This window comes from Muntiacus reevesi, chromosome 3 (assembly GCF_963930625.1).
Source record: "Muntiacus reevesi chromosome 3, mMunRee1.1, whole genome shotgun sequence".
In the NCBI taxonomy this organism is placed as follows: Eukaryota; Metazoa; Chordata; class Mammalia; order Artiodactyla; family Cervidae; genus Muntiacus; species Muntiacus reevesi.
In genome coordinates, this window is record NC_089251.1 from 249,561,786 (window position 1) to 249,633,874 (window position 72,089).

The 72,089-nt window shown below is 41.6% G+C and overlaps 1 long non-coding RNA gene across 1 annotated transcript; it reads left to right on the forward strand.

Moving 5' to 3' along the window:
• The first annotated feature begins 18,619 nt into the window (after positions 1 to 18,619).
• LOC136163488 (uncharacterized) lies at positions 18,620 to 22,291 on the forward strand. Its single transcript, XR_010662247.1, has 3 exons — positions 18,620 to 18,828; positions 20,645 to 20,732; positions 21,370 to 22,291. It is a non-coding gene; the product is annotated as an uncharacterized lncRNA (long non-coding RNA).
• The last annotated feature ends 49,798 nt before the right edge of the window (positions 22,292 to 72,089 follow it).

Consider the following 72,089-nt stretch of genomic DNA (forward strand, 5'->3'; position numbering starts at 1 on the left):
TTCAGCCATAATAGTTTCACTTTGCCTTGATTCTGTTGATTGCTATTAAATCCTGGATTGCTTTAAATTCTGTGAGATAGTCCTCAAAGTATCACTTATAAATTGTGTGCATTTATTAGAACCTTGCTTAAAACAAAGAGTGTTTAAGCCTCTGGAAAGACTGCCTTCTACTTCTGCTGTCTAGATAGAAGAGGCTATGGAAACATATTTTATCTTTTGAGAAAAAAAATTAATTGTTTAAAAAATTATAATAAATTATTGTGGGGAGGCTTTTTGCCTGTATTCTTTTCTTTTTTTTATTTGGTGGAGGAAAAAGTAATTCAAGCCCAAAACACTTTAGTGAAGAGTGTGGATTGGGGCCAAGATTTATAATAAATTCCTTTGTGTCCATCTGTACAATATTGATGTAAATGAAGTGTTGGTTGAATTTATTATGAGGGCATTGTTCCTGTGTAATTTATCTGGTTTCAAAAGCCAACCTCCAGTTCTTTTATTCTTAGAAGTATGGTTATTATAGACTACATTTTAAGAAATCCTGTCAGATAGAGTATTACAAATACCAAATTTATTTTCTATTGAAAAAATTGGACTCGCTTCAAATAAAAACCCATCCACAGTGTGGTTGAGTTGAGTTGAATGGTGGTTGTAGGTGTTGATTAATGCTTCCCAGGTGGTTCAGTGCTAAAGAGTCTGCCTGACAAGCAGAAAAGGACAGGTTCAATCTCTGGGTTGGGAAGATCCCCTGGAGAAGGAAATGGCAACCCACCCCAGTATTCTTACCTGGGGAATCACGTGGACAGAGGAGCCTGGTGGGCTACAGTCCCTGGGGTTGCAAAGAGTCAGCTAGGACTTAGCCACTGAACAACAACCTGTTGGTTAAGTACATCGTGTGAGCGCAGCTGTGTGCTGGGTGCTGGGCCTGGGAATCACAGCGGGGGCTGGCCTAGGAGAGCCTGGAGAGGAGGAGGGGTAGAACAGTGCTGTGTCGACCACTGTTATCATTTCAACTAGCCTCAGGTTTACCACAATGAACTTAAATGAGGTCCCTCATTTGTTTAAGTCCCTTCCAAGACACTATAAGGCCCAGGTCATTTGTTCACATGGTCACATTTTTTTTTTTAATTTGGAAAAGTCTGGTATTTAAATGCAATTAGTTAAGATCACTGCAACTTCCCTTCTTGATCCTTCCGCTAGTTGGTAACCAGTATGTCTGGAATGGCTACCAGTATTGTGGCAATCCAGTTGAGGGGAACTGGGTTGGAACAACATTTAGTTTGTGTTTCCTAGGTGTATTTATGTGGCCTGCAGTCACTTCCATGTTTAGTCAGGTTCTTGTTAACCATCCCAAAATAGAAACTTCTGTCCACTGTGTGGACTCACTCAGCATCAGGATATAAGAGGCAGAGTCCAGAAGTCATATCATGGTACTGGCATGGTTTACAGGTCCCAGCATAGAAAGAAGTGAATGTTGAAGGAGATATAAAGTTTGAAATGTACAGAGACAGAATCGAGCCACACCAATGACCAGTGAAAATGAAAGTTCTTTTTCTGTCAGAAATATACTCAATAATGAACAATAATTTCTGTCAGAAATATACTCAATACAACGCCCAGCTGTGCATGTGTGGTGAAAGCAAAGTCCAATGCTGTAAAGAGCAATATTGCATAGAAACCTGGAATGTTAAGTCCATGAATCAAGGTAAATTGGAAGTGGTCACACAGGAGATGGCAAGAGTGAACATCAACATTTAGGAACTGGTGAACTAAAATGGACCAAACTGGGTAAATTTAATTCAGATTACCATTATATCTACTACTGTGGGCAAGAATTCCTTAGAAGAAATGGAGTAGCCCTCTTGGCCAACAAATCTCAAAAAAGACAGAATGATCTCTGTTCATGTCCAAGGCAACCCATTCAATATCACAGTAATCCAAATCTATGCCCCAACCACTAATGCCAAAGAAGCTGAAGTTGAATGGTTCTATGAAGGCCTACAAGACCTTCTAAAACTAACACCAAAAAAAGAGAAAAGATGTCATTTTCATCATAGGGGACTGGAATGCAAAAGTAGGAAATCAACAGATTCCTGGAGTAACAGGCAAATTTAGCCTTGGAGTACAAAATGAATCAGGGCAAAGGCTAACAGTTTTACCAAGAGAATGCACTGGTCATCGCAAACACCCTCTTCCAACAACACGAGAGGACTCTATACATGGACATCAGATGGTCAATACCGAAATCAGATTGATTATATTCTTTGCAGCTAAAGATGCAGAAGCTCTATACAGTCAGCAAAAACAAGACTGGGAGCTGACTGTGGCTTAGATCATGAACTCCTTACTAATAAATTCAGATTTAAATGGAAGAAAGTAGGGAAAACCACTAGGGCATTCAGATATGACTTAAATCAAATCCCTTACAATTATACAGTGGAAGTGACAAGTAAATTCAAGGGATTAGATCTGATAGTCAGAGTGCCTGAAGAACTATGGATGGAGGTTCATAATATTGTATAAGAGGCAGTGGTCAAACCATCCCCAAGAATAAGAAATGCAAAAAGGCAAGATGGTTGTCTGAGGAGACCTTAGAAATAGCTGAGGAAAGAAGAGAAGTGAAAGGCAAAGGCAAAAAGGAAAGAAATATCCATCTAAAGGTAGAGTTCCAGAGAATAATAAGGAGAGCTAAGAAAGTCTTCCTAAGTGAATGTTGCAAAGAAATAGAGGAAAACAACAGAATGGGAAAGACTAGAGCTCTCATCAAGGAAATTGGAGATTCCAAGGGAATATTTCATGCAAAGATGGGCACAATAAAGGACAGAAACAGTATGGACCTAACAGAAGCAGAAGATATTAAGAAGTGGCAAGAATACATAAAGTACTATACAGAAAAGATCTTAATGATGCAGATAACCACGACGGTGTGATCACTCACCTAGGGCCAGCTATCCTGGACTGTGAAGTCAAGTGGGCCTTAGGAAGCACCACTATGAAGAAAGCTACTGGAGGTGATTCACCAGACACTGAATCTGCCAGCACCTTGATCTTGAACTTCCCAGCTGGGTACTCTGCTTGGAATTCACTCGTCAATCTTCACCTCAGCGATTTTATCTCCCTGTGTTAGACTTCATCCACGTTGCCTCCTGCTTTTGGCTCACTCGTTAATAATCTAGTTGCTGCTCCTGTAATTAGCTTCACGCTGGCCAGTTTTGACAGGGCTTCACCTCAGGGACTCTGTGGACCTCTGGCTTCCTGCCCTTCTGACATCAAGGCTGAGAGACATGCCTGTGGAAACCCACTACTACCTGCAGCCTGGAAGGGTGGGAACTTGCAGCTCCATGATGGACGGGAATAGAGGCTGGAGGGAGAGAGCTCCCCGCTGTTCCACACGTCTGCGATGCCGAGATGCAGCCTCACAGTGGCTCAGCCGTCCTGGCGGGGCTGAGCTCCGGTCACGGCGCTGACCGACTGGACTACACACCTTTCTCTCCTGTCACATTGTCCACAATATCTCACTCACAGGTCCTGTGTTTGCCTTTCCGCCTAGTGCAACCCACCGTCTTTGACTCTGCCTGGAAGCGGCAGTTTGGGGAGGAATCCTGGCTCAGAAACCCACGCTTAGCACCATTAAATTGTGGACATTTGGCTCCATCTTGGAGCCAAATGATACTTCTGCAGACAAAATACAGAAAAGAAGCAGGGCAGGGAAAGAAAAATAATCAGAACGGCTGGTCAACACCTTCTGTAAAAGGATTTGTTTTCACTAGATATTAAAAAAGTTACCTTCTAGTGTCAATAAGTCAATCCATTTTTTCCCCCCACAATATGGATACAGGTCCCAGTGAGAATACTTTTTTTTTTTTTCCAGAAACAAATGACCTCAAGCTGAGAATCCTTGTGAGGTGATCTGCCTTTTTACCTGATAAATGGCCTTTCACATAAAGAGATCAAGGATTCTGCCACCAGGAATATTTTTAAAAAGGAAACTTTCTCACTGTGAAATATCCTGTGAAGGCAGTTATCACAACTTTTATGTAAGCTGTCAGAACACATACTTGTTTTGGAGTTTATACAGCGTGATTTTGTCAAGCCTTTCATTTATTAATTATTCAAAAGAGGAGAATTCCACTAATGTTACTGTTATATTTCTAAAATGTATTTTCCCACAGGGATTTCCTAGGGATCAGGAATCAAGGAAAAATCTTTTTTTAAAAAATATGCATAAGATGGATTTGTGTAGACAAAAAGGAAAATAGATCCCAGAAATCACAAACACAGGGTTGTCTTATTATCTGAGACATTTCCATTATAAAATGTGCACAGGAGCAAAAGTAACCATGATCTGAAAACATTCACTAAAGCTATTCATTTATTTATAAAATTAGCCTTCTCTTAAAAGTCTCTCCCCTAATTAATGTTAGATTTGCCAGTTACTTTGACAAAATGATATAAATCTAATGCAAAGAGAAGTTGTAAATCTTGCAAAAGATGCAGGAGTTTGTGAAGTTGATAAAAGCAATGTTGAATCACATTTGAATCACACACAAAGCTGCTGACAAATGGGAATGGAAGACTTAGAAAACTGAGCAATAAGGGGAAAAATCAAGGAGAATGATGATGGAATAGTAAGTCATCAGAAATGTTTGAAAAGTCAATTGATGAAGAGGGCCTTTGGAAAAAAGATAAAGTCCCAAACTATTTTACTATTTTTATGTCTGTAACGGATATCATAATGTGGTATTAACTATCATAAAATTTGGTAGAAAAATTATGCGAAAAAAATCTATTGCTTTCATTATTGGTTCCAAAAAGTAATTAACAGTTGTAATTAAAACCTCATATCAAATTTAAAATATGATAAAGTAAACCTCTTTTAATAATTTTTAGTTTTGCTTTTCAAATTGAAGTCTCATTCACACCTTACCCACAAGCTCCAATAATTTACTCTGAATTTTTTGTTTCTGGCCTTGAATGGATTCACTTGAAGAAGCTTTTCTAAATTATGCTGTATATTAAATCAGAGCCATGGATCAAGCATTTTGGAACTCAGAAAACGCTTTTGAGAAAACACCTGCCGTTGTATGGTGTTCACTTTGCAGTTGAGCACCTAAGAAACTGGCTGACACAGCTGATGGTTGGCGACACGTCGGGTAGAGGAGTGGGCACCACGTTTGTTGGGGTGTCTTCTCCGACCTGTGACACCCCACACCACAGCTCTCCCTATACTATGCTTATGGCAAATCACCCAAGTGCTCTGCATCTGAGATGCACTATATTTGGCACCAGGTCATATCTATGAAGTTTTCAAAGATCATTAAGAAAAAGTGCCATCAAAAATTTAAATATAGTTAGTTAACTCTTGACTGTGGATTAGGATGAAAATGCAGATTAATGGGGAAAAAAAATCCAGACTTTAAATGCTTAGACATATTTTAGCTCTGTTCTGTTTTATAATGCATGATTTATTCTCAAAATTACATTATACTTCCTTTTAACTCTGAAAGTTTAGCAATGACTTCTGACCAAGCATATTAAAATTCTGAACAGAGAATCTAGAATAGCAGATAATTCAGAAAGTTTTGCCATTTGGCTTTGTAAAACTTTACAGGCTATTTCTGGTAGTGGATTTATGTTTCCTAAATATATTTTAAAAGGAAAATGTTAAAATTAGTTTGGCTGTCCTGAGCACAAATCAGTATTAGTGGCTGGTAGAAGAAGTCAGTTTTGAATTAAAAATTTGTCTTAGATAATCCATGGAGCCATGACTTTGCACATAGATGTTATAGACTTGTTTGTATTCCAAATTTCCAACATACTTGTTATCCAAAAGCTTTTCAGGTGCTTAGTAAAATAGTTTGAGTCTTTTCCAGATCCAGTGTTTTTAAGGCATTAATACTCAAAACTTGGAGAGATATTTTCAGACCACTAAAGATACTTATTATCAATAAGATGTACAAATAAAGAACTCATCTTGTTAGCCATTTCATCGTATGTCCTTGATTCCCTCCCCTCTTCCCTTTTGAAATTACAGCTAGTAAACAGATGGCCGGCACAACAGCTGCACAAATAAGCAGACACACACACACTCATAATCTTAATGGGGGGACTTTGTTGGGGTGTCTATTGAAGACTCCTGACTGAGGAAGACCCAGTTCTGTCAGAGTTGTTGTGGAGATGGAAGAGTTTTGGAATATATTGGCTCTGCATGTACGTCCCACAGCACACAACCAATTGGTAAGTCATACATCCTAGGTCCCAACATAATGGAGCCTTCTCTCAATTCCTATGTTCTTGAATTTTTCTACAGGTTGCTGGGAGACAGAAAATCTCCTGAGGCATTTTGAGTGAGAGTGGCATGGTCAGATTTAAAACACTGTTCTGGTTGCAGGGAGGAGAAAGACTTTGTAGGTGAGGGGAAGGAGGAGAGAGGAAGTGGGGGAGTGAGGGATGGAGATGAAGCAGGAGAATGACAGTTGATTCTTTCAGTGGTTCAGGTGAGTGTGATAGAACCTGGGCTAAAGAAGTGCCCATATTCTGGAAAAATGGAGTGGAATCACTAGGGTAGGGTGATGAATTGGCAGTACTAGTGAGGGAGTAGGAGGTATAAAACAAACAAACAAACAAACAAAACACCTCACAGGCTTCTGGCTTGAACATCTTGTTAGGTGGTGGATCCATTTGCAGAAAAGGGAGCATTGAAGTAGGTAGAAATTTGTGGAGGGCCATATTGGATTTGTGTGAGATGTCAGTAGACCATTCAGATAGAAGTAACAGATAGAGCTCCCTCCACCCTCCCACCCCAACCCCTGCCCCAAGCTCAGAAGAAAGGTGTGGAGGGATGTACATTTTAGGGCATGTAGTATCTTTCAAAGCACCTATACAAATTTTACCTCATTTAATCACAAACAGTCTCTGTATGAAGTCAGCAGAGCAGATATTGTTATCCTGTTTTTCATAGTGGAGATACTGAAACAAAAAGATGTTCAGAGACTTGGCCAAGTTCATGTGTTCAAATCCCAAGGGCATCCCCTGGGACGTGGCCAGTGGGTCTATTCATCCATCTCAAAGTCTTACTTCCTGAGTGTTTTATTCTGATTTAAGGCTTGTGTTCTAGTTTTCTGCATGTGGAGCAAGAAGTAGGCTTTGTCCCCCTTACAGAGAGGCTCAGACTCCACAAACATTGATAGAACATGTCAACTTTATTGCTGTATCTAGCCTTGAGGTCCAGTGAAAAAAGAGGATGATTTTTGGTCAAAAGAGGAGCTTGGGGCCCTGATTCCCATCGATCCAGACAGAGTGGGCACAACAGAAAGGACGGTAGAGGTATAATCTGTGGGTTCTGAAGAAAACTGGTCCTTCTGTGACTGGCCAGTGGAGGGACGGTTCTATCATTCACTGGGTTGAAGCAGGGACAACAGCTGCCCAGCAGACTGAGCCTGTCCTGTTCCTCCAGACAGTCCTAGAGAGGTGACCCTCAGGCCCTCCTTCTCACAGTAGAGCTGTCTTACTGAACGTCTGGATCTCCAGAGTGCAACTCCCAAGGCACATTTAGCTAAAAGCCGGTCACATTTCAAACCTATCTTTGGTGCCTATAAGACACCTCTGTTTTAATCAAGGTGTAGTAGCTTCAATTTTTGAGAGACAGTCTGGTGACCCAAGAAAGTCTTGTAAAAAGTTTTGTTTGCTGAGTGAACCATGTTCCCCAGGGAGCTGTGAGTCTCAGGAACTGGGACCAAGACTTCAGATTCTCTTTTCCCTACCAAAGCCCTCTAGCTTTTAAATTTCTTTCTGTGTGTATTTGAACACTCCCTTCTCCTGTTAGCTCCAACATACCTTTTTCTCCTTTTATTAGCTTGACATTAAACATGTCTCCCCGCAGCTGCTACACACACTCTATTTTCAGTAGGAGAAGGTGAACGTGGTTGCACTTTGGGTTCATCTAACATCTTGAACTATTTTTCAGATGTTGTGGGTAAAGCCAAACCCTAAATAACTTTCCCTTAATTTCTAGCCTCATGTATAAAGGGAAATATATTCCACATGTTTCTGATTTCATGTATACCTAATTCCTCAAGAGGTTATTTTCTGAGACATTGTTGAGGTTCCAGAAGCCTCATGTTGCCTTCTCCCTCCCACCCAGTCAAACCCATCTTTCTCAGGCTTAGATGACCACTTTGCACCAAGAGTTAGTCACTTAATCATTGAAGTTTCCCCCTGATATATATATACATATATATATATATATATATATGTACTTCAGAAATTATGGTCCAAAAAGTGTCCACAGTTGTCTTCCAATTTCTGATTTTCCAAGTCTTCTTTGGTCTATGGATTTAGGGTGTTAAAAACTGCATATGCATGGCAAAATTTTCTTTTGGCTTAATTTTTCTGATTTCAATCACCCAGCAAAGATTTATTTAGCATCTCTTGGAAGTCTGGTGATGAGATAGGTCCTTGGAGGATGTGGCATATGATAACATTAATTTTGAACAAGATGCCTTTCATGACATCTGGACAGTTTAGGAAATATGTCCATGGCTACAAAGCAGGTGTGAGCACAAGGGGGCGAGTTAGCAGTCCTGAGATGAAGCGTGCTCCCAGGGGCGTTAGAGAGAGGAGGGGGAGAAGGAGAGGACGTGCAAATGGACATCAAGGGTTGGGAAGGAAGCTCAGAGGTGGAACCTAGGAGGGCACATCTGTGCTGTGAGGTGAGAGTGAGACCCTGGCACTCCGAATCTAGGCATCTGTCTTCTGAGATTACAGATCGTTGTGGCAACAGGAAGTGTTTGCTGACGGAAGTAATTTTTCACCTGCCGGTTTATTCTCACACCAAAGGAAAAAGTGGGCAGAGAATGTACTCAGAACTCACGTCCTCACAGGTCACTTGGGACTTGGGACATGCGCTGTGAAAAAGTTACAGGAACTCGTTTTTTTCTTTCAAAAATATATTTATAAAGGAACAAGCAAACTGGAGCAACAGCCTTAGGGTCACTAATGACCCAAACACCAGCTATTTCAAACGCGCAAACACGTAAGATGCTGGGGGGAAACGAGAGGAAATTCCAGTGAAAGGAAAGGAGAACACTTGACAATAGGTGGGGTTCATTTCCTCCCTGCGTGGAGTTTTCTCCAACACTCGCCTCAAGGCTCGGTGCTTCTGGTATTAATAATTCACAGGAAAAGGTAATGAAGTAACTCCAGCCAGTCAGGACTGGAGCTGATTCAGAGCCTGCACAAAGGACGAATCTTCCTGGGAGTCTCACCCTGGCCCTGTGAGGCATCTCCCAACGTACTCTCTTGGGTTTGTTCTAACTGACCTAAGTGTGGTTTCATTGATGATATACAATAGATTAGTGTTTGGCAAAAGAATTACCACCTCAAGCTTGGTTCAGCTGACTATGGATCAATGCCATTTCCACAGCCAAGTTCTGTTGAGCAGGAGCATCTAAAGGCAGCTCTTGGCTCGTGTGTACCATTAGCAGGGTTAAATGAAGATTTAATGACCCGGAGTTCAGCTGTTTAGTTTTATGCCTACAATTTCTACCGAATCATTCTGAGGCACCTTACCTTGGAGGAAGCAGAGCATCTGGGACAGCTTTTTGTGGGCACAGTTTAGGGACTCAAGGGCCAGCGATGGTGCCATCCTAGAGGAGCTGATGAAAGTGAACACGGCAAGGTTATTCCCATCCGGAATTTCCCCAGAAAAGTGAGTGTGGATTTAGCATCAGTATTAAAGGTCTGTATTTCTCAGCTATTATCCTGGTCCCTCATGTAGCCCAGGGAAGCCAGGACCCACCACCCATCCGAACCAAGAAAGTAAGTTCATGACCAGAAGAGGTGAACTCTCTCAGCTCTCTGTGTCCAGTTTGCTGGTTATTTCACTGCCTCAGCCTTGCCTTTTGGCTCCTGACATTCACACAGAAAACCCCCCGACCTTCCCCTGCAGTTAACAGAGATGTCTTAGTAGAGGGCGACTGCTTTCGCCCACAACCCCCCAACAATGACAGCGTCCCCGTGAAAGCAGACGGAGATGCTCCCCTTCCCTCCCTCTCCTGAGACCCACTGCTATGCGGCGGCTGTGGCCTCGCTGCTGGAGCTGCCGGGGCCTCTGTGTAACGTTACTTGCCTTATACATATTTTATTATGTTTGGCTGTTGGTGATATTTAGATGAAAATTATTTCCAGATTATAAGAAAGGCTGCCCTCTATTAAAGGAGTGCAGTTAGATCACTGACCATATTAAAATCCTCAAAACTGGGGACTATATATCAAAGCCTTGAGGAAGCAGGGGTTTCAAAGGTTGGGGCGGGGGAACGACACGGGGAACCCAGCAACCCACATGTAGTATTCTTGGCTTAAAGGAACTGCTGAACCTTGGGAGAGATTTATACCCCATTTATTCTGATGCCGCAACGTCACCAAGGATATAAACCAGTCATTGGCACTCTCTCAAAGAGCACATCATTGTAACTCGTTATAACAATACTGCTGTGATATGTGCTCGTAATATTTATAAAGGCTAAGCTATGAAAACAGTACATGCCAACTGTCAGCGGTGATGTATCATTTTGAAAAAAGAGAATGTACACGACATAATGGTTTAAATGAACTCGGTAAAAATGTGCTGCTCTGCTGAGGCCGCTTGGCCATCTGGACCTCCGGTGTCAGGCACTGCTTTCCAGGACTTGCTGCAGCCTGGCCTCTGGGAGCTCTCTCCCTTTCCTGGCGCTCCCGCTGACTACTTTCAGAAGTTCTGCAGTGTTCTTAGCAACCTCCCCTGCTCCTGTACGTGGTTACCCTGCTAGTGCCTAGCAGAGCTCTTTGCTTAGAATGCTGGCAATCAACAGATGTGATTTGATGCTTACACCAAAGTGGGATCCTCTTTGGCAGTTAAAGGATGGGACAGGTGGTTTTGCTTCCTTGTGGAAAGAAAAGTGACTGAGGTCATTTTGAAGGGGTGGTCATGGTGTAGGGCTGACAACTTAGCTCCCGACTTTGGGCCTCCTCTGGGAAGATGCTCGTGGAGTTTTTTAGAAAAGTATGATGTGATGAAGCAACAAAACCCCAGCCAGACAGCTACTGGACAGTTAAAACCACAGCTGCGATCATGGAGCAAAGAAGAGAAGAAACATTTAATAGTCAACCCAGGCACCAACCATGGGGGCTGACTTCTGAGGAGCAGGCACAGGGCTTAGCCCATAAATTATTCTATCTGGTAAAAATCTGAGAGAGTTGGTAAAATTCCTCCTGTTCTCCCAGGAGGGAGGCAGGAGGAGACAGAGGGGGACAGGGAAAGAAGAGAGAGTGACTGCCCTGTAAAGTATGTGGACACAGACAGAATGTTAAGTAATTAGCAGGTCAGTGATAAAACTCAGAAGGGAACTGTCCTCTAATGATGGTAGAAGGTGAACAAGACAGACACATTTCCTTCGGCCTGTCTGTGCTAAAGATTCCAAACAGATATGGAGGTGCCTAAGAACTGAAGGATTACTTGGAGCTTTATGTGCATTTATGAACACACACATGTATGTGTGAGTTATCTATTTAGCAACCTCATGGGAAATAGATGGGGAAACAGTGGAAAGAGTGTCAGATTTTATTTTTGGGGGCTCCAAAATCACTGCAGGTGGTAATTGCAGCCATGAAATTAAAAGACGCTTGCTCCTTGGAAGGAAAGTTATGACCAGCCTAGATAGCATATTAAAAAGCAGAGACATTACCAACAGAGGTCCGTCTGGTCAAGGCTATAGTTTTTCCAGTAGTCATGTATGGATGTGAGAGTTGGACTATAAAGAAAGCTGAGTGCCGAAGAATTGATGCTTTTGAACTGTGGTGTTGGAGAAGACTGTTGAGAGTCCCTTGGACTGCAAGGAGATCCAACCAGTCCATCCTAAAGGAGATCAGTCCTGGGTGTTCACTGGAAGGACTGATGTTGAAGCTGAAACTCCAATATTTGACCACCTCATGCAAAGAGTTGACTCATTGGAAAAGACCCTGATGCTGGGAGGGATTGGGGGCAGGAGGAGAAGGGGAGGACAGAGGATGAGATGGCTGGATGGCATCACTGACTTGATGGGCATGAGTTTGAGTAAACTCCGGGAGTTGGTGATGGACAGGGAGGCCTGGTGTGCTGCGATTCATGGGGTCACAAAGAGTTGGACATGACTGAGTGATTGAACTGACTGACTGAACTGATATTGGTTATTCCAGAAGGCAAGTTTATTTCTCTCAATGCACCTTTATTCTTTTTGTTGTCCAAAAAAGTCTTGAGTTAAAAACGAATTCTGGCATTTTGAGGAGTAATACTTAAGAGATTTTGAGCCAATAAACATTTACAATCAAAATACTTGGCCCAGCTTTATCAACTGCTTCTCCGAATGATGATTGACATTCCTGCTTTACAGTGCCAACGGGCCTTAGGTGTAGCAATCACACAAATGAGATGCAAATATACCTAGAAGGACAGTGAGGAAAGGAGATGGAGGAAGGGGAAAGAGCTAAAGAGTGGGGCCAGGAGGCCCAGGCCAGCAGGGTGGAGCTGTGGTTCCTGTGAGAACATGAGGGCAGAGGAGGGAACTCACAGTAGGGAGGTGGCCAACCTAGAGGATCAGAATACTCAGAGAATACATTTCACAGGCTTCTTCGGGAAGGTTTAGCCATGCTGAGAGCCCTGTGGGCTTCTCGCTGATCAGACTGCAATAACCCGGTGACCCTAGTTTCAGGAAGGTATCAATCCACTACGAAATTCCTACAGAAATTCCCACTCTTGTCAGAGGCCTCAGCAGGGAAGGAAGCTGGGCTCCATGCTCTGAGAACTCTGCAAGTTAAGACGTTGTCTGGGAATGTCCAAGTCTCTCTGGAGAAAGAAGGGCCCCGTTTCTCACGAAGCAATCATTCCTGGAAGCTGACTTGCTTTATCCATGCTCTATCAATCTGCCACCTTTTAGGAGAACTAAATCTAGTCCAAACATTTTTATAATGCTATTGGATAGTTTGAAACCAAGTCGTATTTTATCAGGCCCACATTGTCATAGTTCCAACAGAGAGGCGAAACGGCTGCCTCCGAATGTGAAGTTTAAAAAAAACCTGTGTTCCTCATTAGCCACAGACTTTAAATTTCACTGTTGGAACCTTCTCAGCTTAGGAAAATGTTAGGTGAAACAGCTTTAACCATGGACATTCTCACAACTGGGAAAACTTGATGTGCAAACTGAAAAATGTTCTTGCCACAAAGTTGGATATGTATCTCTCTGTTGTCCTCAAACCATCAAACTTAATGAGAAGAGGACAAAAATGTGACAGAAAGACTTAGATGCTCTGAAAAATCAGCTACATCCTGCCAGGGTTTGGTATTGAACACCCAAGGATGGTCCTTCCCGAAGAGGAAGAAAATGGTTTCCTGCTGAGCAGCAAATCTTCCTGCCCATAGGTCTTCCTGGCCGATTTCCTCATTGGGTCTCAGAGGTGACACTGCCTTCTCATAAAGGAGCATTAATTATATTAGATATGACCTCATGTGACAGTAAATTATCACCATTAGAAGTGCAAAATTTGGAAATGGAGGTTTTGTTGGAGAAAATGCTGTACTACTTCATTCTGAAACTTTGTCTCTTATGTTCTTCATTCCAGGACTGCGCTGTATATTTAAATAAGGAAAGTTCCTCCACAAATGCCTAAATAGACATAACTTTTCTTCTAATTTTGGACCTGGAAGACAACTTGATCCAACCCCTCAATTTTACTGAGGAAGAAAGGACGGCCTGGAAAAGACCACTTGACTCACCCATGCTCATATTTTAAAAATGATTTATTTTAGGAATTAAAGGGCCGACCTTTCAAAATGAAAGGAGCTACCCAAGCACCTGTTCTATTATCCACTCCAGAGTGGAGTTTACAATTCAAAGCCAGTATTTAAACCGTCATGGCTACACTTCTATTGTTTCCTCTGCCCCTCTTCCAGACTGAGGAAGCAGGTCTAAAGATCCTCCTAGTGACCTTTATTCCCGGGTCGCATTCAGTCCTTCCTTCTTGGTGGTATCAGAGAATGTCTCACAAGTCTACAGGGACACCAGGCAGTCAGACTGGCTGAAATGGAGCAGAAGGAAGAGTGACAAGAGAAGGTGGCCACAGTCCCAGGACGTGGTTCTGAGCTGCCACCTGGAAAAGAGCGTGTGTTTTTATCACTCTTCCCTGACCATCGTGGAACCTCTTCTGAGATAGCCTGACACTCCTTAGAAGCCCCTGTGACTCTGGAGGGCCGCTTTGGCCCCTTTATCTAGGAAGGAGGATCCCAAAGAAGACGGGGGCATCTCTTGTCCCATTCGTTATACCTCTAAACCATTCTGTCTTCTATTGGAAGATCTGTTCGCTCTCCTGTCTCCCCAACGAGCAGCCAATGGCAGGGCTCCCCCGAAGGACACAGGCCTCTCCTTTAGGGCCAGCATTAGGCTTTGCACTCAGGAACTTGCAGGGTCGAGTCTCTGTCTGTCTCTGTGCCCCTTGCCCCCCAGCTCTGTCCTCTTCCACGACTCCCCGTTTCCCCCTCCCCGGCCCCCTGGAAGCTGAGCTCCAGCCAGACTTTGGGCTGTTCCCGCCCGCGGGGCGTCTGTCGGTCCTCACGGGTCTGCAGGGTGCAGTGGGTCTGGCGGAGGCGGGCGCGTTGCGGGCCCTGCGCTGGCTGTATGCTCAGATCATTGAAGCCAGGAGATGTGGGAAAAGCGGGGGCGTGCGGCCCCAGGCACCCGCTGAAAAGACACCCAAACGCCGGGACGCCGGCTACTCTCACTGCAGAGGAATAGATGACTCGTCTGCCCCGTCCCACAGCGGCCCCCGCGGCCCCCGCCTGGCGGGGCTGGAATCCAGGCGCACCCACACACAAAGGCCGCTCTCCAGGCGCCAGGCGCGCCCCCTGGCGGCGGGCCCGTGGAGAACAGCCCTGGGCGCTCCCGGCTTCCAGGACCTCCCCGCGGCTGCGCGAGAGTGCGGGTCCGGCTGCAGAGGCCGAGGCGTCCGCACGCGGCTGGGGTTGCGCATTCGCCCTCCGGCCTTCTCAGACCATGCCCATTTTGACGTTTGTGTAATTCAGTCGGAAAAGAAGCCATTCACAAGGCCCGATCTTTTCCTCCATGAAGCAAAGAAGCAAGTGATTGTTCCTTTCTCTTAACAGGGTGAGAAGGGGTTCAGAGTTCACACTTCCGTCCTTGGATTTGGACATTAAGGATGGAGGCTGTAATTTGTCAGTTATTTGCTCCAGCTGGAAGCAGGGGATCAAAGCAAAACTCTTGAGGAAAAATTTTCTGGGAATGGGTATGAACATACTGGATTTGGGATGGGTTCCAGTTATCAGGAGAGGTAAGAAATGCTGGTTCAATCCCTCGTTTAGGAAGATCCCCTGGTGGAAGGCATGGCAACCCACTCCAGTATTTTTGCCTGGAGAATCCCATGGACAGAGGAGCCTGGTGAGCTACAGTTGATAGGGTCGCAAAGAGTCAGACCCTAGTGAAGCGACTCAGCACGCACCCAGTTATCAGAGCCATCTGTGACAGCCACACACAACTCGAGATCATAATGAAAACAAAACAAAACAAAACCCAACCCCCAAAACAACAACCACAAAAAACCTACCACCCAATAGCCCCCATGAAAATACTGAGCACTTTTATCAACTCAAATGTAGAGTCTCCTCCTGATTAGAAAGGGATGGGTTCAGGGACCATTCAGAAATTGACCAGAGCCAGATGCGGGTGTCAGTCTCTGGGGACATCTGATGTCTCCCCAAGTAACCACAAGCAGAGGAAGAATAGAACCTCCATCTGAAGGCTTCTGGCTTGTGAAAATGACTCAACTTGTTGGGGGGGAGGGGGCGGTGGTAGGGGTGAACTTGGAAGTGTGCAGTCCAGATGTAACGGTTAAGACCCATTCTGCCTGACACAGCTGGGCTCTCCAAGTTGCCTTTGGATCCAGTGGGGCCACACCCACAGCTGCAGCCAAGCAGTGCTATTTGAAACTCCCCCAGGGCCAACTGCTGTGAAAAGAACAGTTTATTACACAAAATAAAACAAAATGCCAGCTCATCTTTACAGTTTCACGGTCTGCCTTGGGGAAAAGAAAAGGAGTTTTAGTTTTCACCCCTTGTGCACCAAGTGCGTTGTCTTAGGGCCAGTTCTGAAAAGCTCTGGAAAGTTCTTTGTTATGCTGTCGACTCACAGTCTGACCGTGGACCTAGCATTTAACTTGATCAGCCTCTACTTCTCTTTTTGGGAAATGGGAAGAAAGACGTTCATTCACCTCATGGGGTGGCTGTAAAGGGCTCTGGTGATGAGGCTAGATTCAAATGGCATGCTCAGTATAATCACTTTCCTCCATCATTTTAAACAAAGGTAGCTGAGTTTGGGCCAGTTGTTTGCCATGTTATTAACTTTAGAAGGGTCATTCAACTGGATGTTTGGTTTTCAGGAGCAGGTTTTAGAAGAAAAAAGATGTACTTGGAAGACTTTATAAAAATTGGGATATTGAGGTAAATGTCTTTTTGTTTGCAATACAACATATGTATAAGAAACAGTGAAAGAATCTTGTCAAATGAAGCATTAGAACAAGTGAACTAAAGATAAATTCTCACCCCATAATATTTAGCATATGGATTAAATGCAGTTTATTTAGTGTTAAGGTGAAAAAGCCCCCTTGTTGCTTTATTATCTCTCAGACCCTTGCTATACTGAATAAGACTCTTTGAACCTAGAAAAACAACTAATTTGTACTCTACAAAGGAAAATTCAGCCTGTGAGTGGGCATGAGAGTGTATTTATGGTACTCAAACATCTGAAAGAAACATGAACCAATTTGATCAACCAGATGTTTTGTCTACACAATAGTAAGCATTAAGATGTTTCCCCTATATGTGGATGCTTGGTGTCATATAGATGAAACACTTGGATGGATAATTGAGGTGTGTTTTTTTTTTTCTTTTTGCTTCAAAATCTGATGATATACTGAAACAGGTGAAGAAGTATTCAGTTCAAGGTTCAGAGGGAGGAAACAAAGAAACAGAAGACAGGAAAGTAAATAAAAGCAAGGATGAGGACTTTTGCTGGCCTCTGTGGGTTCACAGTCCTGTGGGTACACAAGCAGAGGGTATGAAGAAAAATGCAATGCTTCCTGATGACAGCAAGCCTATTCACAGTTGTGTGACTTGGCTGTCAGAGGGTGGACTACTACCATTCTTCCCTGAGCACAAAGCTTTTGCACAGTGCGCTAACCATACAACTGTACATGGTATCCCTGGAAAGTCATCAAAAGGAGTAGGAGAAATGCTTGTAAGAAGGTAGAAATAGGTATGAAGAAAGGGAGGCAGAGTTTGACTTTGCTGACAGATTCCCCCAATGATAGTATACAATCCAGAAAACACTCTTGTTAATATCTCTATTTGGCCCAGCCAGAAGCATATTTGCCTTTTCCCCCCTCAATTGTGAGTACCGTCTATTTATTTATTTGCTTATTTACTTTTAATTTTAAGCCTAACAAAAGGCTCATTGTTAATTCCAATCACGTATTTACTGCCTTTGCTGTTTGGTGCCTCGTCTGTCAGGTTTTCACTTCCCTGGAATTGTAACTCTCCATCTCCCTCCCCACCCCTCTCGCCCGTCTGTAACACAAATGCCTTTTAAAATTTTTGCTAGTTTAATTAGTTCATGAATTCATTTTGATTGATGAATTGATGTGGCTTATTGACATGAAGACTCTGCTTCCCTCCCAGCACTGTATGTAATAGAAACGGCTTGTGTGGGGGTGACACCTGCTTTGATGCTGCAGACGTGCTGTTTGATGCGGAAAGGCTAGCCATTCAGCTGTGATGCTCTGGTCTCTGGGGAGATAGTTTTTCATTGCTGCTGGTGAAGTCAGGGCGGCGGGTGTTGGGGGGGTAATAGGAGGAGAAAGTAGTGTGGAAACTGATGGCTGAGAAACAGCATAGCTGAGGATTTAATGTTTATATTTTATTGGACTGATTTTGAAATAGTCATTGTTCACACTCTGGACCCAGGAGGGAAGGAGACCTTGACTTTCTGCCATCAGTAGTAAGGCATTGTGAATTAGTGCAGCCAGTTGAAAATTTCCAACACCTCTTGCCAAAGAATTAAGCTGAAATTAGCACACAGTTGGTAACAATTTGATTTCTGGTTTCACTTTAATCAGTGAGGATTAATGGCTAAAATTTTTATTTCTAATCTCTCTTTAGCCTGACTAACAAAAGCTGTCACTTTCTTGAAGACTGCTAAATGAAGAGGGATTTATAAGCTCTCTGAGAGAATAAAAGCTAAAGTGCTAAGGCCCACTTTTCAGACCATAAAATTTTCAAATTCCCCCTATAGTCCCTCACATACTGCTGGAAGAGCTGACTGCTGCTGGGTTCAGTAATGTTTATTGCTGGACAAAGGTGCTGGAAGGACTTGAGTGCGTTCTTAATGGTTTCAAAACTCTAGATGAAATGCAATAATCTTTCTTGGGAAAATTAATATTACAGAACAGAGGAGGAAGTAGGATTTGAATTATGAATATTAGCATTGCCTGGCTTATATATTTTTTTACCCCTCTTCCTTTTCCTGTTGCCACCTGAGCTAGACCTTTCCCTGACCCTTGCCAGCCAATCCATCCAACAGCACAGTTGTGAAGCTGGTGAAGTCTGTCCCCATCCTACCAAGGTTTTCCCTAAGTGTCGTTAATGAGCTTCTCATCGACTTCCACCCCCTGGAGACCTTCACTGCAAGCTCTTGTCCTTGGGGAAATGCCCCCTACTCAAGACTTCACCCAGTCTTATCACCCTACTTCTCACCCGAGGTGAGTGTTGTTACAGACTTTTATGTACTCAGGTCTCACTTCTCTGTTCTGAGTGTCTTGAGGACAGAGTCTATGCCCTCACTTCCTGTTTGTCCCACTGGGCCCAGTGCCTTGTGGCCAGAAGTCATGCTCAAGACAGAGTTCTAAAAGGTGTAATGATGGGGATATTGGAGAGGGGGTTTCAGCATCACATGAGTAGTAGGACCAAGTGATCTTCAAAGTCCCTTTCAATCCCCATTGTATGATTCTGCAGTCTCACCAGAGAGGCAATGGGCTTCCTCACCCCTTTCCTTTAGTCTGATAAAAAAAAAAAATATGAAACTTTTCTCCAGGCTTGATTATATTTGGATAAATACAGTCCTTAGCAACTGGATTTCTCCCAAATATTACCCTGCAGAATGAACACCACTCTGAACAGGGGCCTGGGCAATAGGAGTAAATTCTCCAGTGCTCAGAATCGAGAACTATTAACACTCACAATTTTTTGTTTTTTCCAGTCATGTTAACTCTGAGTTCCTTCTTATCAAAGCAAGTTCACTGTCAGTTATTTTGGGGGTTCCATTCAGCGCCGCTGAATTAACAAGAATCCATGAATTTAAGCAGTGTAGGGAAAACTTGAGACACCATGGTATAGTCTATGGTGGCCTTAATTTTTACAATAAACCTTCTGCTAAGTGAGGTGCTGCCCAGCCTTGCCAGGCAGTGCTGGTCTGGGCAGTCCACAGAACTGTCCTCCAAGCGTTCTCTCACCCGCTTCAGGCCAGCCACAGGGCATCCTGACAGTCCCAAGGTCGTGATCTTTACCATCCATCTACTTCCTGGTTCCCCGGTGGGAGTGGGACATGGTCTTCACCACTTGAGGGACTAATTAGACCCTCTGTTTCTCATCCTTTATGGAGGGGAAATCCTTGTTCTCTGGATTTGGTTGTGTCCCCTTTCTCTACCCCTTGGGGCCCTTCCCCATACTGGGCCACTTAACTCGTCTTCTCTATGATCTTTGGAATAAAACAAGTCTCAGTTTTCACTCCCCAGGAACACAGAAGCCTCCATATTCTTTCTTAATTCTTATAGCACAGAAAAAGGCACAACCATAATGACTTACAGTCTATGAGGAGAAATTGAGTAGATGAATGAAACCCTTCATTTTTACTGAAATAAATCAATCTATCATCTGTTATCTTTCTTCTGTCTGTCAAGTATGTCCAGCCTACATCTACATCATCTCCATCTACAACTATTTGTGCTCAGTTGTGTCCAACTCTTTGCAACCCCATGGACTGTAGCCCTCCAGGTTCCTCTGTCCATGGAATTTTCCAGGCAAGAATACTGAGGTGGGTTGCCATTTCCTACTCCAGAGGATCTTCACAACCCAGGGATCGAACCCATGTCTCTTGTGTCTCCTGCATTGCAGGCCAGTTCTTTACTGCTGCTGCCACCTGCGAAGCCGTCTACATATCTAAGGCTGATTCAGTATGTAGTCACATATGGCTGTAATTTGCCATTTGGAAGATGCTGTTCTGGTCCACCTTGTCTACTTTTCCTGTCCGTCTGTTGGCTGGGATTCCTAGTGATTGTGTGGGACATAAACTTGAGTACAGCAGCTTAGTACCAAACAGAGGTTTGTTTTCCTTACGTAATAAGAGCTCCCAGGATGGGCAGTTTAGGGCCAGTGCCATCCATGTCATCACCCGTGCTCCCCCTTGTCAGGCTTAGAGTGCTCCTTTCATCCATATGATTTACAGTTGCCTGCTCCCAGGCAGGAAGAAAGGAGATGCACAAAAACCTTCTCTCCACGAAGCTTCATCTTTTTCTGTAGGAATAGATGTTTTCCCCAAGGACTTTGCCTGTATCTATGACCAGAATCCTGCCACATGGCCACCTTGATTATGCGGGAAGCTGGGAAGGTATGTCAGGTTTCCAGCCTTCCTAGCAGAAGGCAGGGGAGATGGGAGGAGGGATGGAGTGGGTCCTGAGTGAGCTATTCTGTGGCACCTGTCAAAGTGCTTGACGTGTTCTCCATTATTTAAAAAGAAAAATCATGGTTTCTGTCTCCGTGTGTGACTGTGACTAAAGAGACAAATGCCTACCCAAAGATTTTACAGTTGGTGTCACCTTCAAATTAAAAGGTAACGCATCAAGACTGACAGCAGGAGCAGGGTCACGGCCAAGACATGGATAGTCAGGAGGGTCCTCCAAGGAAGATGGTTATGATCAAAACCACTGGGAAAGAAATGAAATCTCCAAGCTGCAGAGAGCCTTATATGTTGCCCTGGGCTTCACACTGGGGACATGGAATGAGGAGGCACCTGGGGGAGAAAGAAGGGCAAGCATCAGTCACAAAGGCCTTTCACCTTGGCTGAATTACACTTGGAAAACTGTTTTGTTTTTTCTGAAACACTGACTCCTGCGACCTGTCCCTGGAAATTCTGATTTAATTGGTCTAGGGTATGGTCTGGGCATAGGGATATTCCAAGAGCATGGCTAGGTTGGAGTTGACTGTATTATGTTATTCTGAAATAATCAGTGCCTCACCTCCTTTAGAATCATGCTGGCTCCACTGGACCTTGGCTGGATACCGCAGCAGACAAAGGAGGATGGACCTGCCTTCAGGGACCCCTGGTGGCGTCTGCTGCAGGAATCCTGTGGGCATCAACCTGCATCCTCCTGACAGGAAGTCACTGGAAATGTGCTTCCGGGTCTCAGTTCCAGGAAGTGTGTTCCTCCTGAACATTTGGTTTGTTTTGGTTTTATTGACATGCTGAATCTTACAAATGACTCTGTTTCACTTTTTGTTTTGGCTTCCGTGAGGCTTAGGAGCTACTCTATGTTAGCATATGGGCTACATTCCTCTCTGCTAATATCACTCTTGGAGCTAGTATTTTGTCACCTGAATTTTTTATTCAGACATCGCAATTTTAAAAAGTACTTTCCTATTATATTTCTGTAAGCCACCTCAAAGCTTGGCAGAAACGAGGCAGAGGATTAAAGCAAATGAAATAAAAATTTTAAAAATGCCCGAAGGACGGGGAAGCCTGGCGTGCTGCCGTCCATGGAGGTCACAAAGTCAGACACGGCCGAGTGACTGAACAACAAAACCTCTGACTGTCACCCAGGCAAAATCCTTTCATCCTACTATTCCCAATTTTGCTGAAGTTTGAATTTTAAAAATTGTATTTCTTTTCCTCATCAAGAGTGCCCTTGAAATTTATTTTAATCTGGTCTCATCTGTAGAAAAATGTTCTCAATCAGAACTTGGTTATCCCCCCCAAATAATTGTTTCTGGGTTTCTACCCTCAAAGGATGGCCTCAGTTCTTCATGGGGGCATTTTGCCTTTGGAATTTAAAGAGATTAATGTTTAGGGAATTAGACATTCAGTTTATACTAATAGAGTCACTCAGCAGACAGTGTAAAGTGTAATAGGTGTTAGAGAATGGTTGTGCTTGCCTCTCATAATTTCTTCCTACGTTTATTGTTTCAAGGACTTGTTTATAATTAAAAGGAAATCGGCTGCTGTGGCAGTTCACAGTGAGACAAAGAATCAGAAAGCAGTCTTCGTTTCATTTCATATCATTTTATTTTGCTTCACAAAGACAGCACTCAGGCTTTGATTTTTGCTGTTGTCCAGGATCAGTTATTTGTTTCCCAGACATGCTCTAGATAGCTGCAACCCATTTGTAAGTCACTTATTTTGTGCATTACAGCCTAATGTCAAGCGAAGTATTTCCAAGTTGCCTATTATCATAAAAGTTAAGAACTCTGAGAGATATTAAGAAACATAATGATACAATATTTATGAGGCAAGCTACCAGGTAATATCTAGTGATGGAAAAAGAGCTAGCAAGCACTTTCAAAATAAGCTTGCTATTTGTCAGCCATTGTTCACTCATGGAGCGACAGAAACAAGTCAGATGTCCGAGATTAATTTCTAAGCTCTTGCTGTGCATGTTTGGGAAACACACCTAACTTCTCTGAATTTCAGAGCTCAGGGGGGACAGTTAAAATGACAGGGGCTTTTGCAGGTTGTTTAGTATTCTGAATTAAAAATGGATGACAGATTCTTGTACTATTGATTGAGGTGATAATAAGAATATGGCCCAGAAGGGAGACAGCCTTTCTTGAGTGGCCCACAGAATCCCTTGCTTCTCTTCCTTTCCTTTAAAAGCTTTGGCAAGTAAGAAAGGACAGATATGGACAGAGGGAGCCATGGATTCAATCTTTTTCTCCCTTAATTTTTCCACCTTTCAGCTTCTACTGTTTATATGTGTGTGTTGTTGTTTTTTTTTTCTTTTTTTTGGTGGGATGTGGCATTTGAAGTGAAAAATTTGATTCCAATGCCCTCCTCATCCCTGATCTGTAATTAATTAATTTATTTATATCATGAAGACCCTGTAGAGAAGAAGTATGCAACTTCACACACATGGTGTGTAGTCGTGCCATGAAAATTGTAGAAGTCTTCACAGTATAGCAATGACCATGGCCTTTGCAATTTGATTCCTAGTTTTCAGGGCAAGAATTGTCCTTTGTAAAATTTTGCCCATCCCTGTCATCCTCTCTGGTAAGCAGCGATGTTTGCTTTGAGTATTGCTCTTGCCATTGCCTGAGAGTTCCGTCAAGAGGAAAAGTGATAATTGTTACAACTGAAGTTAGTGCATTTTTGTGATACTAGCAAAACAACTTGGAGTAGAATTAAAGCTGGGCTTTCCAGATGGCGCTAGTGGTAGCCCATGCCAATGCAGGAGACGTAAGAGGTGCGGGTTCAGTCCCTGGGCCTGGAAGATCCCCTGAAGGAGGGCATGGCAACCCACTCCAGGATTCTTGCCTGGAGAATTCCGGACAGGGGAGCCTGGCAGGCGACAGCCCATAGGATTGCCAAGAGTGGGAATATGACCGAAGCAACTCAGCACGCACACATAATCAAAACCAAGAAGGGGAAGAGACACTTTGCAGTCAGCGATCCCACCCAGCTCCACATAAGATTTTCAGTTGCAATGCGATGTCTGTACAGTACTTTGACAGCAGGATTGCTGAGGTATTTGTGGTGCATTTCTCCCTGCCCTGTGAACCTGGGAAATGTGGGGCAACTTCAACTGAAGTGCAGGGCTTCTCTGCTCAGGCTCCTTCCTCTCACCCCTCCTCTTGCCCAGTGCTGCAGGCTTCTGATTTTATATATTAAGGAGCCCAGGAGGCTCCAAGTTTCCAGTGAGGCTGCCTGGATGGACACATGTGCAGGGCCTGCCCCTCTCCATTTCCTCTTCTCCATGCTGGGTCAGCTCTGTCTTGGGGTGCAGGTTACGCTGCTAGTCGCTGAGACAAGCTACAAGACCTGGACATCCTAGCTTACTTCTGGACAAACAGAACCAGAAGGGGGACAGGATGGCCTCTCAGCTTCCCCGGCTTCATCAGGAAGCATGCAGGGTATGGTGTGAGGTTTGAAGTGTGCTCTGGAAGAACTCGCGGCCTGTTAGCACAGAGTGGGGAATCACCACAGCTGAAAGGGGGTCAAATGATTTCTCTCTGACAGAAGTTGGCATGGGGTGCTGCCTAGATACCTCTGATGGGAAATGAGAATACCAGTATCCAACAGACATGCCCCCCAAACCCACTGTATCCTTTTGATTTAACTTGAACACCTTGGGGATTTTTAGGTGTGAAGAATTGTCCTTTTTGTAGCTGACAGTGGCTCTGGCCACCAGTGTCCCCAGAATATCTGTTCCTTGAGCACCACTGCATGGTAGTCATGAACATGGGCTCAGGGCCAAACGTCATAAATGTCAATCCTGGACCTGGGAGGTGGGAGTCAAACTAGGTGGTGTGAGACTGAGGGAGGAGTAGCTCCCAAAGGAAAACTGGGGTGTCCCAGAGGGGAAGGAGTGGGAGTTCTGAGTAAGTTAAACCAGCCCTCCCACAGCTTAGCCCCGTGGACTTGACCACATTCTAGAGGCTCTGTCCACTTCAGCTGCTAAATAGGCTTAGTGGTGTGTGTTCTTGAAAGGACTCAATGAGATTAAATCGTAAAACTATGTGTAAAGTAGCTGGGATATCCTGTGCTTAGTCGCTCAGTCATGTCCAGCTCTTTGGGATCCCATGGACTGTATCCTACCAGGCTCCTCTGTGCAAGAGGATTCTCCAGGCAAGAATACTGGAGTGGGTTGCCATGCAGTCCTCTAGGGTATCTTCCCAACCCGGGGATCGAACCCAGGTCTCCCGCATTGCAGGTGGATTCTTTACTGTCTGAGCCATCAGGGAAGCCCAGAATACTCGAATGGGTAGTCTGCCTTCTCCAAGGGAACTTCCCAACCTAGGAATCGAACTGGGATCTCCTGCATTGAAGGAGAATTTTTTTTCTTTTTTTTTTGTTTTTTACCAGCTGAGTTACCAGGGAAGCCCATCTGGGACATAGCAAGCTCATAAAAAAGTAATTAAAAAAAAATAGATCTAGCATATCTATTGCTCTCTTTGTATTAGACAGCCTCTAAGGTTCTTTGTACTTGCTTATACTTTTTATCATTCCCTTAGCCTCTGAGTTTTCCTAAACTCAACATAAAGAACCCCTTCAGTTGTAGCTTCGAATCTGGTCTTCTGTATCCTCTGTGAACAAAACTATTTTTTGTATGTGTTTATTGTGGTGGTGATGATTATTAATTTGCCATAAAAAAAAATGTATCCTTAATCAGTTAGCTTCTGCATCTCACCTCACACATTTCTAAAATCAAATCCCTGAAAGGCAGAACTCGGCTTTCTGGTGAAGCAGGCTTTTTAGTTTGTGTAGCTGGTACAAAAAAATGTTCCCTGTGACCTGCCTCCCTAATAATTCTTGGGGGTTGAACTTAGGCTCAGATAGTTACATCTGGTTCTACAGTTAAATGGGTCAGAAGTAAAAGAAGGAGTGAAAAAAGCCATTCACGACCCCCCACCCCACTTTTTCCTCCATGTGAAGTCATTTGCTTTTCTTTCTAGCCCACACCAAGTCTTCAGAAGTGGAGCCAGGCAGATGGTGAGGTTACAGCTTGGGCAAAATGTGTTCTAATGTTATCAGCTTTAAAGGAGCACATGGAGCAGAGAGGAAAGATGGTTTGTGGTATTTTTGTTTATTAAATTTGATGGTTGGATTATGACATTTATATTTATTAAATGTACAGAATCTCATCCATCACTGTTGACAGTCAGAACATGTCCTCTGCGGTTGGCATTGCCTGTCTCTTCCTGCAAAGAGATCTAACATTTATTCTTATTTGGGAAACTAAGAAGAGGTGGGGAAAAAAGGAGGTCCACCCTTGGTGCCACCCTGGGGAAATGGAAGTATGAGATAAGTGTTATTGTGTTTGATTCTGTCATGTTAAGAAACATTTTTCCTTGTTTGTGTTGTGAGCTGGTTTGATGGTGCTGTAGAGGGAATCCACTGTGGCATGGGAGCAGCATAGCCAGTGAACCCAGTGCAGGAAAAATATATAGAAAGAGGGCTCTCAGCCTTGCCCCATTAAAATCCTGGCATTGACTATGGTTGAAAGAATGTCGCGATGGCTTTGTCTAGTGGCTGGAGCCCTTCAGCAGCCAGGCGTCTTCATTATACTCTGGATTTTATTACCTACCAGATGTGGATATTTTATTAGAGCACCAGGTGAGCTGATGAAAGGACAGCACTCCAACTGCCTTCCAAATGACTCCGGTTCACTGGAGCTTTGTTTACATGTAAGGGGAGACAAGGGCTGGCGAGGCTTAGAGACGAGAAGGCATTATCCCCCATAAAGTTTCTCAGTGGGTCTTAAGGTGAAAGAGACGGTGTGCTTGCTGAAGGTTTACGGATCTTTTCCAGAGTTTAACTGAAAGATGTTTTTATAGCCAATGTGCAAATGAATGACACACATGGGTTCAATCTCTCCAGCCACATACGATTCCTAAAATAAAAGGTTCATTTAGATTTGAGCAAATGCAGTACATTTGGAAGCCAGTTAACCCAACATATTGCCTGCACAGCCTGGAAACCTTTGAATAATGATAAGTATTTAAGATACTAACCTGGAGAAGAGATTAAATTCTTTTCCTCCCCCATCCTACTTTCTTGGCCTCCTTTTTAGGGCTAAGATTGGGTTCCAACTTTAATCATTAGTGTCCTAGCTGACATTTTCCAAAGCAGCAGCCCACATGCAGTTGCTATGTCTAAGGAAGATTTCAAGTAGTATCAAGCATTTATGTAGGCTTCACACAGATTCTGATCATCAGGTATTTCCTTCTCTTAGGTTGACAGGACTTGGGAGATAGTTTATGGGTCCCATGTAATTTACTAATCTCATTCTTTTATAAAATCAGGATGATAACTGTGCATAGTACTATAAGTCATCCATGGAACATCTTTTGGGTATGCTCTAGTCTATGTATTATGAGGGCTATTAAACAAAGGTAAATGGCAGTTTATCTCTAGAGAGTTTAAACAAAGCATACCAAAAGCCAGACCTTGACAAAGAGGCACAATTTCCTGCTAGGTATTGTGTGTGTGTGTGTGTGTGTGTGTGTGTGTGTGTGTGTGTGCATGCGCGTGCACATATGCATGCACACACATCTGATTACATAAATAGACTGTAAACATTTGCAGGGGTGGGAGAGAGTGCAGGTCCTTGGTGTTAACAAGGCAAAAGTCATGAGTGCACTTCCCACATGGTCCAGTTGGCTCTGCTCCATCCCACTATCTCAGAGGCCCCCTGGGAGGCAATCCACCTGATTATTCCATCATTCACATAAGTGAAGCCAGGACTTATTTACTGGGGGTTGCAGGGATGGGTATACTCCAAGTCTTCTTTGTCTCTTCCTGAATAGAAGCAACACTCTGCAAGATATTATCGTTTTAGTTCTACATACAATGTATTTACTGCAATTCTTACCTGCTACTTTAATGAATATTTGTGAGTACATACTATATACAAGAGTGTATATGTGTAACACTGGAGATAACTTCCCCAGTGGCTCAATTGGTAAAGAATCCGCCTGTACAGATGGCTTACAAACACATGAAAAGATGCTCAACATCACTCATTATCAGAGAAATGCAAATCAAAACCACAATGAGGTACCATTACTCGCCAGTCAGGATGGCTGCTATCCAAAAGTCTACAAGCAATAAATGCTGGAGAGGGTGTGGAGAAAAGGGAACCCTCTTACACTGTTGGTGGGAATGCAAACTAGTACAGCCACTATGGAAAACAGTGTGGAGATTTCTTAAAAAACTGGAAATAGAATTGCCATATGACCCAGCAATCCCACTTCTGGGCATACACACTGAGGAATCCAGATCTGAAAGAGACACGTGCACCCCAATGTTCATCGCAGCACTGTTTATAATAGCCAGGACATGGAAGCAACCTAGATGCCCATCAGCAGATGAATGGATAAGGAAGCTGTGGTACATATACACCATGGAATATTACCCAGCCATTAAAAAGAATTCATTTGAATCAGTTCTAATGAGATGGATGAAACTGGAGCCCATTATACAGAGTGAAGTAAGCCAGAAAGATAAAGAACATTACAGCATACTAACACATATATATGGAATTTAGAAAGATGGTAACGATAACCCTGTATGCAAAACAGAAAAAGAGACACAGAAGTACAGAACAGACTTTTGAACTCTGTGGGAGAAGGTGAGGGTGGGATGTTTTGAAAGAACAGCATGTATATTATCTATGGTGAAACAGATCACCAGCCCAGGTGGGATGCATGAGTCAAGTGCTCAGGCCTGGTGCACTGGGAAGACCCAGAGGAATCGGGTGGAGAGGGAGGTGGGAGGGGGGATCGGGTTGGGGAATATGTGTAACTCTATGGCTGATTCATATCAATGTATGACAAAACCCACTGACAAAAAAAAAAAAAAAAAAAAAAAGAATCCGCCTGCAATACAGGAGACTGCCTGTAATACTGGAGATGCGGGTTTCATCCCTGAGTTGGGAAGATCTCCTGGAGAAGGAAATGGCAACCCACTCCAGTATTCTTGCCTGGAAATCCCATGGACAGAGGAGTGTGGTGGGCTAGAGTCCACGGGGTTGCAAGAGTCGGACGTGACTTACTGAGTAAACCACCACTGTGTGTATACACACACACACACACACACACACACACACACACACACACACACACACACACAGGCTTCCCTGGTGGCTCAGATGATAAAAAACCTGCCCACAATGCAGGGAGACCTGAGTTCAATCCCTGGGTTGGGAAGATCCCCTGGAGGAGGGCATGGCAACCCACTCCAGTATTCTTGCCTGGAGAATCCCCATGGACAAGGGGAACGTGCCGGGCTACAGTCCATGGGATCGCAAAGAGTCAGACATGATTGAGTGACTAAGCGCACACGCACACACACACACATATATATTTCCTCTCATTTGTTCTCACAACAGCTTTTTGGGATTTAGGATCACTGTTTAACTGCTAAAAATTCAAAAACCAGAACGTGCTATGTAGTAGATGCTCAATAAATATGTATTAATGACTAAATGAATGAAACTCAGATTAAAGATCTTGCTTTTGCTCCTGGTCGTAAAGCAAGTGAGAGGCAAGGGTTGGACACAATTCATGTGGCTCCAAAGCTTGCTCTTTTCTTAACAGTGCATGTGAGAGGCAACACTGAGGTCACGGCACTGCCCAGTCCTCAGGTGCGTGTGGTTCAGGAAAGAGATGCTCACCCGAGACGACGTCTCCCTCTCTGCACCCGCGTGCTGTGTTGCAGATGCAGCCATAGCTGTGGATCTCCCAATGTTGCCTTCTTTCCCCTTCAGAACCCCAGCTATGGAACAGGGCTCAGAAGAGGACTGGCCTTGGAGTCGCTCCTCTCCGTGGAAATATTTGCAGCCAATGAACTGGGGGTGCTGAGGGCATGCAGTGGGGGTAAGTGTCAGGGGCCCAGGAGCAATCCTGGGATCTTTGATCTGTGTTTGCCTCCAGTAGTCTCTAGACCCATGGAAAACAGTTCTGTATGCTGAAACAACCAATTCCACACTCAGGAGAAAACTGCTACTTTATTGCCCCAATTAACTGCTTTATTTGTTTATAAATTCTTCCCTTTTCTGTTTTATGATGCAGTTGTGGTGTGTTTAATGGAACTGCAAGATTAAAACTGGCAAGATGACTGCATGTTACGTTTCCAAAGCCAATAAATGGTTTGAATCCAGAATGTTTGTGGCTCTTTCCAAAAATATTTGGTTTCTCTAAAAAGCAACAGCTGTTGGGAAATGGATGGAAGTTTTTTACTGTAGTGTGTATAGCATTGTATTTAATGCTTTTATGCCTTTGGGGAATTTGCCTGCCTGATAACAGATAAAACAACAGGGACTTAGTAAAAGAGAAAACCTCATGATGTTATAATCAGTGAGTTGGATGTTAAAATCACACAGAAAAACCAAGAATCTCTTTCTAAAAATAGTTTTTGCTGAGTGGAACTTTTTTGCTTCTCTGAAAATATTAATAGGTATAAGTTTGTTTTTTTTTAATTCACATTCTGCTAATATTTCTGTTGTATTTTTCAGTTTACAAAGCACATAGATATTTAAAATTTAGATTTTGCTACAATTCCTGATGTTCTAGAATGTCTATCCCATTGCTTTTTAAAAACAAGCACAAAAGTATAAGGTTGAATGTCCCCAAAGGCTGTCACCTCTGCTTTTGACAAGCTGCTAAAATCCTAAGTCTGGAGTGGGACTCAATCTGAGTATTTTTTTTTTTTAATAACTTAGTTATTTTGGGGTATGCTGGGTCTTCGCTGCTGACTGGACTTTTCTCTCTTTGCGGAGAGCAGCGGCTGCTCTTGGTTGTGGTGTTCAGATTTGTCATCACAGTGGTTTCTGCTGAGGTAGAGCATGGGCTCTAGGGCACACGGGCCCAGTAGTTGTGGCTCCTGGGCTCCAGAGCACAGGCTTGACTGTTGTGGTGCACGGACCTAGTTGCCCCGGGGCATGTGGGATATTCCCAGACCAGGGATTGAACTTGTGTCTCACTGTGTCTCCTGCATTGGCAGGAGGATGCTTTACTACTGAGCCACCTGGAAAGTCCAGAAATCTGAGTTATTAACAGGCTTTTAGGTGATTCTGTCACAGGTGGTCTATAGACATCACTTTGAGGAGGTTGAACCTGGTCAGAAGGTTCACAGGAGACAATTCTGCTTAGTTGATAGCTGGAGACGTCACAGTCCAGCTTAGCTCTGGCCCCTGCCTCTGTGCTTCATTAGATGGACTTAATCTCACCCCTAAATTGAAGGCTTTGCCTCCCTTTGTTGCTTCTCAGCCTCTGCAGGGTGGCGACCCTACCCATCTCCATCAGCTGATTCCACTCCTGCCTTGGCTCCTAGTGGCATCAGAGGTCACCAGGGAAATGGATAGATCTGATGAGCTTTGGTGGAAAGGGAGCTGGACGCTCAGTGAGGAAGTTTAGTGCCTTGAGTTTTATGTGTGAACCCTGCCACTCCTTCGCTGTGTGAGAGACTGAAGAATTGGTGAGAAAAAAAAATAAGAAATAAGGGTAAGATAATGAAATTCTGTCTGTCCTTACTTTATGATTTATATAGAGCTTTCTGTCTGTTGAAAAGCTTCTAGAAAAAGAGATATGAGCTGAAAGGTCCTGACAAAAAAATGTGAGATGGAGGACAATTGGGGGAGTGGATGAAACCTTCAGAGGCCAGGAAGCATGCCTGGTTACACAAAGTGGTGCTTCCCATCCTGGGGTTCTCCATGTCAGGGTGAGGAAATGGTGACTTCCTCAGCTCCCACAGGAGGGAGACTGTCACATCAGATAATGGCAGCTTGTCATCTGAACTGCTTATGAAATGTACATCTAGAGCTTTTCAGTCTGTTAAAGTTTTGCACAATTTTTATTATCACAGAAAATAAGAACCAAAAGCTACCATACGACCGTGCTCCCACCCTCTCTCCACACCTCACTTGATTCAGGCTGTTCTTCCTGACACTGGTTTCTCTTAACACCTTTCCTAATTGTTTTGGTGAGAGTTAGACAGCAGTGGGCCGGGGTTCAGGCCCTGTGCCCACATCCTTCCTGGGTTTCATTGCCGGCTTGCAATGATTTTGGGTGACTTTGCAAGTCTCAGGTCACCTATTTGGGTTGCAGTTTCCTCATCTGTAAAACGAAGGGGCTGAAAGAGTAATCTGCATACCCCTTGTTCGACTAACACGCTGCATTCTCTTAATATATTCAGGGTAGTTTTTTTAAAAACTTGCTAACCATTTCCTGAAAGACAAAATAAAAAGGCCACTCTTTAGAGCAAGTGTGATTTTCCTTAGATGTTAGGATAATTTTCCTAACAGTAAATAGACTAAAAGATTTAGTCTCTATTAATCTGCAAGGGCTACCATACAAAGGTCCACTGGGTGGATGGTGTAGACAGAAATTTATTGTCTCATAATTCTGGAGGCTAGAAGTCTGAGGTCAAGGCGTCACAGCGTTGATTTCCTCTGACGTCTCTCTCCTTGGCTTGGAGATGGCCGTCTGCTCACTGTGTCTTCACATGGTCTTCCTTCTTTGTGTATTTGTGTCCTAATCTTTTCCTATAAGACCACTAGTCAGATTAGGAGCCCACTCTAATAACCTCATTTGAATTTAATTACCTCTGTCTCCAGATACAGTCACATGGTAGGTCCTGGGGTTAGGATTTCAACATAGGAATCTGGGGTGGGGGCACAGCGCAACTATAATAGTCCCCAATCCGGGTAGTCTTTCTAAGCATGGAAAACATCTCAGACCTCAGCGTCCTTGGGCCAAACCCCAGATTAGTGGAGCTAAGAGGAGGATTAGATGAACCATTGAAGACCTCGCCTGTTTTAGGGGTTTGTGATGTTGTATAAAGCTCCTCAATCCCAACACCTCATCTCCAGGAACATGAACAAAAAGGGGTACAAAGGACAGAGCTACAGGAAAATAAAAGAGCAAATGACTTGCACTTCAGGGAAAGCAAAGATGGGAAAGAACATTTCCAAACGCGTTTGGACAGTTTGTTAACATCATAAGGGCCGAGGTATTATCACACAGCTATTATTGTTTGATCTGTGTCTGAAGGTGAACTTTTAGAGAGGCTATTTCACATAAATCCCCCTTTTAGCAAATACAAGGCAGAATCCCGCTGGGGACAAAGGAAAAATTCATGATGCAATTCCATGTATCCTCATGGGTGTCTTTTTATGGCTAAGAAGGGGGAGAAGAATTCCTTTCCAACGTCACTGTGAAAGCATACTTACAGATTGCTGTTTCTGATTGTTTGGACAGTAAAAGCAAGTAATGAGTCTCATACCACATATCTTTGGTTTTTATTGCCCCAATAACCTATTTGTCTCCTTAGGTACATTCTCAGCAGCACTGAGTCCTGGGAAAAGAATGAACGCATAGATTCTGGTGCTCAGGCCTGCATCACTCCCTGTGGCTTCTCATGGCCGATAGCCCACTGATGGCCAATTCTCTATCTTTGTTTTCCCTCTGGGAGAAGATGTACATGGTATTCACAGTGAACTTCTCAGACTCTCAAAGACAACAACAACACCTGCAGGAAAATGTACATCTTCCTCAAGAAACCATCTCTCCCTGCAGTGAAACACATTTCTTTTTTAAAAATGATTTTTAAAAAATATTTTTGATGTAGACCATTTTTAAAGTCTATTGAATTTGTTACAATACTGCTTCTGTTTTATGGTTTGTCTTTTTGGCTGTGAAGCATGTGGGATTTTAGCTCCCTGACCAGGGATTGAACCCACACCCTCTGCATTAGATGGTGAAGTCCTAACTGCTAGACAGCCAGGGAAGTCCCCCAAAGGTATTTCTTTAATAGCGAAAATAGCCGTCCATGTCCAGCCTCATACACACACACCCCAGTTTAGATGGTTATCTTTGACACTAGCTTATTTGTAGGTCATAGAATTCTTCAGGCAAGAATACTGGAGTGGGTTGCCATTCCCTTCTCTAGGGATCCCCATTCAGGGATCAAACCCAGGTCTCCTGCATTGCTGGTAGATTCTTTACCATCTGAGCCACCAGGGAAGCCCCGTAGGTTGTTAACTTCTGGAAACTGTTTCTTAACCACATTTTCAGCTCACATTAGTGGGGGGGGGTCACAAATTTTGTATTAGTTTTCTATTGCCACTGTAACAAATTACCATAAACAGCAGCTTAAACTTACAAATTTATCATCTCCTGGGCATGAGTTTGAGTAAACTCCGAGAGTTGGTGATGGACAGGGAGGCCTGGCGTGCTGTGATTCATGGGGTCGCAAAGAGTCGGACACGACTGAACGACTGAACTGAACTGAACTGAACAGTCCTGTAGGTCATTAGTCCAACGTAAGTCTCACTGGCTAAAATCAACCTGTTGACTGGTGAGGGGAGAATCCTTCCTGCTTCTAGAGGCGGCCCACATTTCTTGGCTCATAGGCTCCTTTCTCCCTCTTCAAAGCCAGAGAAGTTGTTCTCTCTGACCCTTCCTTTAAGTCACACATCCCTCTGCATCTCTGACTTCCTCCTCTACTTTTTAAGGAGAGTGGGTCCACTGGGATAATCCAGGATACTTATTTCAAAGTCCTAAACCTGGATGACATTTGCAAAGTCCCATTTGCCAACTAAGGTTCCGACTGGGATGGGGACATCTTTGGAGGCCATTCTGCCACCTACCACAGGCTCTCACCAACAACGCTGCTCAATTTAATGTCTTTCATTTGCAAAATCACAGGAGAAGATGCATGTGATTTCAAGGCAGACGTTCTTGTTCTGGAACAACCCAGTTCTCTTTTTCTGTCTGCTCAGGGTGCAATGGTGTTTCTTTTAAATCACAGGGCGGTGAGGAGGGGCCTACATTTAGAGCCCTCGGGGAGAGGCGTGAGGTCTGTCAGGAGACCTTCTGGCCCACCCAACCATGTAAGCTGGTGGAAATCTCTGTCGCTTTAGTTAGTCGTGACTGCTGAGGTGAACCGAACACGTAATATTTATATGTGTTTGTTTAGGCAAAGCTTTACCCGAGCCCCCTTGGCCCCTCTGACTGCTCAGGTGTCTTTCTTTTTTGCATCACGCAGTCAGAACTCCTTCCTCAGATCGCTCATTGCACTTCATTGTATTTGCCTGTTCTTATCTGTTGTGCATGCATGCTAAGTCGCTTTAGTCCTGTCTGACTCTGCCACACTATGGACTTTAGCCCTTCAGGCTCCTCTGTCCATGGGATTCTCCAGGCAAGAATACTGGAGGGGTTTGCTATGCCCTCTTCCAGGGACCCATCCCAACCCAGGGATCAAACCCGCATCTCTTGTCTCTCCTGCATTGGCAGGTGGGTTCTTGACCACTAATGCCACATGGGAAGCCCATCTTTTCTGTCACTGCAGGACAGCTTGGAAGGCGAGAACTCTAACTTGTTTCCATCATGCTCCCAATACTTAACACAAGGCCTGGCACATGGGCAGTGTATTGACTTGTTGAATCAATGGTAATTTGCTGAATTAATGATAACTCTCCATAAAAGCGCCTACTCAGAGCTTTTCCAGCCCATCCTCTGAGGTAAGTGGGTGGCCTAGCAGACATAGTAGAGATAAAGTAGAAATCTGCAGACAATTAATTTTCCAGTTTTTAATATTAGATTAAATTGGGGAAGTTCAGGGAGTTTTTTTTAAAATAAACAATCTGGCACATGAATTATATAAAATACTAACACAATATATATTAATAATATTATTAACACTAAATTTATAATATATAAACACAATAATATCCAACACAGTATTAAAACTTGCCAATGGTGAACATGAATTTGAGCAAACTCCAAGAGATAGTGAAGGACAAGGAAGCCTGTTGTACTGCAGTCCATGGGTGGCAAAGGGTCAGACATGACTTAGAGACCAGACAACAACAAATGGTGAATCAGAGATGCGATGGTATTCAGGAAAACACTGTGATCTAGGAATTAAAACACTTGAGGTCTGTTTAAGCTAGGTGTGTAATATGGCCAAGTCATTTTCATTTGCTCTCTCTGAGATCCTGTCCTTATCACTAAATGATTCCATTTGATACTTAGCATAGGCGGTAGCCAAGGACCTTCTCGAGTCTGAGTGCTGTCGTTTCTGTGGTCTCCTTATTCTAATGCAGTGAGACTCAGTCTTTCCCAAAGTATAGAATGGGGGATGTGGGTCATCGAGGGAATGTAACATGATTTTAGATATACAATAATTAATATTTCTAACTTTAATGATTTATTGAATGGACTGAATGTCATAGATACAATCAGGAAATAGCATTGTTTTGATTCTGAGCTGTCATCCTATTTGCTCTGTCATATCTTTGTCCTGCTTCTGGGTGGTATTCCAGAACCATTCTGGAAACGTGCAAGGATCAAGTAAGTCAATGTATATGAAACAGAGAACAATCTAAAGAGCGCTGCACAGTGCTATATCAGTCAATCCCTGCTAGCTATTGTTTTACATTTTTTTCACTGAGGTGTAAAATATCTACAATAAAATGTATCAGTTTTAAGGTATAATTTGATCTGTTTTTTAAAAATTTATTTATTTTTTATTGAAGGATATTTGCTTTAAAGAATTTTGTTGTTTTCTGTGAAACCTCAACATGAACCAGCCATAGGTATACATACATCCCCTCCCTTTTTAACCTCCCTCCCATCTCCCTCCCCATCCCACCCCTCTAGGTTGATACAAAGCCCCGGTTTGAGTTTCCTGAGCCATACAGCAAATTCCCGTTGGTATCTATTTTATATCTAGCAATGTAAATTTCCATGTTACTCTGTCCATACATCTCACCCTCTCCTCCCCTCTCCCCATGTCCATAAGTCTATTCTCTATGTCTGTTTCTCCACTGTTGCCCTGTAAATAAATTCTTCAGTACCATTTTTCTAGATTCTGTATATATGCATTCGAATACAATATTCATCTTTCTCTTTCTGACTTACTTCACTTTGTATAATAGGTTCTAGGTTCATCCACCTCATTAGAACTGACACAAATGCATTCCTTTTTGGGGTTGAGTAATATTCCATTGTGTATATGTACCACAGCTTCTTTATCCATTCATCTATCAGTGGACATCTAGGTTGCTTCCATGTTCTAGCTATTATAAATAGTGCTGCAATGAAAAATGGGATACATGTGTCTTTTTCAATTTTGCTTTCCTTAGGGTATATGCCTAGGAGTGGGATTGCTGGGTCATATGGTGGTTTTATTCCTAGTTTTTTAAAGGAATCTCCATACCATCTTCCATAGTGGCTGTATCAACTTACATTCCCACCAACAGTGTAAGAGCGTTCCCTTTTCTCCACACTGTCTCCAGCATTTATTGTTTGTAGACTTTTTGATGATGGGCATTCTGACCAGTGTGAGGTGATATCTAATTGTAGTTTTGATTTGCATTTCTCTGATAATGAGTGATGTTGAGCATCTTTTCATGTGTTAGCCATCTGTATGCCTTCTTTGGAGAAATGTCTATTTAGGTCTTTTCCCCACTTTTTGATTGGGTTGTTTTCTGGCATTGATTTGTATGAGTTGCTCATATATTTTAGAAATTAATCCTTTGTCAGTTATTTCATTTTCTATTATTTTCTCCCATTCTGAGGGTTGTCTTTTCACCTTGCTTATAGTTTCCTTTGCTGTGCAAAAGCTTTTAAGTTTAATAAGGTCCCACTTGTTCACTTTTGGTTTTATTTCTGTTACTCTAGGAGGTGGGTCATAGAGAATCTTGCTTTGATTTATGTCATCAAGTGTTCTGCCTATGTTTTCCTCTAAGAGTTTTTATAGTTTCTGGTCTTACATTTAGGTCTTTAATCCATTTTGAGTTTATCTTTGTATATGGTGTTAGGAAGTGTTCTAATTTCATTCTTTTACATGTAGCTGTCCAGTTTCCCAGCAGCATTTATTGAAGAGGCTCTCTTTGCCCCACTGTATATTCTTGACTCCTTTGTCAAAATTAAGGTACCCATAGGAGCATGGGTTTATTTCTGGGCTTTCTATCTTGTTCCATTGGTCTATATTTCTGTTTTTGTGCCAGTACCATACTGTCTTGATGACTGTAGCTTTGTAGTATAACCTGAAGTCAGGAAGGTTGATTCCTCCAGCTCCATTATTTCTTAAGACTTCTTTGGCTATTTGTGGTCTTTTGTGTTTCCATATGAAATGTGAAATATTTTGTTTAAGTTCTGTGAAATATGCCATTGGTAATTTGATAGGGATCACATTGAATCTGTAGATTGCACTTGGTAGTATAGTCATTTTCACAATATTGCCTCTTCCTACCCAAGAACATGGAATATCTCTCCATCTGTTTATGTTGTCTTTGATTTCTTTCATGAGTGTCTTGTAATTTTCTGTGTACAGCTCTTTTATCTCCTTAGGTAAGTTTATTCCTAGATATTTAATTCTTTTTGTTGCAATGGTGGATGGGATTGATTCCTTAATTTCTTTTTTTTTTGATTTTTCATTGTTAGTATATAGAAATGCAAGTGATTTCTGTGTATTGATTTTGTATCCTACAACTTTGCTATATTTACTGATTAGCTCTAGTAATTTTCTGATACTGTCTTTAGGGTTTTCTATGTACAGTATCATGTCATCTGCAAACAGTGAGAGCTTTACTTCTTTTCTAATCTGGATTCCTTTTATTTCTTTTTCTTCTCTGATTGCTGTAGCTAGGACTTCCAGAACAATATTGAATAATAGTGGCAAAAATGGACACCCTTGTCTTGTTCCTGATCTTAGGGGGAATGCTTTCAGTTTTTCACCATTTAGAATAATGTCTGCTGTAGGCTTATCATATATGGCCTTAATTATGTTGAGGTAGTTTTCTTCTATGTCCATTTTTTAAAGAGTTTTAATCATAAATGGGTGCTGAATTTTGTCAAAGGCTTTTTCTGCTTCTATTGAGATGATCTTATGATTTTTATCTTTCAATTTGTTAATATGTTGTATCACATTGATTTGCATATATTGAAGAATCCTTGCATTGCTGGAATAAACCCAACTTGATTGTGGTGTATGAGTCTTTTTTTTTCTTGGTATGAGTTTTTTGATGTGTTCCTGAATTATGTTTGCTAAAATTTGTTGAGGATTTTTGCATCTATGTTCATCAGTAATATTGGTCTGTAGTTTTCTTTCTTTGTGTTGTCTTTGTCTGGTTTTGGTATCAGGGTGATGGTGGCCTTGGAGAATGAGTTTGGAAGTGTTCCTTCCTCTGCAATTTTTTGAAAGAGTTTTAGAAGGCTAGGCATTAGCTCTTCTCTAAATGTTTGATAGAATTCTCCTGTTAAGCCATCTGGTCCTGGGCTTTTGTTTCTGGGAGGTTTTTGATCACAGCTTCAATTTCAGTGCTTGTAATTGGGTTGTTCATAATTTCTATTTCTTCCTGGTTCAGTCTTGGAAGATAGAACTTTTCTAAGAATCCATCCATTTCTTCCAGGTCATCCATTTTATTGCCATATAGTTGCTCATAATAGTCTCTTATAATCCTTTGTTTTTCTGCATCATCTGTTGTAACCTCTCCTTTTTCATTTCTAATTTTGTTGATTTGATTCTTCTCTCTTTTTTTTTTTTTGATGAGTCTGGATAAAGGTTTGTCCATTTTGTTTATCTTCTCAAAGAACCAGCTTTTAGTTTTATTAATCTTTACTATTGTATCTTTCTTTTTCATTTATTTTTGCTCGGACCTTTATGATTTTTTTCCTTCTATTAATTTTGGGGTTTTTTGTTCTTCTTTATCCAGTTGTTTTAGGTGTAAACTTAGGTTGTCTATTTGATATTTTCTTGTTTCTTGAGGTAGGATTGTATTGCTAAAAACTTCCCTCTTAGAACTGCTTTTGCTGCGTCCCTTAAGTTTTGAGTTGTGTTTTCATTGTCATTTGTTTCTATACCAGTTTTTTTTTTTTTTTAATTTTTCAGTGGGTTTTGTCATACATTGATGTGAATCAGCCATAGAGTTACACGAATTCCCCATCCCAGTCTCCCATCCCACCTCCCTCTCCACCCGATTCCTCTGGATCTTCCCAGCCCGACAGGCCCGAGCACTTGACTCATGCCTCCCACCTGGGCTGGTGGTCTGTTTCACCACAGATAATATACATGCTGTTCTTTCGAAACATCCCACCCTCCCCTTCTCCCACAGAGTTCAAAAGTCTGTTCTGTACTTCTGCGTCTCTTCTTCTGCCCTGCATATAGGGCCATCGTTACCATCTTTCTAAATTCCGTATATATGTGTTAGTATACTGTAATGTTCTTTATCTTTCTGACTTACTTCACTCTGTATAATGGGCTCCAGTTTCATCCATCTCATTAGAACTGATTCAAATGAATTCTTTTTAACGGCTGAGTAATATTCTATGGTGTCTATACCAGTTTTTGATTTCCCTTTTGATTTCTTCAGTAACCTGTTGACAATTTAGAAATGTGTTGTTTAACCTCCATGTGTTTGTGATTTTTTTACAGTTTTTTTTCTTGTAAGCTATATCTAGTCTCATAGGGCTGTGGTCAGAGAAGATGCTTGATATGATTTCAATTTTCTTGAATTTACTGAGGTTTGATTTGTGATCCAAGATGTGGTCTATCCTGGAGAATGTTCCATGTGCACTTGAGAAGAAGGTGTATTCTTCTGCATTTGGATGGAATGTCCTGAAGATATCAATAAGATCCATCTCATCTAATGTATCATTTAAGACTTGTGTTTCCTTATGAATTTTCTGTTTTGATGATCTGTCCATTGGTGTGAATGGGGTGTTGAAGTCTCCTACTATTATTTTTTTACTGTCAATTTCTCCTTTTATGTCTGTTAGTGTTTGTCTTATGTATTGAGGTGCTCCTGTGTTGGGTGCATAGATACTTAACAATTGTTATGTCTTCCTCTTGGATTGATCCCTTGATCATCATGTAGTGTCCTTCCTTATCTCTTGTAATCTTCTTTATTTTAATATCTGTTTTGTCTGATATGAGGATTGCTACTCCAGCTTTCTTTTGCTTCCCATTTGCATGGAATATATTTTTCAATCCTCTTGCTTTCATTCTACATGTGTCTTTAGGTCTGAATTGGGTTTCTTGTAGACAGCATATATGTTGGTCTTGTTTTTGTATCCATTCTGCCAGTCTGTGTCTTTTGGTTGGAGTATTTAATCTATTTACATTTAAAGTAATTATTGATATATATGTTCCTATTGCCATTTTCTTAATTGTTTGTGGTTGATTTTGTAGATCTTTTTTCTTCTCTTGTATTTCTTGACTATATAAGCCCCTTTAACATTTGTTGTAAAGCTGGTTTGGTGGTACTGAATTCTCTTAACTTTTGCTTGTCTGAAAAGCTTTTTATTTCTCCACCAATTTTGAATGAGATCCTTGCAGTTACAGTAATCTTGGTTGTGGATTTTTCCCATTCAGTACTCTAAATATATCCTGCCATTCCCTTCTGGCCTGCAGAGTTTCTGCTGAAAGATCAGCTGTTAAGCATATGGGGTTTCTGTTGTTTGTTACTTGTTGCTTCTCCATTACTGCTTTTAATATTCTTTCTTTGTTTTTAGTTTTTGTTAGTTTGACTAGTATGTGTCTTGGCATGTTTCTCCTTGGGTTTATCCTGTATGGGACTCTTTGTGCCTCTTGGGCTTGATTGACTATTTCCTTTTCCATGTTGGGGAAATTTTTAACTATAATATCTTCAAAAATTTTCTCATACCCTTTCTTTTTCTCTTCTTCTTCTGGGACCTCTATAATTTGAGTGTTGGTGTGTTTGATATTGTCCCAGTTGATACTGTCCCAGTTGATATTGTCCCAGACTATCCTCTGTTCTTTTCATTCTTTTTACTTTATCCTGCTCTTCAGAAGTTATTTCCACCATTTTATCTTCCATCTCACTGTTTCGTTCTTCTGCTTCAGATATTCTGCTATTGATTCCTTCTAGAGTGTTTTAAATGGCATCCCACTCCATTGTTCTTGCCTGGAGAATCCCAGGGATGGCAGAGCCTGGTGGGCTGCCGTCTATGGGGTCTCACTGAGTCGGACACAACTGAAGCGACTTAGCAGCAGCAGCAGCAGGGTATTTTAATTTCAGTAATTGTGTTGTTTGTCTCTGTATGTTTATTCTTTAATTCGTCTAGGTCTTTGTTGATTCTTGCATTGTCTCCATCTTGTTTTCAAAGTTTTTTAGCATCTTTACTATCATTATTCTGATTTCTTTTTCAGGCAGTTTGCCTATTTCCTCTTCATTTATTTGGGCTTCTGTGTTTCTAGTTTGTTCCTTCATTTGTGTAGTATTTCTCTGCCTTTTCACTATTTTTTTTTAACTTATTGTATTTGAGGTCTCCTTTTGCCAGGCTTCAAGAAGAGTTGACTTCTTTTCTTGAAGAAGGTTGAATTCTTTCTTCCTTTTAGTTTCTGCCCTCCTAAGGTTGGTCCAGTGATTTGTGTAAGCTTTGTATACGGTTAGATTTGTGCTGAGTTTTTGTTTGTTTGTTTTTCCTCTGACGGGCAAGGCTGAGTAAGGTGGTGATTCTGTCTGCTGATGATTTGGTTTGTATTTTTGTTTTGTTTGTTGTTTAGATGAGACAGGGTGCTACTAGTGGTTGGGTGATGCTGGGTCTTATATTCAAGTGGTTTTGTTTGTGTGAGTTCTTACTATTTGATACTCCCCAGGGTAAAGAGTCAGACATGACTGAGCAACTGAACTGAACTGAAATGAACTGAACTGAAGGGTTAGTTCTCTGGTAGTCTAAGGTAGTCAGTGCTTCCACTCCTAAGGCTCAGGGCTTGATCTCGAATTTGTGTGGTTCTTTATATTCTTTTCCACTGGTCAGGTACTCCTGTCTGCTCTTAACTGGTGTTCTGCATGCACTTCTGTGTCTGAAGGTGTATTCCAGATGTATCTGTGGAGAGAGATGTGCTCCATGTCCACCTATTCCTCTGCCATCTTGTTCTCCCTAAAACTTCAGGCCCTTGCCCACAACCTCAGGTTCACAAGGCTTTGCAGTTTTGCTATTGGGTTCATCACTTTTGTGAGGGACCGAGGTTCCTCTGTAGGAATCAGGTTTAAGTCGGTAAATAATCTGCAAAAACTTCTCATTTGATGTGTTTTGACAAGTGTATATAGTTATATCATTGATACTACAGTGATGTTATAGGGCATTTCCGTTACCCATTCTATTGTGTCTTATTGCCAATAAATTCTCCCATATCCCTGCTTTAATCTTTTGTAGAATTTTATATAAGTAGAATCATGTAGCATATACTCTTTTGTATCTGGCTTCTTTCATGTGGCATAATGCTTTTAATATGCATCCACAATGTTGCATGTATCAGCATTTCCTTTTTATTGCTGAGTAATATTTCATTTTGTGGATACACAACGTTTTGTTTAGCTATTGACTACTTGGTGGGTATTTGGCTTGTTTCCAGTTTCTGGTTATTATGAACAAAGTTACTATAATCATTTGAGTATAAATCTTTGTATGACTATGTTTTCATTTTTGCTGGGTAAATACATGAAAGTGAGGTTGCTAGATTGTATAGTAAGTCCATGTTTAATTTGTAAGAAACTGCCAAATGGCTTTCCAAAGTGACTATACAATTCATTTTGCATTTCCACTAGTCATGGATGAAAATCCCCGATTTTTCCACATCCTCAGCAACACTCAGTACTGTCAGTCTTTGTAATTTTGTTAATCTAGTGAATGTGAAGTGATATCTCATTATTTTGATATGCATTTTCCTAATGATGAATGATGTTCATCATATTTTCATATGACTGTTTGTCATTTGTACACCTTCTTTGGTGAAGAATCTGTTCAAATCTTTTGTCAGTTTTTAAAGTGAAGTTGTTTGTTTTCCTATTGTTGAGGTGTAAGAGTTCTTTTATATATTCTAGATAAATACCCCTTATAGACATATGCTTGCAAATATTTCCTCCTGGTCTGTCACTTGCCTTTTTATTTTCTTAATAGTGTCTTTTGAAGTGTGAAAGTTTTTCTGTTGTTATCTCATGGAAACAGGATGGGTTCCTCCCTGTCAAGTTTGATTTAGGTGTTGAGACTTTGATTCAACACATGCATCAAGAAGGTATGAAAAGTTTATTACTCAACAATGAGACTTTCTGGGGAGAGCAGGGCAGGTACCTAAAAAGGCCCAAAAATGGCTTGAAAAAGCAGGGGAAAGGTTTCGTTTTTATTGTAGTTAGGGAATGGCGTTGGAGTGAGGATTCCTGGGTATGAGAGTCAGGCCTTGCCTGTTTTGAACTTGCCTGTTTGAACTTGGCAACAAAGGTGGGAGCAACTCGAATTTTTTACCAACTAGCCCAGATGTGGGGCAGAAGGGGAAAGTGAATTTTGGGGTTTGAAAGATGTCAGCAGTAAAAATGAAACATCAAAATGTCAGGCTCCTTATTACAGTTTAGATTTTTGTAAAGACTAGTTTATCATAGTTGTTCTTTTGTGGTTCATTTATTTTTGTGTCTCCTAAGAAATATTTTCATAATTTAAATAAAAAGTTTTTTCCTACATTTTCTTTCAGTTAGAAGTTTTTGTAGTTTTAAATATTTACATTTAAGTGATACATTTTGAGTTAGTTTTTTACATGGTGTGAGGTAAGGGTCTAGGACTTTTTTTTTCCTCCATATAATCAATTCTTCAAGGACTTTTTTTTTTTTTAATTGAAAAGGCTATCCTTTATCCCATTAAATTGCCTTGGTAACTTTGTTGAAAATCAATAGACTTTGGATATCAGGGTCTATTTCTGGACTCTATATACTATTTCATTGATTTATATGTCTCTATTCACTCCAATATTAATACCACAACATCTTTACTAATATAGTTTTGTTAAGTCTTGAAATTGGGTGGCATAATTTCTCCAAATTTGCTCCTTTTTTCAGAATAACTCAACTACCTAGATCTTCATGTGTATTTCCATATAAATTTTAAAATCCATGTATCAATTTCTACAAAAGAAAACCCTGCTGGGATTTGGTTGAAATTGCACTGAGTCAATAGATCAGTCTTGGGAGAATTGACATCTTATCAGTATTGTGTCTTCTGATAAACAAACTCAGTTCATCTCTCCATTTATCTAGGTCCATTTTTAATTCCTCTCAGAAATGTTTTGTAATTTTTAGTATACAGGTTTTATACACATCGTATTTCTTTTTTCCCTGAAATATATATATATATATATATATATATATATATATATATAAATTACTCTGTATATATATATACATATTAATTTTTATTTGAGTATAGTTGATTTACAATATTGTGTTCATTTCTGCTATGCAGCAAAGTGAATCAGTTATACACATACATATATCCACTCTTTTTTTTAAAGTTTCTTTCCCATATAGGTTTTGATGTTATTGTAAACAGAGTATTTTTTTTTTTTTCAATTTCAGTTTCCAGTTATGAAGCTTGTTTCCAACCAAGATGGAGTAACAGAGATATAGTCTCTTACTGAAAGAACTAAAATGCTGAACAAAATAGATAAAACAAAGGTTTTCAAGTCATGGGGCATCAGGCAATAAAAGACAGTGATTTTTTAGTGATGGGAAAAAAAAACTAATTAAGCCCTATGATTGCCTCACCCATCATCTGGAGAGTGTGTCCAAACCATAGTAGAGAGGGCAGACTCCGGCAGAGTCGCGCAGTTTCCTGGAGCTGAGAACATACAGTTAGGCATTCAGGGAGGCCGAGCTGGCTAGAGCTTGCAGGCCAGGGTACTGGAGGGAATAGAACTGCATTGAGAGAGAATTCAGAGGTCTGCAGAGTCCCCTAGAGTCTTTAGAGTACAAATCAGGGCATGCTGGAGAGGAAACTACCAGAGGCCAGGGAAAGAATCACTCACAAAATTTAGAGTAAACAATACTTAGAGCTTGCACAGAGCCAAGAATAGTTATTGTTTCTACCAGTGAGAGTAGAAAAACCTCAAAAAAGTCATAAGCTTTAGGCTAAATGCTGCTTTGGTTTTAACAAAACCTAACCACAATACTCAAATGGATCAAAAGTAATGTTTCCTGGTAACATAAGTCCATTTCAAAACTAAACTCAAGAATATTTGGGAAAACAAAATCTAGCATTCAAGAAGGTAAAAAATTCACATTGTATGGCATCCAATGTAAAAATGACCAGATATATAAAGAATCAGAAAATTGTGATCTATAATTCTGGGAAAATTCATTCAATTGAAAATGACCCAGAAATTACTCAGATGATAGAATTAGTGGAGAAGGACATTAAGAGAATTCCTAACTGTATTCTGTATGTCCAAGATACTAGAGGAAAGATGGAAAATGTTAAGTAGTGACATGCACAATATAAAAAAAAAAAAAACTAAATTGAACTTATAGTGATGAAAACCATGATGTTTGTGTCAAGAAATGTATTTGATGGAATTAGTGGCAGATTGAACACCAAAGCAGAAAAAAAATTAGTAGATTTGAAGCAGAAGAAACTATCCAAATGAAATGCAGAGATAAGAAAAGACTGCAGAAAATAAACCCACACAAAAGGGAGCATGAGGGAAATATGAGTCCTAATATATTGGGTTGGCCAAAATGTTTGTTTGGGCTTTTTCATACCATTGTACAGAAAAATGTGAACAAAATTTCAGGCCAACCCAATATGTCCTAAGTTGTGTGCTATAGATTCCTTGAAGGGGAGGGGAGAGAGAGGATCATGAAAAGTATTTAAAGAAATTAAAAACTGGACAAATTTTCAAATTTGGTAAAAATTATAATGCTAAGATCTAGGAAGCTCAAAGCACCCCTAGGAACATGAAGGCACTTCAAAATAAAATGCCGAGTGAAAGAAACCAGACCAAGAAGACTTCATAGTCTATAATTTTATATATATGAAAATCTGGAAAATGCAAACCAATTAATAGTGACAGAAAACAGATGAGGGTGAAGAAAGGGCATGGAGGGGTGAGAGAGAGGGATTACCAAGGATTGAAGAAAATTTTATGGGCAATGGATAAGTTCATTTTCTTGATTGGAGTTATGGTTTCATGAGTGTATGCATATATGAAACATCAAATTGTACACTTTAAGTACGTGTAGCTTATTTATGTCAACTGTACCTCAACAAGCTATGAATTCAAGTTGTTTGTTGTTAACATATAGAAATACAGTAGATTTTATATATCAACTCTATATCCTGCAACTTAGCTAAACTCACTGATTCTAATAATGCTTGTCCTTGGTACTGTTACTGTTGCTCTTGTGATTAAAATAAAAAAACATTATCAAATGAGACATTTAATCTCCATGTCAGGGCTTTGCAAACTGTGAAGCACTCTATAAATTTTTATTAACTATAATAGAAAAAAATCGTTTATTGTCCTGGATACCTAAGCAGAGAGGGTTTCTCTGTAGAAGATGAAGACCTGAGAGCCTGTACTGAGGTCCTAGAGTCACATGAGAACAGTAATGCACACAGGACTCTGAATACCCAAGGGCCAGGCCGTCATCCTTCTCTAACAATTGCAGGAAATGGACTCAGCTCCCTTTTCCTCAGAGCTCGTGTGCCAGCTTCCCTGGTGGGGAAACCCCTGCATCCTGTCTGCTCAGTATTTGATGGTTGGTGATAATGAGCCCACACTCTCCAAGAGCTGGGAACTGCTCAGAAGAGAAGTATTTATGAGTTCCCTGGAAATGCCTGCTGAACGCACCCTGGAGCCTGGCTGGAGAGCGTGTCCCCAGCACTGGCATGTTTGCTGCTGCCCGGCTATGGAGCTCTTGTCAACACCAGCAGAGCAGGGGAGAGAATTTTCTACAGAGCCCCGCTCACGCTCCTGGCTTGCTGTCCATAGCCTTCTACAGAAGGCCTTCTACATCCACTGGCCCCACCACTGCAGTTTTCCAATTCCATAACAGGAATAACAGGAATTAGTGTTAGAATAACAGATCCTATTTATCCTTTATGAGGACTTAATTATTCAACTTTGGTAAACTTATTAAGGGTTCTCCATGGGCTGCCAACAGTAGAAAATTATACCAGAGAGCAGCTTGGATGTGCTGAAACCCATACGCTTATATTCCATTGTTTTCTTAGCACTGTGAGCAAATATTATTTCATATGGACATCACATTTCTCTTTAGTCCTGCAAACATCTGATGTGCAGTCAACTTGTTCCTTGCTCTATGGATGGCAGTGTGACAAGTTAGGCTTCCAGCTTTTCCTCAGGGGCCTTAGCTAAATTCACATACCTCCAATTTCTCCTGCTGCTCTGATTTCCCCTCTTAAGGGACTCATCTTTGTTCCAAATGTCTTCTTTAGCAGCACAGGAATTTCAGCAGTGAGTGAACTCATTTTCTCCAAGTTCAAAAATTATTCCAACTTCAAGGATTTTGGAATTTAAAGGGGATTCTTGGTTTTTGCATCAGGTCACCCATAACACAGTGCAACTTCTGTTTTTAAGTGGGATAAAAACCCTTTTAAGAAGCTTATTCAAAGGGCTCAGAAGATTTTGCAGACATCAAATAGTTTTTAAAGGACAATATTTTGATAGTTTAATTATAAGAAAATAGGAAACATGCAGATTAAATTGACCCTAAAACACACATGGTTTTAAAAATTAAGGGCAAAGAATTCTGGCAGAATACACTTTTTGAATCTAAAACACATGAACAAAACCCAAAGGCCTGATGGATTATAGCACTTGGACTAAGGTGATCTACCATATAGAATCCTGAGAACATAGGCCATTTACTGCTGTCTCTGACCTCGTAGTCACCTGGGTTTCAGTTTCACGTCTCAGTTTTTGTCTCCAAGAATGAATAAAGACACTAAATCCCTCCTCTTGTCATTGTTTTAGATTCTAAAATTAACTATATGCTTTTTGAATTCCAAGTATATAAAGTTTGTTTATAAGTAAATCTGCTTCTTACCTGAAGAAAGTGATGACTTTTACTCCATTAGGCTTCTTAATTGTCACGAAGTGGAGTGTCACTCTGAATCATGTAATTAAGAAACCCAGTGTTTCTATTTTCTTAAGTACCTAAACCGGTATTTCCAACTCTAATAGTCACAGAGACTTTTGATTACCTATTAAATGGAGTAAAGTGTACCTGCTTTGGAGATTTCCTGCAGAGTCGTGGTTCCCAATCTCTTTGGAACCAGGGACCGGTTTTGCGGAAGACAATTTCTCCATGGACTGGGGGTGGGAAGGTGGTTCCAGGATGATTCCCATACGTTACATTTCTTGTGCACCTTATCTCTATTATTACGACCTCAGCTCCACCTCAGATTAGCAGGCATTAAATCCTGGAGGCTGAGGACCCCTGCTCCAAGGGTCTCCTTCTCTCCTAGAGACTCTTCTCTCCTGGAGCAGAGTTTGGGGCATCCCAGCAGAGAACAAATTTGCTTGTGGTGCTTTGTGTTGGTGTATCTGGTAGCTTGTGTGTGTATATTAATTGTTTTTGAAACATTGTGGGAGTCTTTGAGGCTTGTCATGGAGGCATAATCTTTTAGAGAGGCTTTGCGTCTGCCTGGCACTTGTGGGAGTTACCAGTCCTGACCACCTTTAATCAAATTCAGAGTTTGAGGTTCTCTGGAACTTCCAGGCAAGGCAAACCCAGGTGCAATCCACATGAGAGCTGGTAATACCGCAGGGATGGATTTCCTTCTTTGCCCCCTACTTGCCTTCCCTTTTTCACCTATGTGTGTAGTGGAGGCTAGTTTACTTCTGGTTGACACGTACTCTGAGGATGGGCTTCATTTAATGAGGGGAAGGCTTCTTTCTTAGGCTCCTCTCTTGCATTGGCCCTAAGCTGTGGCTTCTGTCTTCCTCTGCAGGAGATCAACAAAACTTAGCAAATGCTTTCTGGATAAAAGCATCTGTAGTAAGTGTTAAGTGTTAGTCACTCAGTCATGCCCAACTCTTTGTGACCCCATGGACTGCAGCCCACCAGGCTCCTCTGTCCATGAGATTTTCCAGGCAAGGATACTGGAGTGGGTTGCCATCTGGATAAAAGCATCTGTGGTGCTCAGGTCTTATTTTCCTCTCTAGCTTCCCTCTTTCCTTCAGATTTTGGCCTGGTAGTTCTTTACAGTCTTGTCAGCTTTGTCATTCAATTATGAGAGTTTTTGGTTAATATTTTACCCAATGTTTTTAGTTATTTTCTGCAGGAAAGTTGGTCTGAAAAAAAAAACCTATAGAACTTCTGGAAATAGAACTTCGCTAGATATAAAATTGAGTTGAAAGTGTCCAAGGATAATCAATAGATGCTACCTCCAGGAACTATATTAGGTCAGGGCTTCAAGGGTTGGAATAAGGAGACCAGTTTCTACTTCTCCTGTACTAGCTGGCAATGTATGTTCTACCATTTTTGAATTTATGAAATCCTGTATCAGAGATTTCATGAGACCTATACCAGCCCTATACCACGTATGGTGGTGTTAAATGTGAGTGATTTTCATACAATTCTAAGGAATTTGGGATGCAGCCTACTTTAAAGGCTCAATTTAATTGGCCTGTCCTTCAACTTGAGGCAAAAAGGTGATATGTTTTCAAAATGAGTTATATTTATCCTCAGTAGAACCAAGCAGTTCCCCACTTTGCCTGAGTTGGTGTTAAACTGGTTTCCATGCTCCACCTCTGTCATGAAAACAAAGAGGGTCCAGCCTGACCGTAGAGTGATGCAGGCTCAGACTCAAAGCCATGGACACCTCCAGAATCAAAGGGTAGTCTGAATGATGACAGCCAGAAGCAGAACACAGTGCTTGTATGAGGCCTTTCTGGAAGGAAAAATCATTTGCTTGTGGCCTCAAAGAAAAATTCAAGTGGAAAAGAAATAGTCTTCTGCATCTGATGATCCTATTTCTGACAATGAACTTCCCTATTGGCTAAGCCCTGATTATGCTTGGGGCCCCCAGAGGAACAACAGGGCCTGGCAAGCAAAGAAATGCTTTGCAATAGGTACTCAGTGGATTTTAAAGAATGAGTGAAGGAATGAGTGAATGAACAAATGAACAGAACATCCTTTCTTTCCAGGTTGGCAATGCTCCTTCTGTTCTTCAGAGGGCATTTGTCAGCCTACAGCTTTGTGAAGTGTTTCCTTGACTTACTGGAAATAAACGGTACTTTCTTCACAATGGATGTCCTATGGCAATAGTTTTTCAAAGTGTGGCCCACAGACTAACTATATCAAAATTACCTGGAGTGTTGGTCAAAATTGCCAACTCCCAGGCCCCATTCCATGACTACTGAATCATAATTTCTGGGGATGGGCTCAGGAATCTGCACTTTTAATACAACCCCAGGTGACTCTTTTGTACAACAGAGTTTGAGAGTCACTGTATATTGTGAACATTATCATCATGTCAACAAACATTTATTAAGCAAACATTCTGCTAAAGCATATTTTAGTCTCAATGAAGATGATCTGTAGAAAGTCTGTAATCTGGTTTTATCTATTTTATGAGGTTGTCTGATGCTTTCTAATGTTGGATGCATCTATTAGCCTTATCACCACAATCATCTTAAAAAATCCACACACATAGTGTGCCATGATGAGGTTCATAAAGAATGAGGAAATACTTCTTTTTAGAATCTAGACAGTGTAAATCTGAACGATGACAGTAACACTAAAGATGTACTGTGCAGAACTCAAAGAGTTAGAGAGGAAGGGAGTTGCTCCTTTCAGTTTTCTACAGTTTGGAAATTCCTCCAGTCTTGAAATAGTAATTCAGTTAAGCAAGTTTGTCTTATCTTTGTCCAATATGGCTTCATATAATAAAATGGAATTTCCTAATCAGCATTCCTTTCATGAATTGACGCGGGATGAGCCCAGAGTATTTGGCTTGGCTGGTTTTCTTTGTTAAGGAAACCCCATGACTGTAAAAAAACAAAACACTGTGTGCTTTTTTTCTTTCTTTTTTTGAAAGAAAAAAGGAATTTCTCAACATAGGTTTGTGTTCCTAAAAAGTAAGCTTGCATAAAAATTAATCTCTTTGCCAAGATCACGAGATTTCTAACATGGGATAGAAAGGATCAGGTGACACGCTGAAGACAGAGACTTGAATAGTTAACTCTGCGGCATGTGAGCAGAAAGCCTCTACCCTCTCTACATAACATCCTGTGTGAAAGAAATGTGGAGTAAAAACACAATGACAGCGCACCACATCCTTTGTTGCAGACAATAGGGAGGTAATTGATTAGTTGCTTTTTATAAGACGAGGCAAGTCTCAGCTGAATCTCAAACCTCACATTAAGAGCAATACAAATATAAAGCGGTATTCGTATGCAGACCTTGGCAGAGAACCACGGTGTAGCTGATTTACTCTTTTCTCTGTATAGGTTTCAGATTAGAAATCAGCTGAACTGGTAGGTTTTGAGCCCTCTTTCGTCAATGTGTGGGGCCAACCTGCCTGCCAAAGTCAACTGTGTTGCTGTGTAAACATGAGGTCTCCAGGAAAACGGGGTTCTGACAGGCACACCCAGACCAAGCTAGGGACATGCTTGAAGCATGCTTTGCCAAAGAAAAGGAGTTGATTAAAAGACAGGCTGCCAGGAGCCTTGTGAAGGAGATGATGTAGGGACACTAACCATTTTGGATCATCCGGGGTTCTACCACCCTTGGACGAGAAATATATAGCTCCCTGGGCGGTGGGTACTATACAGGAGAGTTCATTACACTTCCAAAGATAAAAGCCAATTTTATAAGACAGCTGAAAGGATTAAAATAAGACATAATATCCTTCAGTTTATGAAGGTACTTTGGTGGCCCATTGCTTGGTATCACTCAGAATCTTATACCAGCTATGAAGAATAAGTTAAAATTGTCCAAAAAGAAACAATTTTTAGAAGATCTGGTTGATTTAGTGATTATTTAATACTTGTGCATTGCAGTAATTACAAAGAGTTTGATTTGGCTTCAACTCTTACTTCTCCAAAGGCAAATAGAAGATAGGATTTTAATTATTTTAAAATGAAATCTCCAGAGCAATTTATGTGCTCTGCACATTTTAAGCAATGAAAGGGGAAATCCGAGGCATTGTCTGCTGCAAGCTACAATTGTGTAAAGGCAAAAGAGGCTAGGAGTTGTGTATGACATGGGCAAGCTCAGAGCGTGTATCAGACGAACCAGGAGTCGATAGGAGAGGGTTCCATTGACCAGGACCATTCTCTCACCTGCAAGCATCTTGCAGGTGAAAAGTTTAAACATTAGAAAGTCCATCCACCAGCTGGATTCAGCTGTGTGAATATTGTTGCCAATTCATCTGCAAAGCACACAATCTACCTCACTTATAAAGAAGGGCAAGAAGAGAATCCTCAGATGGGGTAAAACAAATCTCACCATAGATTCAAAAAGGCCAAATAGATCTTGTTTCTCTCTCTCTTTCTCTTATCTTTTTCTCCTGGTCTGTCTTGTGTAAAGATGCTGCTGCTGGTTTATGTCTTTGACATCCTCCTTCATCTAGTGGAATTTGTGCTGTGTTTTAAGAGCTCTTCCGAACCATAAGTAGCATATTAATTAATTATTGGGTTAGTGAAACAAATTGCACATCAGTGTATTTTACAATTATTCTCCAATTAGATTTGGTTTATTAAGTTAGAGGAGAAGGAGAATGGGATTTCTGGTTAGACTAGAGGGAGCAGCATGCAGGGTTATGTTCTAAACTGGGAAACATTCTGTGCTTTCTTATTAAATATAATCAAGCGGTATGTGTATGTGCAGCAGCTGGAAGAGGATGGGGGAGGGTGATTCCAAGAATCAGAGGCCATGTCCCTTCTTTGCGAGATTTCTCCAACTTTTGGAAAGTCTGTAGTTCATGTACAAGGGTGAAATATTGTCTGGAGAAGATATGCTGAAAGATGAGAGAAAAGGAGTTGACGTGTTGTTGGCATGGGGTCAGTAATGCACAGGGTCAGGAATTTAGAGTATTTCAGAGGGCATAACAATTTGGGGCCTGGGGTATAAAGGAAGGGAGACAGAAATCACAATGGATATCATGTCCATACAGTCATATGCCACAGAGATCCCATTCAAGAAGAAAATGTTTCTTCCACATTTGGAAGTAGTATCCTCCTACTTTCATGATTCCTGGGGTATGTTTAGTATGTGTACTCCTAAAATACTTAGTTACTTCTTCTGGGCCGTTTTCACTTACAAACTTTTCTTCTTTACACCAGGGATCCCTCCTCAAACAAGGTCCTCTGCACTCCTATATAGCACTGTATACAGGGCATCCTCAATGCCTTATACGATCTGGTCACTGGCTTCTTTCAAATGTTACTTCCTCTGTTTTGCCTCCAGGAGCCTCTTCCAGCTACTCTCGTTTGCTCACTGAACACTCCCTGGGCATTTGCTCGGGATGCTCTCTCTGCTCTCTGATCCTCCTTGTCCTCTCCACGCATCCAGATTCTACCCAGTCTTCAAGGCCCAGACAAACGCTACTTCTCCCAGGAAGCCCCTCTGCTTTCTTGACTCCTGGAGCCCACGATGCTTCTTTCTGAGCCATTAGATGGCTGCCATCATCTAGATCATTGTCTTATATTGTTAATAATGTCTCAAGGCTCTCCTACGCCTTGTTCTTCTTTCTTGACTGTTAGTTCCCCGAGTGGAGGGACTGAGGAGTTTAGGACAGTACCCACTATGTAGTTTACACTCAATAAATGTAGTGATGACTTTGAAAACAACAAAGTACTAATAAATATTTATTTCATTTCTTCCTATTAATATTAGATCAATTAAATTTGTTAGTTACTTAACCAAAAACCTGATAAATTATTAGCATTTAATTTCTATTAAGTAGGCTTTAAGGCTTATGGACTATTTTATATCTTGGCATAATACTTGTATTTTCTCATAAAATAAAATGGAATAATACTATTTTAAAGAAATGACATACATCATCACATTTTTGTGCCTATTCTTTCCCCTCTTACCTTCTTATTATTGGAGAATAACGGATAAACCTGCCACGTGACAAAAATAAGAAAGGAATGGAGAGATAGATATTACCTTAGCTTTCTGATGCTTGACCTCATTTTTTAAATCCACACCCCTTCCTCCCCACCCCTTGCCTGCCACCGCTTCTGCTCTTCTTTTACAAGTTAGGGCTGGGCAAGCACCCAGTGAGATGTTTCATTAAATCACTGACCTGTTGGAATGGGCAGAGCAGGTCTAGAGGGAGCTAAGTGGTTAATTGCAATTCTTGGGCCCAGCCAAATGAAAATGCAGCCTGTTCACCAAACCATCCTCTTCCCCACCCCCCTTTACTCTGGATAAATCCCAACTCTAATTAAAATGTAATATTCTCCTTATGTGACTCCTTGGAAAAGTTTGTGGAATGACCACATAATACAGAGCAGGTTTTCCAGATGTTCCCTGTCTTGGCTGGTGTTCACATGCACAGCATCTCCACCCCCAAATTTCTCCACTCCACACTTACCATATGACCTCCTCTCCCCTCCCACTCCTCTGCTGTCCCTGATATGCTGTGCATAACTTTCTGAGTCTGACTGTGGTGTCTCCAGTGGATAAGAGCCATTACTGAAGTGCAGTGGGCCAAGAAAAAAGTAATACTTGCCTTCACAGAGCACTCGAATGCTATTTACAATGGAAAAAACAACTTTGAACTGCTTCCAAAACAACAGGCATTAAAATCACTTCTGCTTGCAGTTGAGATGGATTTTACAGCAACCTTTCCAAACCTGCTTCCTCTGAATGTTTTTCAGTCCATAATGTGGCTTTCTCAATGAGAATTGAAAATGGCGCCCCTTTAAACCCTTGACCTATGCCTCAAAAAGTCATTTCCAAACACTCTGTCATGAGTGCTTGTGAAACCATGGTCTGCAGTCACAAGCTCTCCATGAAAGCTGTACAGACATGGTGGTATTATGAAACTCTGTTCCAAACACAGATTCATAAGACTGGCCGCTATGACACAATTGTCAGGTTTCAGCACATTTTTGATAATATGATCACTTAGCTCTGTTATCTGAGTTTAATTTCCCATGCTGCTCCCCACACATATTTTTAATTTCCCTTCAGCCTTTTGATCTCTCTTCATTAGATGTTATGAAAATTTCTCAATGAGAGATTGCAAAATGGCAAACTGTAAGCCAAAATTCATGTTCAAAAAACAATTTATATAGTTTTTTTCAAAATTTATTTAGTAGCTAATGTTTGAAAGTTGCAAGCTTTCACTCACAGATTTGAATTCCCGGCTTCTCTTGAGAGAATTTGGGTGTAGCATTGCTCTGATGGCACTGAGTCTGTGGTCACCTCCTTCACACAGGGCAGGAGCCATTTACTCACTGGACCTTTTGATTCCAGCCATTTTTTCCCCAACTCCTACCTGACGTTTGACTTTAACATTTTGAGTCATAACTTTTTCAGTTAAAGTATTTTATGGATAGAAATCCACCCAAGCAAGACATGCCTTAAGCCATGAAGCCATATGTTGCTAGTTATTCTTATTATTTTTTTTAATCTGAATTCTTCCTCTTGAGTAATATGTCTCATTTATCCGTGTTCTTTTTTTTTTTTTTCCCAGTGGATTTTGTCATACATTGATATGAATCAGCCATAGAGTTACACGTATTCCCCATCCCGATCCCCCCTCCCACCTCCCTCTCCACCCGATTCCTCTGGGTCTTCCCAGCCCACCAGGCCCGAGCACTTGTCTCATGCATCCCACCTGGGCTGGTGATCTGTTTCACCATAGATAATATACATGCTGTTCTTTCGAAACATCCCACCCTCACCTTCTCCCACAGAGTTCAAGAGACACAGAAGTACAGAACAGACTTTTGAACTCATTTATCCATGTTCTTGACACTGGCTTCCCACGTAAACCGAGGTCTCCCACACAGCACACCCTCGTGGTTAAGAGTATATCCTAGTGGTTGGAGCCATGTAACCTCGATCACTTTCTAATTGTGAGGGGCTGGGAAAACTGCTTCAACTCTTTCTGCCTCAGTTTTTCCATCTCTAAAATGGAAATATTCCTTAACCCAGTGGTTCTCAACTGTAGTGTGCATCAGAATCACCCAGAGGGCTTGTTAGAATCTGGATGGTTGGTCTTGCCTCCAATAGGTTTGGGATGGGGCCTGAGAATTTGTAACATCTCCAGCAAGTTCCCAGGTGATGCTGCTGCACCAGGAACATTTAGGATGACTGCCTAAGCCATTATGTGAGGATTAGAAGTGGTAATTGTATAAAATGCATGGTTCAGTGAGTTAGTCATTTGATTGAAAGAGAAATTTATGTTTAACTTGTTTGAGGTTCAATGTTTAACTCTTTATAAAACCTGATGAATCATTGCATTTTGATAAATAGAGTAGATACATGGTGATTCCAGATATAATTAAGTTATTTCATTTTTGAAACCTATATATTTTCATACTGCTAAAGGGAAAATCAACACCTTAATCTCATTTTGGTCTCAACCTGGGTTTGTCTCTTGTTCTTCTCCCACTGTATGGGAAGGATTAATAGATTTGCCCAAAGCGTTAAAAGGAAAGGTGAGAAAGAGAGGAATCATCTTAGATTGCCATGAAGAAGTCATATCCTCTTCTCCTACTGGCTCCTCCTTGCTCTGTGTCCTCCTGGACTCTAGACCCAGTAATGGAGGAATCACCTCTCACCTGCATGGAACGCAAAACAACTGTGGCCCATCACCTGTCTACTCCTTCCCCTTTCCCTTCAGTGTCTTAGTGATGAGCAGTGAGAAGTGAGATGACATCATATCAGACTTGAAAAGTCTGGGAGTGAGTTCCATGCAGACTTAAAGTCACTGGACACTTTCCTCCCTCCCTCCCTCCCTCCCTTTCTTCCTTCTCTCCACCCTGCCTTCCTTTCCCCTTTCTTTCTCGCTCCTTCTTTCCTATGCTTTAATATTAAATATCATAGGAGTATAGTATTTATTTTGCAATACTGGCAACTGACATCTATTAAAAAGAGACTCTAGAACTCAATCCATTTTGCCTGATTCTAAGAAAAAAAAAAAAGCAAAACAGTTCTAGTATGGTGTTCAGACAAATTTCATTCACAAAAATAATCCTGGTGCAGATACAACAAATAGAAGCTATATAAATAGCACCTGAGGTGTAATGCATTATACCTAATTTAAAATTTCAATTCAGTTCAGTTCAGTCGCTCAGTTGTGTCCGACATTTTGGACCCCATGGATCGTAACATGCCAGGCTTCCTTGTCCATCACCAACTCCTGGAGCTTACTCAAACTCATGTCCATTGAGTCAGTGATGCCATCTAACCATCTCATCCTCTGTCGTCCCCTTCTCCTCATGTTTTCAATCATTTTCAGCATCAGGGTCTTTTCCAGTGAGTCAGTAGTTCTTCGCATCAGGTGGCCAAAGGAATGGGGCTTCAGCTTTAGCATCAGTCCTTCCAATGAATATTCAGGACTGATTTCCTTTAGGATGGACTGGTTGGATGTCCTTGCAGTCCAAGGGACTCTCAAGAGTCTTCTCCAACATCACAGTTCAAAAGCATCAATTCTTCGGTGCTTAGCTTTCTTTCTAGTCCAACTCTCATATCCATACATGACAACTGGAAAAACCAGAGCTTTGACTAGATGAACCTTTGTTGACTAAGTAATGTCTCTGGTTTTTAATATGCTGTCTAGGTTGGTCATAGCTTTTCTTCCAAGGAGCAAACGTCTTTTAATTTCATGGCTGCAGTCACCATCAGCAGTGATTTTGGAACCCCCCAAAATAAAGTCTGTCACTGTTTCCCCATCTATTTCCCATGGAATAATGGGACCAGCCAATAGACAATACTCCACCTCCTCCTGTGGCAGACCATGGAGGATTTCGATACCCCTTTGGGAGAAATGGAAATGAACATGAAATTAGGGGCTTTGAAGAGGCACGAGGGAATGTTGTTGTACCGTGAATTTTGCTATCCATGAAGTCTGTGGAACCCCCTTTTCTGAAGATTTTAAAGAATGTTCTACATGCAGTTCCCCCCAGAGGCAGCAGATTCGACTGAATGACCTCAGGCGGTTCCGTTATAGACTGTGATTTTGTGGATATTTTTGTCATACAAACCACTCCTTGTGTCCTAGCACAAGATGCTTATAAAGCACCATGTGTCCTCCACTGCAGGCTGACTACAGTTCCTAAAAGGATCAATTCTAATAAAGCACCCACTGCAGGGAGGCAGAGACCATCAAGTCAAAAATGGCTGTGACTTAGCACAAACTTTGAGGTAGAAGCTCTCGATTGGTGTTTAAATTTAATACTGCATTATAATTCAGGATGCTAAATCAGTGTGTAAAAGGGGATCAATACCCAGTAAAACTGCAAGCAAGGCTGGCATAGACCACACAGCTCTCATTTCCCTCTAAACCCTTCCAATTGGTCTCCAGATATACTTGACACTGTGTCATTTGACATTACTTAGTCCATAAAACTTTACATATGCATAATAGGCAACAGTAAGACTGGGCAGTTACTATGGCATAAAATGGGAGAAAAAGTTACCAGATCATCAAATATGGACATTGTTTTCTAGCCAAATGCTTTATTAATGATAAATTAGCAGTCCCAAATTAATACAGATGTGATGAAATGTCTACTCCATTGATTAGTTTTCATTACTGATTCTGACCTACACTTACAGGCTCACAACAAACTATGGAAAATTCTTAAAGAGATGGGAATACCAGACCACCTGACCTGCCTCCTGAGAAATCTGTGTGCAGGTCAAGAAGCAACAGTTAGAACTGGACATGGAACCACAGATTGGTTCCAAATCGGGAAAGGGGTATGCCAAGGCTGTACATTGTCACCCTGCTTATTTAACTTATATGCAGAGTACATCATGTGAAATGCCAGGCTAGATGAAGCACAAGCTAGAATCAAGATTGCCGGGAGAAATATCAATAAACTCAGATATGCAGATGACACAACCCTTATGGCATAAAGTAAAGAAGAACTAAAGAGTCTCTTGATGAAAGTGAAAGAGAAGAGTGAAAAAGTTGGCTTAAAACTCAACATTCAGAAAACTAAGATCATGGCATCTGGTCCCATCACTTCATGGCAAAGCAATGGGGAAATAATGGAAACAGTGACAGACTTTATTTTTGGGGGCTCCAAAATCACTGCAGATGGTGACTGCAACCATGAAATTAAAAGACGTTTGCTCCTTGGAAGAAAAGCTATGACCAACCTAGACAGCATATTAAAAACCAGAGACGTTACTTTACCAACAAAAGTCTGTCTAGTCAAAGCCATGGTTTTTCTAGTAGTCATGTATGGATGTGAGAGTTGGACTAGAAAGAAAGCTGAGCACCGAAGAACTGATGCTTTTGAACTGTGATGTTGGAGAAGACTCTTGAGAGTCCCTTGGACTGCAAGGACATCCAATCAGTCCATCCTGAAGGAAATCAGTCCTGAATATTCTTTGGAAGGACTGATGCTGAAGCTGAAACTCCAATCCTTTGGCCACATAATGTGAAGAACTTACTCATTGGAAAAGACCCTGATGCTGAGAAAGATTGAAGGCAGAAGGAGAAGGGGACAACAGAGGATGAGATGGTTAGATGGCATCACTGACTCGATGGACATGAGTTTGAGTAAGCTCCGGGAGTTGGTGATGTACAAAGAAGCCTGGTGCGTTGCAGTCCATGGGGTCACAAAGAGTCAGACACAACTGAGTTACTGAACTGAACTGACAGTTACAGGCTCAATCTGAAAAGACTCAATTATTCCACAACTACTTCCAACTTGTGAATTAAGTTTCATTTGTGAAATAGAAATAGGAGACGTTTTAGGGACATCTCAATACATTTTATCTGTAGATTTTTCTTAAGTAGACCCAGTTGTATTGAAAGACAGAAAAATAGACTGGAGCTTCCATGGTGCCATTTACAAGATAGACCAAAAGGAAGCCACAAGAAGCATTTTGCTGCTGATATCTTGAAGATCTTACATTCTATAGCTTATTTGACATTATCAGATGATGCTGAGTATTAGGAAGGTGTAGAAGGATGGTGAGGAAATGAAACTACAGAAACAAGGGCATATTTGTATCAAAAAACTGGAAAGAGGAGAAAGAATTCTTCTTTTCATGGCACCATTCACCACCCCCCTCCTTTCTGCTATTCATGAGCCAAGTCAATGAACAGCTCTTCACAAGATGTAGAAGCTTACACAATGGAATAGTACTCAGCCATTAAAAAGAATACATTTGAATCAGTTCTAATGAGATGGATAAAACTGGAGCCCATTTTACAGAGTGAAGTAAGCCAGAAAGATAAACACCAATACAGTATGCTCATGCATATATATGGAATTTAGAAAGATGGTAACGATAACCCTATATGCAAGACAGAAAAAGAGACACAGATGTATAGAACAGACTTTTGGACTCTATGGGAGAAGGCGAGGGTGGGATGATCTGAGAGAACAGCATTGAAACATGTATACTATCAAGTGTGAAACAGATCGCCAGCCCAGGTTGGATGCATGAGACAAGTGCTCAGGGCTGGTGCACTGGGATGACCCAGAGAGATGGGATGGGGAGGGAGGTGGGAGGGGGGTTCAGGATGGGGAACACATGTAAATCCATGGCTGATTCATGTCAATGAATGGCAAAAACCACTACAACATTGTGAAGTAATTAGCCTCCAACTAATAAAAATAAATGGAAAGCAAACAGATAAAAAACCAAAAAAAAAAAGTTTCATGAGATAAACACTAATAAATTTCCTTCAAGTTCTAAAAAAAATAATAATAATAATAAATAAAACAGGAGGGTTTCAGTCTTCTGGCCCAGGAGCCAGCCAATATCTTTTTCAACTCGAGAACAAGCAGTACAGCAGAACTCTCAAGTTCTAAACTCATCGACCAAAAAAATTCTTCTCTTTTTTCAGGTCTTTCCAAAGAAAAGAAGAAATGCCGGCCAACAGTGGCGGTGCTGGTAATGGAGAAACACACCCAAGCCCCAATTATAACGATTCCAGGAGACTTTTCCTGTAATGATATTTCAAGGTATATGTTTTGACTTGTAGTAGACACAAATGTACGCAATGAATCACAGAAGAAGAGGATTTTATTGTTCTTACTGTTGAAACATCTTAACTACTGCCCACTCCTTCATTCTGAGATATACCCAGGCCCTCGCCACCCTAACCCTGATGTTACCTCAAAGCATTCTTCCCTGAGGACCCATGTGTGGTGAGTCTTCAGCACACCTCCCACTTCTTTGCATCATCTGGGCTTTTGGATAACTCTCCAGATGCAGTTCTGGCCCTTTCTCATGAAGCAGTAGCCGCCCTGTGAAAGTTTTGCCAGAAAGAAAGAAAAATGAACTGGACTTCACAATCAACTAGACACAAGCGTGAACAGACCCGTTCTCAGGCCAAATCAACATTTCTACTCCCGTCCTGACAACTATAAATTCAGAAGTCGTCACCACATAAAGTACCTCGTGCTCAAATACTTGAACTCTGACTTCCTTTCAACAGCCTTAATGGTACCACTTACCATATCATTTTAACGTGCTCCGGTGTTGTAATGTCATAAATGACAATCTCAACTACAGTCGGAGTCCTAGTTGCCAAGCCTAACTCCACAACACTTCTGTCATGTAACATGTGGCCCTGATGGGGTACACAGGGGACCTCCCCTCAAGCCCTCTGCTCTCCCAGGCTTTCCCTTCTCTATTAGAATAAGGAGCCTGCAGTCCACCACTGAAAAGCACAGACACGAAAATAATTAGCAGTCTCTTCTCTTCAGCTGTAACTTATATTCCCTATGAGGAGGAAAATGGAGGGAAAAAAAAAATCAAGACCCAGAGACCCACGTTTCATTTGGAACACTAGGGGTTCTTGGTGGAGATCATTAAAGTGTGGTTTGAAATATTTTCCTTTTCTCATCAAGTCACTAGCTCAGTAATTGATGTCATAAAAAATATCTGTGTTCAGTTGCAGTGGGTTTCTCAAGTCCCTTCAAGTTATCAATTATTTACATCCCAATGAAATGAAACAATGTGGTAAAGCCAGGTCCTGAAATGCCACCAAGGGGTCTGAGGGGGGGGATTGTCAATCTTGCATGCTAGTAGCACTCTGTTTGGGAAAGTTCATTTCCCCTTCTCTGTCATACATTATCTGTGTGGGTTTTATCGCAGCTCCTCATAAATAGTCTCATTGGGCTTTTTGTTTGTTGGTTCATATCCTCCACAATTTATACTCCAAGGAGGAAAGGAAAAACCCCAGCTCCTTCAGCTGCCACAGGCCCTTTTCTCTGCATCTCTGGGGCTTTGACCATTTCCTCCTGTATTCTGGGAGCGCCCAGGGAATTTTCTTCACTTCCCAAAGTTTGCACAGTCCAGATTTGACAGAAAACCATGTTTGGGAATGGCAGGATTTCATTGGGATTTGGAGTCTTTCCCTTCTGTTATTTCCTCCTGCTTTCATTTCCCTCCCGAAACCTTCTTCCCTGCTCATGCAGCAGAATAACTCCAGCAGGACTCATACTAGTACTTGTCCTTGGGGAAAGCAACAGAAAATGTTCGGGGAAGTCTTAAGACCCAAACTTGGCTGTCATCCCTTTAGTGATATATAAAGGCATCTTGGCTAACACACAACCCTCACATATTCTGGTAAAGAACTTCATGGACATTGCTGATAAAATGTGATACTGTGTCTTTTGCCAATTCATTAGTTTCAGGCTTCTTTGGGATGGTCCTTTCATAGGCCTCATCATAGCAACTGGAGACATGTGATGGAATTGGAGTTTCTTCTAAACTCCAGAGTGCAATAAGCTTAAGCTTTTCCATCATTCAAAGTGCAGATTCAAACCTATACAGATCTGTTCCTAATCAACCCATTTCTCTGATCTACAGAGCATAAATTAGTTTTTTATAAATGAGGTGATAGGCAAATGCCCCAGTGTTTTTGAGAGTGACAGCAAAACTCTTTGCAGAACTGAGGAAGGCATATACATTATTATTCCCCAATTAGTCAAAAGGGAAGTTTTGAAGACACACGGGGACGTGCTGGCTATACAAGACTGCAACCGTCATCCTTTTTAATGCTGCAGTTGTGTGTTCTATATTTACTGTTCCCCAGATAGTTAACCATCCAACTTGGCAGGGGTGTGTGTGTGAGCAAATTCTGCCAGCATCCAGATCCTCAAAACCTCAGCAACTTCATTAACTTTGGAGACTAACAGTCCCATTTGACAATAAGCGTGATGCCATCCAGAGCTTCACAACACATTGCAACAATAGAGATAATAGTTCTCTCTCTTTCATCAATTGAAAAGAAAAGGCTGTTCAGAACATGAGTGTGTTTGTTTAATGTAGCTTTAAGGAAGGAGAGAGGGACATTTTTGCAAAGTGATTAAAAGCGACTTATAAAAGTAGGTGCCCGGGATGAAGGACCCGGTGGTGGTGATGACTTCCGCTCATAGGTCCGTGTCCTGTAGGGCGGCGGGGCATCCTGTGACTGAGAGCTCTGTGCTTCCTGTTCAGAGGAAGCCGAGGGGAGCAGGAAGAGAGGGACTCGGGGAAGGAGCAGGTGGGGAGGGGTGGGGGGAAAAGTCTGCTCTAAGCTTTCCCTTGATCTTAACCAGGGGCCAACACTTGACAGTTCTTTTAATAGAATGTGGTTCTGTCAAGGACAGAGCAAGTGCAGCTTACTAAAGTCTCCACACCTGATTTTAAGGCTGAAAGAGAATACGGGTGCTTAGGTAGAGAAATCACTCAAAATGTTCTGAAATGTCGGAAGAGAGGAGTGTGAATTTATAAGGAAAAAAATAGGTGCAAATACACCCCTGTTAACCAGATTTGTTCTTAGTGCTATAGGATCTATATTTTCTTTCATAAAAAAATCTTTATTGGAGTATAGTTGCTTTACAAAGCTGTGTTAGTTTCTACTATATGACAAAGTGAATCAGCGATACACACATGTGTGTGCGTGTTCAGTCACTTCAGTCGTGTCTGACTCTGCGACCCCGTGGACTGTAGCCCGCCAGGCTCCTCTGCCCATGGGGGTTCTCCAGGCAAGAACACTGGAGCAGGTTGCCACGCCTTCCTCCAGGGGATCTTCCCGACCCAGGGATCAAACCCAGGTCTCTCGCATTGCAGGTGGATTCCTTACTGTCTGAGCCACCATGGAAGCCCGAGCATACTGGAGTGCAGAGCCTGTCCCTTCTCCAGGGGATCTTCCTGACCCTGAAATCGAACCGGGGTCTCCTGCATTGCAGGCAGATTCTCTACCTGCTGAGCTATCAGGGAAGCCCACACATATACACATATCCCCTCTTTTTTGGATTTTCTTCCCTTTTAGGTCACCACAGGACGCTGAGTAGTGTTCCCCGTGTTTTACAGTAGGTTCTGGTGTATTTTCTATTATAGGTCACGAGGAATGCGTTCATTTATGTCAAGATTAATGTTTTTGGAAGCTTGTTCATATACATTGAGTCCATTATTCCTTAGGTAGGTGGCCTGACTGGTGTCTTGTTTCCCAGTTTAAGGCTAAAAGGAGTGAGCGAGTTGCCTGAGGTCACGCAGTCCCTGCCGGGAAAGAGCGTCCATGGCTCTTGCCTGCAGCCGCTCTGTCTTCAAGCCTCCTTCATCCTTCCCTCGCTCAGCGGGGCTCTGTGCTGGGCCCTGTTCTCCGTGGCAGCTTGGTAAACACTGATTGATGAATTAATTGGCAGCGGTGATAATGGCTGCTCTCAAGTACCTACAACAAGAGTTGTTGTTTTCCTCAGGGATCTGTCCAGCCCTGATGTACCTAGGGTTGGCATTAGAAAAATAATGAACAATATCAGTGGATATTAGTGACTGAGGAAACAGACTCCGACTTAGCTCTAGACGCCACACTGAGATTCACACAATTAGAAGCTTATAGTCAACTGTGGGATGATACACTCCATTAATCTTTCTAACAGTTACATGGTTCCATTTGGACCAGGCTCAGCTCTTGTAAAATGCAGACTCATTACACTGACTCAGATGGGAGCCAGGGGAACATATTCAAGGGCAGTACCATGGCTTGCAAGCATACTTGAAGAACTATTTTGGTATCTTAAACTTGAAATGGAAGTTGGGCAAGTTTGCCAGAAAGTCAGTCCTTGCCCTTTGCTTGCGTCGTTCCTTTCTCCCTGACCTGCTTGCCTGGTCCACTCGGGCTGAAGATTCAAAATTAAGAAAAGAGAGCATCTATAATCATCTTAGAGAACATGGCCAAAGGATTTCACCAAAGTGGTTCTGAGATAGGGATTATTCTGTATGGGGCACAGTGGCATAAGCAGCCAGTTATTCGGAGGATGAATGAAGTCATTTGGTCTTCTGGAGCTTGAAATATCCAGATGAATTATATTAAATAAACCAGCATCCAGTTTTAGAATCTCCAGACTCAGAATAACGAGAAAGCTGTTCCACTTATATCCTTTCTATTATTAAGAAGGATGTCTTGATATTAAGAATTTCATGACTATAATTTCATTCCTTATCCATATTTTTTCCCTCGTGGAGAAACTGTGAGAAAGGTAAAATAACTCACCCAAAGTCACACAGCTATGAGGTGACCAGGCAAGTTTTCCTAAGTGGAACCCAGGCTCATTCTCACTAAAGGCCATACTCTGAAATCTGCCCTGGAGCTCCAGCAGACATCATGATATAAGTCATGATTAGTATTTCAGCCTGGAGATCCAGGGAGAGGAGGAGAGTGAGGCATATGAAATGGGGCAGCTGGAAGATGAAGATGACAGCCTTCACCTGTGTTCCCATTGGCCTGGCCTGGCTGTGCAGTCAGAAGTGAGGGGTGACATGGTTCTCTGACACGTGGGAATAAGAATCAAGACTCTTTGGGGAGATCAGTTAGCAAGCGAGCATTTTGATAACATCTTAAAAATGTATGTGATACTGGAAAATGTACAAGCTTGGGCTTCCCTCGTAGCTCAGTCAGTAAAGAATTTGCCTGCAATGCAGGAGATGTGGGTTCAATTCCTGGGTTGGAAAGATCCCCTGGAGAAGGAAATGGCAACTCACTCCAGTATTCTTGGCTGGAAAATCCCATGGACAGAGGAGTCTGGAAAGCTACAGTCCATGGGGTTGCAGAAAGCCGGACACAACTTAACGACTAAACCACCACCAGAAGAGAGTGTAGATGTGCTGTAGGACTTGGCCAGTCCTAAGCATTAATACAACCCTGCAGTGGTTTTCAACAACCATGGCATTCTGATGCATGCAGTACTGGTCTTGCCACTTGAAGCCACTTTCAAGAACTTTTATGTTCTCTTCTTGTGTTTCCTTAAACTATAACCACATGGGCAATATTTTCTATCAGTATATTCTGACTGTTGAACACTGAGACTGGTCTGAAAAGTTGGTTCCTGGAATCCCTAACAGGGATGAAGTTGATTCTGCGTATGGATGGTCCAAGGCCCTATTTTTATTGCCAAGCTGATTTCTCCCTGCCACACAGACCCTTCTGAGACAGCTCCTCTTACACCATGTCACCGGGTGCTCAGGGAGAGCACATTAATTTTAATATTGGCTTTAGTCAAACCTCGTTAGGAAGGTCAATATACTGCCCCAGCCCCATTAAATAATATGTTTAAAACACTAAATAAATAACACTTAGATTATCCATAGTTTTGGATCATCAAGGCAGCTTTCTCCTTCTAGTAGTACAGTTAATTTAAGACTGCAAGGGAAGAGATTTAAACACATTACTTTTGGCTTAAGTCCAACAATGTTGCAACGTGATATTTAGAGCTCATGAATCAAGAGACAAACATGTATAGCCAGGTGTGGTTTGACATAAAAATTTCTGTGAGACAATTGGTCTCGCAGTATGATAAATGGTCAAAAATCTCATTCATTTCTAACGTCTGTGCTTTAAAAGGTAAATATACAGAAGGCTTCCTTTTCTTTGCTTAGCATTTATCTTCTCAAGTGTGGAGGTCCATTTGATTAATGTCTAGTCATTTAAGAAAAAAGATGTCTTCTCTAAGTTGCATGAAATGTGAAATGATTAGGTCATGCTTCTGGAGAGTTTTTATGTTCAATTACTTAAACTTTTTTGAAAACTTAAAAAAAGTTTGTGTGTGTGTGTTATATCTGCTCCAAGGAGATCCTCCTTTCCCTGCGTAACTTAAAAGACGAGGTTGTTTCCTGATGTGGATTCTTCTTTAGCACAAGTCTCCATCTGCTGGCAGTGCTGGCTTTGAAATCTGGTAGTGCCCAAGCCCTTGTGGGTAAGGGTCTCATCTGGTGGGCACCCACACACCAACTGATCACTCATTCATACTTTAATTAAGAAATTATAAAACAAAAATGTCTGCTCTAATTTGCAAATTATATTCCACATCATTGGCCATTTATAAAATTAAGGCTATTGGTTTTTTGTTATATTATTATTCAGTTTGGGTTTTAAAACGTGCTGTGTATGTGTTGCTGTTTTCCCCTAGTGGGCTAATGTAGTTTCAAACATTGTATAAATAGCCCAGTTCCATTTGCTAGTTTCCACAATTCTTTAAAATCAAGATACCAGAGAAAATAATGTTTTGATGGCTAGAGTCTATTATCAGCGTATGACACAAGCCTGGTCTTTGAAAAGACATAAATCAGATAACAGTTCCAGCGATGCTATGCTCTTTTGATTTTCAAAGCCTTCTGTCAAGGCTGCCTTTACCTGCATCTTTTGATAATACGAGAATTAGATCATTGGCGTCATCACAAGATGCATCTGGCAGCAGCTTTTCTTCATCATTATCGTTCCCAGGGGTTGTGGTGTTGGATTTCTTTCAGTTCCATTTGTTTTATGTCTGTCCGTTTCTCAGTTCTCACAGCCTCTGTGTGAGAGTGTGTGTGTGTGTGTGTGTGTGAGATGTGTGGTGTAAAAAGACAGAGAGAGAAAGACGGAGAAAACTGAAAGAAGTTGGGAACGAGAACAGGCAGCCATGTGCTGAGGATTCCTTCTTGCTCTAGTCATATCCCGATTCTTTACATAGTTAATTGCCAACCAGGGCTAAATAGCCACTCCTGGCCTTACCATTCTTAGCAGAGGGACACTGAGGCTTCCTTTGGGACCATTTCCAATTTTTCTGTTCCCTTACTGTTCACCTAATCACCATTTTTAAGGATCATACTACTTGTAACAGATACATACTACTATATATCAAGTAGATAAACAATAGGGACCTACCGTATAGCCCAGAAAACTATATTCAATATCTTGTAATAACCTATGATGGAAAAGAATCTGAAAATACTGTATATATGTGTGTGTATATGTAAAACTGAATTACTTTGCTATGCATCCAAAATGAACACAACATTGTAAAACAAATACACATCAATATATGGCCCAACCAGAATGTGTACCATGCAGAGAGCTGAGTATGTAACTTTCTTTGGGAATAACTAGGGACTTCCAGAATAACTAGGGACTTTGATTTACAAGAACAACTCTAGGAAGTTGCTCTCTTTAAAAAGAACACATTTGAGCGAAGCATTAACGTCTTCAGAGATAATATCCAACATTCTGCAGGATGGTCAATTTTCAAGAGAATATACATTTCCAGTAATAATCAGGACCCTTGCATTATCCTCAGTTTTGGGAAGGAATTATTATAAATGGTTCTGTTTGTGCATTAGTGAAATCCCTTATTCCCATCATGTGCTTGTCATCTCACTTCTCATTTGCAGGTATGCAACATTTCCAATAAGAGTATTCCCTTACCCGCTTTTAAATCATTACTGTTTTTATAATGGCTTCATTATTTCTTAATTGTCCTAATTTTCTTTTTTACCCATTCTTGTTAAAAGTCGATTAAAATATGAATAATTTCAGCATCCTAGGCATTCTGGAAACATAATGAATTTCAGGTTTACGCTCATTTGTCAGTGAAAGCCAGAAGAGGAAGTCAGGGTGGACAATTCCAATAACCTCAACTAGATTTAATTAGGCCATTATGCCACATCCTTATGGTACTCAGAATTTGGTAATGTTAGAGCAAGAAGGGATCTCGGAGCTCATTCCATCCTCAGCCCTCAGTGGCTGATGTGGCAACTACCATCTGCAGAGGGCTGCACGCTTAGATAATGTTGAAGACAGAAGTAGTCCCAGTCTAACAATTTCCACGTGCCGTGCCGTATGGAATTAAACCAGTGTTTGTATGTGAGGTCTCCCACTCTCCTGGACTGTCGTCTGTCTCTCTGGCTTCCTCCTCTGCCCCTAATCCAGGGTCCACGGGTAAAAGCACTAATAAACACCACTGGCTTACCAGCAGGCTGATAGATAGATGTTTCTGTCCAAATGAACTTTCTGCAAAAGACCCCTTTTATTCCTGCTCACTCTGTTCTCTGTTCCTAAGTTCACTGCTGTCCTTGTTTGAATTGTCTGTGGGCAAAACAAGACAGAAAGGAATCTTCCATTTCCAGTAATTAATGAGATATCTATCACCCTCTTCCATAACATTCTTCTAATCCTTTAGGAGAGTCGCTACCATCCGGGATAGATTCTTAGGCCTATGAACATTTTTTCTCTCAGCTTGGGAATATCCAACTGTTGTCTTAGAAGATCCTCTAACTTGCTCTGTGACTGACCTAAACTCCTTACCTTTCTGACCCTTAGTTTCTCATCAGTAAAATTAGGAGTTAGTTCAAACTGCTATTGTCACTTCCATTTGGAATTATTTAATTCAACATTATTTGACAGCCATTATGAAAAGTCCTGGGTTTAGGGGGGAAAAAAGAAATCTCTTCTGCCCTTGAGAAACTCCCAAGCTGGCTTAAAGTCTATGCTTCTTCTAGATGGGGTTAAGAAAATGGAGGAGTAAGTAGTTCCCTGGGGAAGATCTGGTTCTCAAAATCACATAGGATATATGAAATCCAGGGACGTCTCCTAAATCTGTCTGGATTTTTAAGCCTTTATTGACACTTTACTTTTTATCATTATCCTAGATCATGTTCTCGAGACTTGAATTACTTCTCACCTGTGTTAAAAATCTTTCTCTTCATATTTCATTTTTTGCCTGTTCTCCTTTTCAGTTTTCTTTTTAGAATGTCAACATTTAATTAGATTTTAGAGTCTCTGCACAGAACACCCTTTGATGCACTTGTCTTGGCCTCCTATTCCTCCTATACAGAACTTTGGCTTATATTTTTTTTTACAGAACAGCTCTTTCTTGATATGTTATTATAAAACTGTACCCAGTTGATCAAAGGAAAGGAGTTCCTTCTCTCTGCTTCTTTTCCACTGTAAAATTCTGGATACTTGTCAATCATATCAGACAGAGGTCAGAGGAAACTTGATGGAATGGTGGAAACAACCCAGGGAAACCTGCCTATCAAAAGCTTCCTGGACGCTTGTGCTTGGTCTGCTGACCTGGAACCTCTATAATCTATTATGTTCCCTCATCTTAGACTGCGCTGATGCTCTGAAAATCCAAAACATGTCCACCAGCTGGTCTTCATTCCTATCTTCTCTTTTCTGCATTTGCTGTTTGCAGTGGATAAATGAGAGATTACCTGTGTTTTTGGACTTCAGCTTCTTAATTGAGTCAAATCATCTTAGCCTGGAGATGGTTTGTTCCTAATATGAGGATTGTAATCCTTCATGGTACCCTTCCACCTCCAGCTGACTCTGGGTTTGGCACATAGACTTAGCAAGTGAAGAGTCTTGGTTCATCTGGGGTACAGATGGGAGCTCTTCCATGACATCTACCAGAAGGATAGACTCAGACTTTATATTCACTGACTCACTGCAATTTTGGAGTGTATTAGTCAGAACTGTCTCTGACTAATAACTGTTACTAACTGTAACAGAACAGTTACAAGGGAACGAACCCACCTCTAAGATGACTTAGGTTAAAAAATAATTTTTAATAGATCATATCATCATAATCATTATCATCATCTAGGCACATTTTAGGCATGGCTGGATCCTGGAGTTCAAGTGTATTTGGACTCAGTCTCATTCATTTACTTTCCCATTTGTAGGCTTCAATCTTAGATAAAATCCTTCTCTTATGATGACCCCCAGCAACTTCAGATTTATATCCTCTTGGGTTCATGTTGAATTCAGCAAAGAACTTTTGGGCCTGGTTAAGACTGGTCAAAACAGAGTCATGTGCCTATCCTTGAGCCAATCATTGTTGCCAGGGAGAGCAAATACATTCATGATAAAAGCTTGTATTGCACACCTATAGCGACAGTATGCTTAATGTCAGGGTGCCCTGAGATTTCTAGTTTCCTCCCAGAAATCAAAGGTATGGTTAGCAGAAAAAGGGAAAGTACATTTTGGGCAGACCAGAACACCAGAGTTGGACTGCATGGGGACA